Source organism: Lepidochelys olivacea (genome assembly GCF_965140295.1).
Source record: "Lepidochelys olivacea isolate rLepOli2 genome assembly, chromosome: 7".
In the NCBI taxonomy this organism is placed as follows: domain Eukaryota; kingdom Metazoa; phylum Chordata; order Testudines; family Cheloniidae; genus Lepidochelys; species Lepidochelys olivacea.
This window is the reverse complement of record NC_140417.1, coordinates 38,704,086-38,776,174: the sequence shown is the minus strand read 5'-3', so window position 1 is coordinate 38,776,174 and position 72,089 is coordinate 38,704,086. Positions and strand designations below refer to the sequence as shown.

At 40.4% G+C, this 72,089-nt stretch overlaps 1 protein-coding gene and 1 long non-coding RNA gene across 3 annotated transcripts; one reads left to right on the top strand and one right to left on the bottom strand.

Moving 5' to 3' along the window:
• Positions 1–12,263: 12,263 nt before the first annotated feature.
• Positions 12,264–51,858, bottom strand: TAMM41 (TAM41 mitochondrial translocator assembly and maintenance homolog). Of its 2 annotated transcripts, none has more exons than XM_084634469.1 (8): positions 51,120–51,858; positions 49,522–49,701; positions 42,192–42,284; positions 33,819–33,969; positions 29,892–30,037; positions 28,073–28,238; positions 26,270–26,332; positions 12,264–15,768 (listed from the first exon to the last, which is right to left on the bottom strand). In XM_084634469.1, exons 1-8 carry the CDS (start codon positions 51,255–51,257, stop codon positions 15,692–15,694), a joined length of 1,014 nt encoding a protein of 337 aa, XP_084490595.1. In that variant the 5' UTR covers positions 51,258–51,858; the 3' UTR covers positions 12,264–15,691. The 2 variants fall into 2 exon arrangements, with proteins under 2 accessions (XP_084490595.1, XP_084490596.1); XM_084634470.1 differs by lacking the exon at positions 51,120–51,858 and adding an exon at positions 50,222–50,356.
• On the top strand, positions 51,361–52,728 carry LOC311523922. The gene is made up of 2 exons (XR_014712453.1): positions 51,361–51,487; positions 51,852–52,728. It is a non-coding gene; the product is annotated as an uncharacterized lncRNA (long non-coding RNA).
• The last annotated feature ends 19,361 nt before the right edge of the window (positions 52,729–72,089 follow it).

The window sequence follows — 72,089 nt, the reverse complement described above, 5'->3', positions numbered from 1 at the left end:
AGCCAAAGTGATCCAGGCCTTCAAAGACTGGATTACTACAAGTGGTAATGAATACAGCCACCCCTAAAAATCTCAACACACAACTATTTGCCTCTTGAATGACACTAAAATACTATATCCTTCCAATGCTTTGCTCTCTACATTGGCTCCTCACAGAAAGTTCAGTGGATCTATAAAATCCAGAGAACTGAGCAGGGTGAGATCTTTCAGTAGTCTGTGACCTACTAAATCTTCTCTTATTCATAGGTGTACACAGAGACCTTAAATTGGCCCTGGAATCTTTTAGTGCATGCAGGGACTCATCTGTTGTCTCAGAGAACAACTTTCAACCATCAAAGCGTCGTCAACAGTGTTCTGGATCCTTTCTCGGGAACCCCAAGAATGAAGCCATGATGCCCTGCACATAACCGCCACAGAGATGGGCCTGGAAGTGGTGTCCATGGCATCCAAGGACACTTGAAGAGAGGTTCGGGCATGATTGACTCCCCAGCGTGATGGATGGAAATTATTCCCTATGTTCCTGTGGAAAACGTTCAATAAAAGCTGTAAATCTATTATAGATTGAAAATTATATCCAGCCATGATCACCTGATCATTTGCAGTCGAAAATTGTAGTGTCACAGATGAGCAAAACTTCCATTCTTTTAATCCTTGTTCTAGGCGGTTGCTTATCCTGCTCATTTATGGCATCCACCACCATAGAATTAGGTGGAGGTGGGAGAACAAAAATTTTGAATAGTTGGGGAGAACAAATTGGTGCAATGGTAGCAGGTGTTTGCCACACAGCCACAGCTGGGTCCAAGAGTGCCTCATTAATGGGTAACACAACCCTGGTGGGTGTTGCTGACAGTTGGGTGTCTAGTATTTGAGTTGCAAGTCCTTGACCAATTTGAATGGGTATCTGAAGATCGTCAGCTACCCTCTTTATAAGGTTCTGGAATTGCTAGACATCACTGGCCATGGAAGGCAGTGGAGGCATAACTGCCTCATCTGGAGATGAGTATTAAATAGAGGTGTGAGGGGTGGCCTCTTTATCCACCATAGCCTCCTGCTCCTCAAATGTCTCCTCTTGTTGCGGGGCTGGTTGGGAAGAAGAGAACTGGACAATTCCAGGCTCCCAATATGACAGAGCTGGAGGGGGTCTGGCACACTGCTGCTGATATGCAGCCCACGGATCCCAGCATGGCCACGGGGGAGGGGGAGCATATATGAAAGCAGGTGACATGCAAGGTTGATTCCATCACTCTTGTTGTCAAACATGAGGATCTTCCATGTGAATGTCAAAGAATGGATTCCTATAAAGATACATAGCGTAGCTCTGTACAGAAATAAATGAGACTGACTGGAACTCTCCTTTGTCCTCCTCAATTATTCCAGCAGAAGGGCATCTGCAGAAAAAAATACCAGAAGGTGATGGTAATCTGGAGATTGGGATCTTGGTACGTAGAGATGCTTGGTACCTGTGAGCAGTAGGGACTCTGGTTGATCCGTCACAGACAAGTTCTTAGCATACCTGAATTCTGGTGGTACTGAGTAGGGGACTGGTACTGACATGGTAGCTGAAGTAGATTGCCCTGTTGATGGGTAGTGTACTGATGCAGATACTGATGGTGTCTGGCACCGTGGTTTTCCTGGTACCAGTGGCAGGGCTGTGCCAGACAATACCAGTCTGGAGTGCTTAGTCTTGCCTCCTTGTCCCTCGTAGACAGTACTGGGGACCTGTTGGAACCATATTTTGCTTTAGAGCTCTGGGACTTGCGGCCATGCCAGTACCTGAGAAGCACTCTTTCATCTCTAGGGTGCTGAGCCGAGAGGTCAAGGCCTCGAAGACGTTGGATCTAGTAGGGGCCTTGAGCCTTTTTGGCTCCTTCTTTTGCTCCTTCTGATGCAAGTCCAAGCTCCAATTCTTCGAATCCTTCCCTGAGGCCTCTGTACCTTTTCCTTTCTTAGAGGAAACCTGTGCCAAGGCTGAAGGGTCTGGAGACAGAGGTACAGGGGAGGGGAATAGGGGGTCTCCTGGCCTGACTCAGAAGCAGGTGGAAGGGAGATTTTCCATCAGCAGTTTCAGTTTAATCATCCTATTCTTCCTCAGACTGGATTTGAGGGTCAGGCAGAAGTTGCACTTGGGGGACACATGTGACTCCCCCAAGCAATGGACACACTTGGAGTGGCCATCGCTAACCAGGATAGCTTCTCATCAAGAGAGGCAACGTTTGAAACCTGCCAAGCCAGGCAGGCCCTGCTAGGAGAATAAGGCTCCCCAGAGGAAGGGGAGGGAGAGGAAACAAGTCAATCCTCTCACTACTTATATCTAACAACACTAAACTAATCCTAAACAAAATCTATAGGTAAGCTGCACAAAAAATAACTAAGGCATACTTAAAATGGACCTGCTAATGCTCTGTCTCTGGCCAAGATGGCAGAGAGGGTGGTTCCCATGCACAGCCCTCCATAGCCTTGGTGTGGGGCACGAGGATACATAGAAAGCATGTCCAGACTTAATGGACATTAATGGAAAAAATCTCAGATCAAGGGCTCAAGAGAGACATGCACACCTAAAGTGGACCACGCATAGGGATACTGCTTGAAGAACACAGGGCCCACATAGGATTGTTTCTGCCTCAGCACGTTTAGACCACATTTTATATGTCATAGTTGGACTGGGATCAAAGGATAGTAGTTATTCCATTGTCACTGATCGCACCTTATCCCAGAAGGCCAGGCACACTGTTTCCACTAGGAGAAGGACCTGTTTTTATGTGCCCCAAGGGCTCTCTCCTGAGGAATTCCATCCTATTACCCTGCTTGGTCAATGTGCATATGGAGCTGCGAGAAAAATCAGTGAGGTTGTAGTACCTTCAGTGCAAATGACACCCATCTCCATCTCATGTGACACGGTCAATGCAGCTGCCTTACCCTGTGCTTTACACAGATGGGGGCACAGATGAAGGCCAGTTGACAGACTGAACTCAGATAAGAATGAGGAGTAACACTTGTAGGTTGGGAGAAACAAGCAAATGAAACAGTGCAAAGTATAGGGCTTGAAACATCAGATGCTTGTTGGATCAACAGCCATTGGGGGATATCTAGGTAACAGCAATTTCAAGAGTATTTACCATCTGCGCTTGGCAAGTTGATTGTAACCTTTTCTCTGAACTGTGGAACTTGCCACAGTTCTTCCTCCATTTGCACCATGATACGGGGATTTCTACAATATGCAGAAACCTGCGGCCCACTTCATAAGTACCGTTTCATACAGCGGGCAAGTTACACTAGTGTTTCAGCATCTGCACTGGCTTCCAATAGAGTTCTAGGTGAAATATAAGGGATTGGTTTGACCAGGTACTGCTATTTATTATTAAACCCCAGTTTTAAACATGTTTTTTATCTGCAGTGTTGTCACAGCCTACTGGTAGTGCTGAAGGCCCAATTCTGTGGTGCCTACTGTGGGAAAGCTCCCACTAATTTCAATAGGGTTACAGGATCAAACCTGACACCTGCTCCATGGCCATATAAGGAAATTAAATATTCCCCCTCCCCCTCACATTTGAATAAAGAATGCCCTAAGCTAACCTCTCCTCACACACAGACACAAGCAATACCACATTTTACTACTCTGGAGGCAGTTGTGCTAATGCACGCATTCCCTGCAGCAGTGGAATACTTCAGCACAGGCTACGCTACAAACCAGGCTTTGTTAAAGAAATTCGTTTTAAAAATTGATTTCAGTTCATGTGGTTGTGCAGCTGGCAGGTCTGGGGCACAATGCTGCTAAAAGCCTTTTCAGTCACATATACTTGTGCATAACAACAAAGAGCTGAATTTTTTCTTAAGTGTTCATGTGGGAGGTAAGTTGCCAGCTGGCATTCATAGCTCTTACAAGAGAAATTTAACAGAGTTCAGTGAGTTTCAGCTTCTCCTCTTATTGTGATTTTACAGTTTTGTTAATAATGACATTACAGGCCTTTTCCTTGGCAACAGATTGGAGCTTGTGAAGTCAGCTTTCTCTGAACAGAAGCTCCTAATGTACTACTTGAAATTCTGCACAATCAAGCACAACACAAAGATGATTAGTTTTTGCCACTGTAAGCAAGCCCTTTTCAAAGCTATCACAAAACATTGTCAGCGTTAATAAGGTTTGCTGTTTACATTGGAACATTTGTCAGTATAGTTTATATTCTGGATCTGGCTCCACCTACATCTTGCCTTAATATCATCATGGGTCATAGTTCACAAATGACACCAGCTTTGTAAAATTTACTTCAAGAAACTTCTTATCTAACCCAAATCACATAGCTCCATATGCAAATAATTTTTTAAAAGATATTTTAGCGTCACTAAGCTTTACATCTAAAGTTCTCATTTTGAAATCTAGATCCATTTACATTGCTATACTATATCAAAAGCATGCCTAAAAGCATGACACTGTAGCATATATGGGAAGACTTAAGAAAACACTTCCAAAATTTTAAAATATTGGTGTTTTTTTTCGTCTCTCCGAGTTTCTCTCTGGGCTGAAGAGACTGGGGCAGCTGAAATACTGTGTAAAGTTTGGACCAGATATGAAAATTCGTCGTCCACACCTAGAAGAATTCACTGGGACAGGGAATGTTTAGATAGACGCAGTGAGGTTTATTTATTTTATTTTCTGTAAGGCTTGTGGACTCCTCTGTGCTAACTCCAGATGCTTTTGTTTGCTTGTTACCTTTAAGCTGAACCCCCAAGAAAGCTATTTTGAGTGCTTCATTTTTGGAATTGCTCTTTTAAAATCTAGCAAAAGCCTAAGTTCTAGATGTATTTTCTTTCTTTTTGTTTTTAATAAAATTTACTCTTTTTTAAGAACCTGATTGGTTTTGTGTCTTAAAAAGTCTGTGCATATGTTTTTCAATTAGCTGGTGGCAACAGCTGGGTTTCCATTCTTTGTTTTCTTTCCCAGCTTCCCCGAGGGATGGGTGAAAAAGCCAAGGGGCCTCAGGGAAAACTTCCCAAGTGAGTTTTTCCAGGATTTGCAAGAGGCAGTTTTTCACTTGGGTGGTGATAGCGTTTACCAAGCCAAGGTCAGAGCAAAGCTGTAACCTTGGGAGTTTAATACAAGCCTGGAGTGGCAAGTATTATTTTTTTGAAATTCTTGCAGGGCCCCACCTTCTGCACTTGGAGTGCCAGAGTGGGGAATCAGCCTTGATAGTTAAACTTGGTAAATTTATTCAATACTTCAAGGCAAAGCTTGCCTTCTTCATAGCATAATCAATAGTCTACTCCAGGGGTTCTCAAGCTGGGGGTCAGGACTCCCCCGGGGGGGGGGGGTCGTGAGGTTATTACATGGGATGTTGCAAGCTGTCAGCCTTTACTCCCAAACCCTACTTTGCCTCCAGCATTTATAATAGTATTAAATATAAAAAACAATAAAAAAATTAATTTATAAGGGGGTTTCACTCATAGGCTTGCTGTGTGAAAGGCGTCACCAATACAAAAGTCTGAAACTCACTGGTCTACTCCATCGCCTTAAGGAAGATTAAAAGAGACAGTACTTTCAATTGGAGCAGGAACACAACAGCAGCACTGTGTTCAAGAGAACTACCAAGTAACTTCAGAGTCCAATCGAAACAGAAATGACTCTAGTTTTGCTGCATCAGAACGTTGGACCACAACTGACTTACTTGTTTTGTTCTAGAATAGAGGCAAGTCCAGTCCTAAGTACTATAGGTATCCAAAGCTGTTGAAATACAAGACACTTACTGACAGGTTTCAGAGTAGCAGCCGTGTTAGTCTGTATCCGCAAAAAGAAAAAAAGGACTTGTGACACCTTAGAGACTAACAAATTTGTTTGAGCATAAGCTTTCGTGAGCTACAGATGAAGTGAGCTGTAGCATCTGATGAAGTGAGCTGAAGCTCATGAAAGTTTATGCTCAAATAAATTTTTTAGTCTCTAAGGTGCCACAAGTCCTCCTTTTCTTTTTGAAGACACTTATTGGTTTTCCTTTTTCGTTAAAGTATTGTAGCATTGTTTGGAATTGTAATATTAAACTGAAAATATTCTCTGGAGTTAAAACTTTGTTTATTTTTAAAGTTTTATTTAAAATATGTTTATTAGAATTAACAAAGTGACCACTTTGTTATTTTAGAAGCTATACTTCCAATAGAGACTTCAGTGTAAAAGACAGGATAGTATAATGGTATGTTATAAATGGTATACAGACGTAATTTTAAAATAAAATCCCTTTAGAAAAATTAGCCTTTGACGTAGTTAAAAATTCAGCACAGTCAGTCTTTGGATTACAAAGAGTCTTGTTTAACATGCACTTACCCAACAAACACAAACAATTGTGAAAATTTCTTCAGGCTCCATCCCTTTTCTATTTCATAACAAAAATTAAGCTCAAACTACAAATGCAATGAGTTCATTGTTTTTACCTTAATATTCATACAGGAGAAAAGACAAGTCATCGTACAGTCATGGTTCATTAAGATCCAGGATCAAGCAAATCTGAACAGGTTGCCTTTTCTGACCAGATACAAAATTACTGTAGCAATATTATAAAGTTAAGGATTTATAGATTGCCTCATTGCAGGGTATGATAACAATTTTGTATAATCAAAAAGCTATACTTGTTCACAAAATTTACTTTAAAAAATTTGAACTACAATGCCTGTAAACCACTGAGCAAGTGTGCAAAAAATATAGCCAGGATTTTCAAAAAGATGACAAATGGAGCTAAGCGTCCAAATATCATTCAACTTCAACAGGAGTTGGGCACCTAATTCCTTGATGCTCTTTTGACCACCACCACCTTTATGGACAACTATCAATTCAGAGAAGGTCTTATTGTACATGAAGAGAGAATTGCCAGTTAGGGGCCCCCTCCAGGGTTTTTCCACTTGCTCAAAGTTCCATACGCCACGGAGCCAAGAGTAATCGAGTGCGAAAGGCCATGTCCCAACCACTTTTAATCATTGGTCCCATGCTTAATCAGTACAGCTGCTGCTGCTGGTCTGGAGCACTTCTAAGATCAGGCATTTTATCCAATCAAAACAAGGGGGTATTCTAATCTATTCAAGTTCTCATACTGCCCTCATCACCATATTATCAGCGGCTTCCAGAAGTGCTGTAAGTGACATGACTTGCACCCGTCACATGTGTGTCCCCTTCTTCCTCCTTTACCCCATTTGCTAAAGCCAGCACATTTTGCAAGTGGATGTAAGAGCTATGTTATAGTACTAGATGGAAGTTTCCACTTTTCCAAATGGCTTAGTAAAAGTAAAATATGAAGCAGGATTTCTTTTAAAAAAGAAATAACAAATTGACTCCTTTTTACTTGAAGAGGCGTTCCCAGTGAAATTACAAATAAAGTAGAAAAAAAGGAAGTGACTATTTAGTATACATTATTTAAAGGTAACAAAAAGCAAAGCAAGAATGAAAGAGGCTGTTAAGAATAAATGATAGATTGTGTGATCTCACAATGACCAGAACACATACCTAAGCCTCACAGCACTGAGGCAGTGGAGAGCAAGAGACCAGCAAGATTTCAGCAATAAATAAATAAATAAAAATATGCTTAGGGTTCCAAACACCTGACTTTACCAAATATCCCAAAAAATAGACTGTCTGTATAGTGCAGGACTGAAGACATATAGGAAGGGTTCTGTAAGGCAAGGAGTGAGACCTATAGCTGGTTCATTAGCTTTCGTTTCTTTGTATCATAAAGCAGGATGTCCATGCATTCAGTAGCAGATCCAAGATTTTAAAGAGAGTCCTATGGCATAATGGAAAAGCAAGTGAAGCAAAATGAACAGGACTGACAATGTTATTGCCTACAACTGCTATTGAAAGGAAGAAGACCACTTCTAGGAGCCAATTCCTACCCTGACTGAAAACTTATGGGAGTCCTCTAAAGTCAACAGGGTTGCATGGGGGTGTAAATCAAATCAGACGTTAGCCCTTTGTATATCAGGATTTGCCACTGTGTGCACTTTAAAAATCAAAAAAGACAGAAAAGGGTGTAAAAGTCTGATTATTCACAGACCAAGATTTGATCAGATGATTGGATTCTGAAGACACTACTGAGACATATGATTCTAGACTAGGTTCCAAGGGTTACCTGCAATGTTCTTTTTCTGTGAATACACTTATATCTGATCTCAAACTTTGTTTTAATTTATTACAGTTTAATCTATTCTTCAATTTACTCAATTTAACACACCTGAGTAAATATCCACAAAACCATAGGCTGTAGGCATCTTGCTCTTGTTTCTCCTGTTACCAATAATCATGTCTAAGATCAGTTAAAGGTTTTGTTATGGCAGATTTATAATTTCAAAATATGGTAAAATGAAATTTTATCAACTGCAAATCTTTGTGGCACAGTTGAAACAGTGAGTGTGGCAGAAGTTTTATGTCATTAGCTATATAAACCAAGCCATACTTTTATTTCTTCCATCAAAAGATAACAATATACAAAAGAATAAACCTTTACACACATGCAGAAAATAGGTCCAACAAAAAGGGGATTCACATTGCCTTGATAGGAGAGGTAATAATGCTTTGCACTTTTTGAACATCTTACAATGGATCTCATAACTTCACAGACATTAACCCCACATTGATCACCAGAGCATGTTGGTAATTTAAAAATATTGAATAGGAAAAGGCATCCTACAGAGAGTAGTCATCCTATTCTTTGGTGCTGCTTGGTATGATAGTTATGAGAGAAGGTGGGGAGGGGAGGGGATACTCTGATTTAGTCACCCTCTGCTCAAGTTGCAGGTAATGGAAAAGATTAATTTTCTATTGAAACTATGCAAAAGTACCAAGATAGATCCTCTGATTTTCTCTGACAAGACTATTTGCTCAAAGCATCAATGCACATGTTGAAACCACAGGACATTATGGAGGAGCCATGGAAAGTTAGACTTATAGTTCTTAGGTGACTATCTGCTTTTTAACTAATCCTGCAGCTACCTTACTCAGTCTGTTAGTCAAATGCACTGACATGCAAAGTCAACAGATAAAGTATGCCAAAGGAGAGAACTCCTCAGGCATAGGTGAGGATATTTAAAAGAGCCTGCACTTCAATTTCAACTTCCAGTACTCTAAATATAGCATTAGATCGTTGAAGCTTCATATGGCTAAACACCTGGAAGAACTGGCAAATCTTAATTATGTCCCACTTATTGCTGCAACAAAAAGAGGACTTACGCAGGGGGAGAACCACCCATCTTTGATGGACGGGCGATATTAGTTGAAGGTATTAGTTGAAGTTGAGCATCCACTCTGGAGCAGCTGGCCAATTTCGTACGTAATATGCTATATTACATAAAATGTAACCATCTGTAGTATGGCTGTCACTGCACAGCTAGGATCAGGATCCAGAATTATTATTTAGATGGTTGTTCATGAGACCAAATTTTTGTTGACAAAGGGGCCCATTCCTGAGATGGGTGGGTGCAGAGAGAAGCGGGTTTCTAACAGACATAGATGCTGCATCTGGACAGGGACTTTTCTATTCAACCTATTTTTGCTACTTTGCCAACTCTGGTCTGAGAAATCTTGATTTAAAAGTTCCCTTTATCTGTCCAGACAGAATACACTTTACTGTAGTGTTTCTCAAACTGTGGTCTGAAGAGCTCTTGCCTGGTGTGAGGAGAACTAGCTGGTCCCATCATGCTGACTCGCCTATGGTAGTGTCTAGTAGCTTCTATCAATGTCTTTCACTGAGAAGAAAGCATGGATGCCTTTTAAAGCACCTCAAAATGAGGAGCCACCCACCTAACTGCTTCTACTGGGCACACTGCTCATACAGGATGATGAAGTGAGGGAAACAAGATCTGGAGCTGCCAGAGACCAGTAAAATTAATATTTTGGGGAGAAGAGAATGAACTAACTGGGAATTAAATCCAAGTGAGATGTAACCAAGCAGCAGGGAAACATGCAGGAGAATGGGAGGATGGCACGGTTTAGGCAAGAGAGAGAGCAATAAAACAAAGGTTTCAGAGTAACAGCCGTGTTAGTCTGTATTCGCAAAAAGAAAAGGAGTACTTGTGGCACCTTAGAGACTAACCAATTTATTTGAGCATAAGCTTTCGTGAGCTACAGCTCACTTCATCGGATGCATACTGTATCACGAAAGCTTATGCTCAAATAAATTGGTTAGTCTCTAAGGTGCCACAAGTACTCCTTTTCTTTTTTCAATAAAACAAAGTTACAGATGTAATGAAAATTTGAAGTACAGGAAGTCACTAACATTGTAGAAGGGCAAATACACCTTATTACACTGAAGACAGTTACCAGTACATGTTCTCCTAAAACTAGCTTTCCACGCCATGATTGCTAGTTATTTTAGTGAATTATAGCTGTAAACTGCAAGGGGTCATTTCTAACCATTGCTGGGAACTTCAAAAGCAACAAAAATATCTGAAATACATAGAAAAATTAAATGCAAAACTTTAACTGTACAAAAGAGAGGAGCTCAGAATGTGTGCTGCACTTGCCTATGATTCATTCATGGCTTTCTGCCAAAAAGCTAAATACATACAAGACCAATGGCTCAAGGGGAAAGGTAGGACACTTTTAAAAGCACAAAGATAAATGATTTACAGAGCAGAACCCATTGAAAGAAAAGCTTTCTGCCTACACCAACCAAAAGAGAAGTTTTTCAAGTCTCTCTTACAAGATTTACTACACAGACTGGAATATTTGTAATGTATCAACAGATGGAGTAAACTAGGCATGCTCAAACTGGGATTTTTAATCCTCTCCTTGGAGAATAAGAAATGGCCCATTCTGTTGCTGTGCACAAAGAAAGTTCACCACTATGCAGTGCATATCTTAGCTTGGCTTACCTTCAGTTATGTAAGACAAATAAAACCAACTCAAGTTACAGGCAAGCTCTATAATAAAGTAACACCTGTAATGTGAAAGAGACTGAGTCACTGGAAGGAGCCTACATTTTAAAGCTTTGGAGGGTTTGGCTCTATACAAAACATCTGTTGCACATAAAAATGTTTACTTAGCTGTTGAGCAGAGAGCAATACATCCCCCCCCAGAGAACATTACTTATTAAACATATGCCCTTGCTCAGCTAAGTAGGCTCACAATGAAGACAGCTCTGCTCTATAGCAGAAACCAGGGTCAAACCTCACTCTCACAGATCAGATCAAGTTATTTCTAAAGTTCTGAACCATTTTTCATGAGTGGGCACCTCTCAAAACAGCAATCCCACATTAAAACATTATTAGATTTCTGGTTTGTTTAGAAACTGTACTCTCACCCTCTCCTCCACAGCTCAGACTCATCTCTAATGCATTTCCTCACTCACTTTAAACATAAGCAGTTGCTTATCCCAAGATCTTGTGTCAGTGAGGACTCTGACGAAAAGAATATGTGAAATATGAGCATGTTACAATATAAAACATCCTAATGGGATTCTTTTAGTGAAGGGTCTATTCATACTTCCCTATTTGCCTTATTAAAAAACAAAACAAAAACAAAAAAACAAAGAAACAACTGAAAGTAACCAAAGGACGGAAATTTAGTTAGAATCAAATCTTCAATGTCCAGTTATATTGAAACATAAAGCCCTTACGTGAATAGGGCTTGAGTTAAACATGTGCCTAAGAGCTTTGCTAATCGTGCTCTCAGCCAGGTATTAGCTCAGGGGTATCAAAATATTTTAACTGCCTCAGCACCAGCACATAGGAAATCTCTGAGACAGTCGTTGAAGCAACGGGAGCCAAAGCATTTAAGATTTTACTGATCAAAATCTGATATTGCTGACAAGGCACTGGATTGGGAATTAGGAGAGTTGGATTCAGTTCTCAGCTCTTCAACAGACATCTTTTTTTACCTTGGACATGTCACTTAATCCTTCTTCACTTCATAATGAATTAGGGGATACAGATATTCCTTTTGTCCACCCTTTGTTTTGTCTGTTTAGAATGTACGCTCTTCACATTTGTAAAACGTTTGCGTGTTTGTATGACACCTAGCACAGTGGAACCCTGATCTTTGTTGAGGCCTCTAGATGTAATAGAATTATAAACACACTCAGGTAAGAAAAACTGGTACATCCTATATGAAATATGAAGAGCATACAACAAATGGGTTAATTTGCTGGAGCAATTTTTTAGTTCTCTACTTGAATTATCTGGTAATATACATTTGGTTTGTACATTCTTGTGACTGTGATTCTTCCAGTCTTCACTCCCATGTTCAGTGAAAGGCACCTTATGAACCTAAATTATTTTTTCACACGAAACAACTGTGGATATTTTCCTGATATAAAATATTTTTATTTTTTCAAAGTTTGATTACAAAAACAGAAGACACATACACACAGGAAAATACAATTCTACAGAGAAATACATTCCTCTCAATTATTTTATCATGGACTAAATCCTGCAGGCTGGTGCATTTCCCCCACTTTAATGGGAATGCAGGATGGCTCATCAGCACACTGTCAAATTGGGACATAACTTTCCAGTGGGGTGATTACACTCATCTGGCCCTCCAACATCACACTTCAGGATATTTGAACAGCACAGGAAGTAGGCTTGTGTTTGTCTTGTCATTATCTCCTATTCCTGCCTTTGTCATTCTGAATGGTGTCCAACATTCTTAAGAATTTGCTGCTGAATAAGCCTCATTTTTAAATCAGCAACTGATTTCAGAGAATTTTTACTCATTTTACTACAAAATACATCATTTGTGGGATTATTCAAGTATTTGTTCCATATCTATTTTTGGTTAAGATAAGTGGTATTTTGTACACAAGACTAGCAGGCAATCAAGCAGACCCTTTATTTTTATTCTCTTCCCCCTTCCCCCCCCCCCCAAAAAAAAATCCGAGCAAAACCTGAGGAACTAACTAGTTAAGTGCCCCAGCTCCACTAGTCTGTCTTTTTTTACTCTCAACCCCCATCCTCCTTGTGTATGCCACTTAGATTATGAACTCTTCAGAGCGGGGACTTTGCCCTCTTACTACCTGACACACAATGCTAGAGCTACATATACAACTGTTTCCTAACCTGAATAACTTTTGTTGCAGAATATGCCACAGTTAAAAGTAGTGCCAATTATTTTCTATTTAAAGGTGATGCAAGGATGACACTACCTTTCACCTGTTACGTGGGGATGATATTCTTTTTCTTTGTGCTTGGAGACTAACCTGTTTTCCCAGTTTCACTTTTCTCTTGCATTTCTGAATATCCTAGGCTTACTGATTCATGGTCTCTTTCCACAGGGTACAGAAGCAGCTGCAAACCAACTTTCTGAGCCTCTCTAACATACCTAATAGTATGAGGCAGAGACTTACTATTATAATTATTGGCAACTTATGGAAGGAATGGGTTTTCAGCCATTCTCCAATATAAATTCCCTTGCCGTCTTTTTACTTTTTTTTCTCTGAAACAATCAATATGGAAATTTTAGCCTAACATATTGTATTCCTGGAAGTTTGGAAACGTAAAGCCTACCACTACCAGAAAGTACACACTATACAGAAATGTTTGTCCGGTTTCTTTGACCCTATTCCAAGATTTGTAACCAACTACTGATGGGTGACAATATGATAGGAATATACATATAGGAAAGACAGTTAATAGGAACAATGGCTTCAGGAGGATATTCAATGTTCCGTATTATCAGTCTTACTCCAATAAAGTTTTAAATGGAACAATCTAGTTTTATCTACTGACTCTAGATTTAAATTTAATCACTTTAAGCTCTTCAGGATTTTAAAGTCATAGATTGTTACATCTGTTCAATGGTGATGAAAGCAGAACTGAATTAATGAGCCATGTTACACTATGTTATTTCCTCAACTTCCCACTCAAATTTCCAAGCTGCATGATATGCTTAAATTACTCCTTGGAAATAGGTAACAGCTGGTTTTACACCCTCAATTCTTTTTGTAATTTAAGATTTTCCTAAAACTTCCAATTAAATGAAATCAAAATGATAAAGTTGAGTAATTAAGGTTAGGCAACAAAAAATGTAGTCTGTGGGAAAGTTGCTTTTAAATTCCTAACCTCTTTATATTTTTGTTTTTGCCTTATTGCGACTGCCACTGGCTTTAAAACCAGATCAAATAGTGAGGAAAAAGGATGCCCCTGTCAAGTCCCTTCATATGGAGAACACCTGTTAAGAAAAGCCATTTCTGAATAAACAAGGAAGTAAAGCCACTTGATCCAAAGAGAAAAAGGAATTCTGAAACATTCCCATTATTTTCAGCAGCTACTCCTAATACACCATATCAAAGATTCTCATTACATTAAAAAGTCAATGCCTCCACTGACCGCATCTTTAATAACTTATTGAAAAGTAATAGGAATATGGTAGTTGAATCTCTTTTGTAAAGCTGATCTGATTAATTGGAGGAGAATAGGTTCTATCCTTATGGCCAGTATTTTCACACACATTTTACAATTTACATTAACCAAGTAGTTTATACTGTAACTAACAACGTCCATGATTTTAACCAGGCTGATTTTAAAGCACTTTGTGAGTTGGTAGTGCAGAACACTTAAAATATATTGCGTAACTTACACATTACTGGACCCAGAAGCTTAATGAAAATTGACCTTGTTTTGAAATATAACCTCCCAGCCACTATTTAGTTGTGAGTTATGTTGCTGTCAACTAAAAGGATTGCCAAGAATGGCTGACCTTTATGATACCTTACCGGCTCGTAACTCTTCAGTTACCTATGCTCCCAGACATGGCACAGACAGTGAAATATATCCTCCAAAATGCTTCTATCTCATTAAGTATTTTCTGGGTTGTTTCAGAGTAACAGCCGTGTTAGTCTGTATTCACAAAAAGAAAAGGAGTACTTCTGGCACTTGTGGTCAGTTTGGATGAGCTATTGCCAGCAGGAGAGTGAGTTTGTGTGTGTGTGCTGGAAATGGCCCAACTTGATGATCACTTTAGATAAGCTATTACCAGCAGGACAGTGGGGTGGGAGGAGGTATTGTTTCATGATCTCTGTGTGTACATAAAGTCTGCTGCAGTTTCCACGGTACGCATCCGATGAAGTGAGCTGTAGCTCACGAAAGCTCATGCTCAAATAAATTGGTTAGTCTCTAAGGTGCCACAAGTACTCCTTTCTGGGTTGTGTGTGAGAAAAATGTATTCTTGATGGATTCCACTCTGCAGAAGGGTTATAGAGTAATATTGCACTTTTAAAATACATGTGCTCACATGGATTTAATGTAAAAAATAAATAAAGAAAGAATTGTATGGGGAAAGTTTTAATATCTAGTTAAAACTCAACTGGACCCCACAATTCTATAAACTCCTCAGAAGAGGCTGGAGATGAGAACAGGAGAAAGCTTGAGAAGAAAGAATCTGGACTATTTTGGAGAGGAAAGCTATCAAACATATAGGAATTTTATTTTTTTGCTTTCAGATGTGCAAACAAGCATTTCTGGCAAATGTATTTGAGAGTCAAATCATTAATATATGCAGGAAAACCTTAAGTATAATTGCAAAATAATTCCCTCAGCCGTCAGCAAATTATCTGCACCAAATGAGATCCGTACCCCATGTAAGCAAGTATTTGTATATACATAGTATAATTGTTGCTACCAATCCACAGTTTACATAGGCAGTTAAGCAACAGGTACCAATTGCACAATATTTTCAGAGAAAAAGAAGTCTGTTTATTTACCTATACATAGTATGTACACAACTTGGACATCAGGAAGCCTTCCTTAGGCATCCTTTTGTCATTTTATACATTTTCTTCATACTGTAAGTCACTGATTTCTTCAACCCTAAGAAAAAAACAAGACAGGCAGAACTTAGGAAGAGAAACAACTATTTAGTTCTTGAGAAAGCCTTAAACAAATCTTCAAATAAAATACTTCCCTGGAAAGGTGACCAAAGGCTATTTGTATAGCAACAGCAGATAGCTAACTTTTCCTTTTCTTGTAAGATTCATGATATAGTAGCTAATAGAGGCTGATGGCACGTGAGAGATAGACAAAATTGACAAATTCCATGGATAGCAACCGCTAAGAATGATAATGCATGATTCAAAACAGGGTAGGCACTGTTCACCCTGAAGTGCTTCTGGTGACAATAAGAGTCAAAATGAGTAAAGGACTGTGAAGTTATAATTGTATACATGTATGCAGACATATCTGCCTGTTACTCTTAACACTGCTGAAGATATCTGCAGTGATAACTCAGGAGGCATTTGCATTGCACATCCTTGTGGAACAGCTTGTCAAGCATTGCTGTGTCCCTGCTCTCTACCACCCACTGCGTGTGTTCTGCTAAGTGGGAGAGCATGATGACAAGGGAGTGAATGCCAAAAAGTTGATAGAGACCATAAGTAATGCAGCAGAAGCAGAGCCGAATACTAGAAGGACTGTCTGGGGAAGTCAGGAAGCTGAGGGGCTGGGCCATCACTAGATGACATCTGTGAGGGGATCCTGAGTCCAACCAGCAAGGATTATCAGCTATTGGAGCAGAGGTCAAGAAGATGATTAGGACCTGAATGAAAAAATTACGCTTCTCCCTTTATAAAAAAATTCTTGAACATTTCTCTTAAAATAGTCCTGCAATTGAAAGAGCCATAAAGTGAAAGATGAAATTTGGCAAGGTAAAAGCTCTCAGAGGAAAAGTGCCTGAGTATTGTGGTGAAAATTTGTTCTGATTTGAGCTTTTTGGAGTAGAATGCTGCATATCACTTCTTCATTAAGTGTGTGAGGAAGGACATTGCACATGCATGCATGGCTAGTTTTCATGAAGGTATGCAAGGGCTGAGCCTGAGATCTAAAGCAGCCATTGCCTCAGTACTTGTGCACATTCTAAGTGTGAAGGGCTGAAGGTCTATTTCTGTGTACTTTGCAAGATGCACCTTTAGTGACTTAGTTCCTAAAGTTTGCAGGAGAGGGATCCTCCCTTGTGGGCCTAATGTGAAAGGGACATGATGTTCTGCTGTGTTTAACCATAGTGTACCAAATTATGAAATTTAAAACGAAGTATTGCTCATTTTTGGCAAGCCAGCAAAGCTTTGAGGCCCTGGAGAGACACGCTTTTTATGTATTTCTTACTTCCTCCCCCCAGTTTTTAATTTAAAAAAATAGTATGAAATTCCCTACATTACGATAAGAACATTGAAGTTACAGGGTTAAGCACTCAGAAGTCTGAAAATCAAGATTTTAAGGCTGCACAGTTATAGTTCTGCCCCCTTGTACGTATGCAACAAAATGTACTCTAAACTATATACTACCTTTTCTACAACCTTATGTACGCATATCAGCTTGCAGAACTGTGCATTACTCTGTATGCCAGACTAAGAAAGTACATTGAAGTAATTTAACCATATTTGCTAAACATACTTCAGTATAACGGAACAGTGACAGCTTGCTGACACAGACAGGCAACTTAGATTCAGAGTTAAGTGTAACATCCACTGAATAGCATCTTTGGAAAGGTGGAAAGAAGATGATGTACATCTCATTCAATTATTAAAATATACCTTAAGCAGTAATCAATTTCATATAAAAGTATTTTAAATAATATTTTAAGTCAAAGAAATACTGGACAATTAACATAACGAAAGAAGTGCAAGTGTATATACAAAGTTACAAGATATTACTTGAGTACTGAACACTGTAGAAAAAAGTATTACAAATTGCAGAAACAATGGGATTATGTCATTAAAAAGAAATAATGGACATGCAGGAAAAGGTTGAGTTAAGGATGTGCATGCAATCTTAATTTTTGCATTTATTCACTTGAGTACCTAACTGTTCAACCCAAACATTAACAGAGAACTTTGTTTGGAATATGTATCATATGTACCATACACAATACTTTTCAAATTAAAATTTATATAGTTGCATGCATATGGACTCTAGAGTACTGCAGTCAAGAAAAGTAAATGACAAATAATCTGTTATTTGCATTACGGTACCATCTAGGAGCTTTGGTCATGGACTAGGACTCCATTGCACTACGCACAGTAAAACAGAAAAAAGGATAGTTCCTGTCCCAAATAAAATTGCCTAAAAAAATATGACCCTGTTGACTACTGCCCAAGCTACTAGGGTACTGTACACCAAGAAAACACAAACCTGTAATACTGAAGTTGCTGTACGTAAAAATTATGTTCTGCCATTCCAATGAAATCAATGTACTCTCACTATAACAACAGTATGGCAGATGGAATATCAGCAGTAAAGCAGTTAATATATCCCTGCAGGGCTCCTTTGCTGCATTGGCACTGCAGTCAGAAAAGCCAGCCAGTTTTATCTGCTTGCCAACCAGTACAGTCTCTTGCAGCTGTTGAACATTAAGAGATTTTCTTAATATCCTCCCTGCAGTGAGCACTCTACTGAACCCCACCCACTTCAGCCCTGAGACTGGAATCTTATGTAATAAGAGGCTTTATCTATTCCTATCCCAACCCATCATGCTACAAAAAAAATGCAGGTTTTTGCATATAGCAAATTGCTTATAACAGCCCTCTGGGTGATGAGTCACATCTGTAGTAAAAGTTAATGGTCACAATTCTACACCCGTTTCAGAATCTGTTTGAAGACATACTCGTGAGCACTTGGACAACAACTATCTTTCAGCTTTTACTATGAATCCATGATTACTTGGAGCATGGGTCTCCTCCTCTCCCTCCTTCCCCCCCACTTAAATTTTTCCACCAGACGATGCAGAACAAAGACTTAAAATAATGCACAACTGCAAACATTTTTGGGGATTGAGCCATAAGAGGTTGTAAGTGCTTCTGGCCATTAAGGGTCCCAAATCAATTTTTTTGTAAGAGCAAGGGGTTAGCCCAAATATCCTGGAATGTTGAAATTCAGCCATTTTCCCAAACTTCCCCTGTAGCTACAGTAGAGGGGGTATTCTTCACTTCCTGTCATGTACTCATGTTCAGGATTAACATATGCACTATCACAGTGGCTCTCAACCTTTCTGGACTACTGTACCCCTTTCAGGAGTCTGATTTGTCTTGCGTATGCCCAAGTTTCACCTCACTTAAAAACTACTTGCTTACAAAATCAAACATACAAATACAAAAACATGTAACAGCACACTTACTGAAAAAATTTTTACTTTCTATTTTTACTATATAATTATAAAATAAATAAATTAGAATATAAATACCGTACTTACATTTCAGTGTATAGTGCATAGAGCAGTATAAGCAAGTCATCGTCTGTATGACATTTTAGCTTATACAGACTTTGCTAGTGCTTTTTACGTGGCCTGTTGTAAAACTATGTAAATATATATATGAGTTGATGTATCCTCGTAAGACTATTGTGTACCCCCAAGGGTACACACACCCCTGGATGAGAACCACTGCACTATTAAACAGCTGCATTTACAGTGAAGTGGAGCAGTGGTTAATATTTGCTGTTGGCTGGTTAACAGCCACTGCACCAAACAATGGATGTCAACATATAAAGGCTGCTTGCACATAATTACAGCAAAGTGTCCATAAAACATAAGGCAAATTTAGTTTCCAATTCTCAAAAAAACATCTCTTATTTAGGACAACACTCAAGCATGTGTGTGGACTTCAATGGAACTTCAGCAACAGAGATTATTTAGTTTGCAATATTTTACCCATTAACTCAGTCCCTTAGATAAATAAATAAATAAATAAAATGAAGAGTAGAAGCAGAAAAGTCCCTTGGTATATCTGACACATGTATTTGTCAACATTCAATGGAATTGAATTTGTCTCACAGAAACCTGTAGCTCAATGGTTCATTCCTGTCAAGATAATGAAGTATGATTTTATTTCAGATAAAGTTTCCAAACTCAAAAATATCAAGATACAATCACTCCTTAAGAGTAACTAAACATAAAATGTCAAAGTTTTCAGTTCCACAAGACTATACAGACTCCAGCTAGGAGGAAAAATAAATCAAACGATGGTGCCATCTCTAATAGAAAACAGACCAGAAATCTCCCCACAGACTTCAGAAATTATACAGGCACATTTTCAAAAGCTAAATAGGGCATTTAACAACAAACAAAACTACAGAGCTCAAGCTCTATTTGAAAACCACACTGGCAGAGAAAGATGAAGGATAGTCCTGTTAGGTGGGTTGAAATTCTTTGTTATGTCTGTGTACTCTGCCAAATAATGTTAGCAAACAAACAGTGTGCCAGCTAAGTAATGACCACCACCCTGGATATGAATTACTGTACTCTCACTTTAACAGCATGGTATAGATTAGCTTGTTAAAGGCTGGATTGTAGGTGTTTTAGGATCCACAGTTTCTTTTTTAAAGCAGCAAGGCTATTACAAAAAGCAACAAATATCCTTTACTAATTGTACTAATTAAACATCATTTAGTGATTATCTGGAAGCTTCTGGAGTATTGATACATTATCTCCTTTTATAAAGTCAGAACTACCAATCACTGGCTTTCAGCTAGAATGATGGTAGGGAAAATTAACATCAACGTTGCACAAATGTACTAGGGATGAGATTCCAGACATCAGGCCTTGCCAACACAGTTGCCAGGAATAGAAGGAAAATGGACAAAGAGCTTCAAACCACTGATTCAATGGCTGGCATTGCCACTTATCTATATGCTTGCCAGTATCACTTGAATAGGACTGTGTGAGAAAGAAGGGTGTAAGGGACAGTTGGAGACATAAGTGAGGATCCATAACACTTTTTCACATCTTTACTAGTTCAAAGTCATCTTAGGAGAATTAGAGTTAAAAAGAGAGGTATCTTTGTTAAGGAAAAGAGTAACAAAATCAGTATCTTTAGGTGTAACTGAATTAAAATGAACTCAGCTCTTTAAGGCCTGTTCCTAGAACAGATTTGTTGTATTGTACTATTAAAACAACAGCACCACTATGGATCTGCCACAAATTTGTGTACTGTATCTCAATAAATAAGAAAATGAACTGGTTGGAGCTAAAAACAAACAGAAGTTACTACTCTTTAAATATTAATTAAGCAGTACAGATTAGACATTTTGAAGTACATGTATTAGTCACAGTCCCCTAGCAGCAAATATCTAAAGTACTGATGAAACTTCAATCGAAATTGGTTCAAGGTCTCCTTTAAAACATACTACAAGCCTTTAAATTGATGGAACAATCACAAAGATTTTATGAGCCTCACACTTGGAGGAAAATATAAAGCAGTAGTAATAAGCAAAATAATTCTATTAATAATTAATTTCTAAGCAAATGAAAAAACATTTTTTCCTGAACTCCAGGAGAGATCTAGCATGATACAAATGTAAACTAAATATTTATTACATCTACAAACTTATGTTGCGAAGTCAAGCACTCTGAAGTTATGAAATATCCAGTGGCAACCTTAATCAGGTCCCCTTGTAAACCTTTAATTCCATGCTTATGTATGACTTTTCCCTCTACAGAACCCCTGCCTCAGTTCAGCGCACAAGATGGATGGGTTTCTGGGGATGAATCTAGACTTTGTAGTGAAAGAAACTTGTCTGTAGGACCCCTGCCCTTTACTGCAGAATTTGGAAGGGATGGAATGAGTTAGATAGAGGACTGCAGGAAGATACAGGAGTCTCAAGGTTTAGGCAGTTGAATACCATCCTTGAGAATTGAATTCTACTTCTGCTCTGCCACAGAGTTCCTGTGTGAAGGCACTTAAGCCAGCATTTTCATAAGTGACCTCGAATTGGACATTCCAGACAGTGGGGAGGAACACAATGCGAGACACCCAGTGTCAGATCTGCAGAAGTGCTTAGTGCTCACAGCTGCAACTGAAGCTGACTGAAGCTTTGCTCAAACATATGAAGTGCTATAAAAAGGCTAAGAAATTCAGGCTCTTGAGTTGGGCACCCAAAATTAGGAAACGATTTTGGCCTTCCTCTCTTCCTGCCTCCATTCTGAAGCTGTAAAAGGAGAATACCCCCCACCTCATTTCTGAGGGATGTTATAAAGATAAAGTAATTGTGAAGCACAAAGACACTATGGTGAGAACACCACAGAAACAAATGCCTAGGAGGAATTAATAATTATGTATGCAGTGCAGGTTTTGGCCTGGAGCTACACATTGCATGAAGATACAAACAAAAATTGAGTAACTACACACTCACTGAATGATGCAGGGGTCCTGTGGGAAAAAACCAAGCAGCAACCTTAACTGGAATTTCCTGACTTTTGACGCTTATCTTTGCAACCTTAGCATTCTTTTAACCTTTTTTTTTTAATTTAATTTCCTAAATGCTTCTAATAAACAAACAACGACAAAAAAATCATTATGTGGAACCACACTGGCCCCAGCTTGGGTCGGCAGCAGGGCTCAGTCCTTTACATCCATACCACTTGAGCTCACGGAGTGACTGAGAGGATAACAGCCTACTCCTGCTACGTGGACCAGCTCGAGAAGAGGATCAGACACTTTGCCAGTGGGTTTGACAACTATGTGCAGACAGGAGAGGAATGTAGAGACTCACGATTCCTGGGTTCATTTTGAGGTTCTGGAAGGGAGTAGCTGTAATGGTCACTTATCCTTTTGTTCCTATGTCCCCCAGCTTCTGCCCTCCTCCCCCTGTGCTTCTATCCAACCCTACCTCCTTCACACACCACAGGCTCCTGCCTCCCTCCCACTCTGCTTCTATATACCTACCCACCCTTCTCCCTCTCTGGTACCTCCCAACCTCTGGTTCCAGCAACCCCCTGCTCTTATTCTTCCCATGCCTCCCCACCCCTCTGCACTTAAATCAGGTAGCTTCCTCACTGCCTGGGCAAAGGCAGGAGGAGCTCTGAAAGCACAAGAGTCTCCCTACTCAGCCTCTGCAGCCCCAAGATGGAGCAGGCTCAGTGCAGACAATCTTCCAAGCATTTAGCAGTCACCATTAAGCATGCGCAAATGCACATTTTACAGAGGTTCATAACCAGGCAAATTTGGTGGAATCTTCCTGGGGAGGGCAAAAGGCAAATCCCTGACCCTATCGCAACCCCCTCTGATAAATTTCAAGTCTCTGGATCAATGCATGGCAGCACTAGAGCCCCCGCAACTCAGTGGGTGAAAGAATTTTTGTAAAAGGGGCAAAAACAACCTTTTTTCCTCAGAAATGGCTGAAACCACTGAAGCTGAAACCTTTCAAATATGTTACCTGAGACAGACACTCAGCCTGGGAGATTTCAGCCCCAACAGTTAAAACTTTGGCAGTCATAAACCAGTGAAAACAGGGTCTTCCATTGGGAAGTGTCACACAACCATAGCTATACAGGCAGCTCTTCCAGCTCTGCCTATAAGAAGAAAAAAAGGATTCTGTGCTTCTTTCATATTGCAACACAGTTTAGAAAAGCTTCTCAGAAGCAGACTTCGCAGAGATATGGCAGTTTTTCTAATGCATGCTTTTTATAGAAGGGCAGGTTTGAGACTTCAAATTGTTCCATTCACTCCAATGTTAAAATTAGCAATAACCACACCTCAAGAGGTGTGGCTTTGGTAGTCATCCAGAAGTTCAGACCCTTATCCAAACTTCCTTGGTCTGGAGGGCTCATCTCTGCGCACTTTAAGGCAGGCCAGTAATCCTAAAAGATCTATCCAGTCTATTTTGGTGCTTCTGCTTTTGGCAAGAAGTAGGTAAGAGGTGTATGAAAAAGGGGAGGGAGGAAAGAAAAGAGAAGCAAACCTTTCAAGACTCACTGGGGTTTGGGTTTGCCTCAAGTTTGAGGCAAAGTTTCGTGCCCATTTTTATTTGGCCTGAACCAGCACACCCAACCCTTCGTTTCCAAAAGTAACATGGAAATGTGGAGAGGGTTACCAACTTTTTCAGGGATAAATGTAATCCCACGACTGCCTACTTAAAAGGCAAAAATGTTGTTTATGGTAAGATACAAAGTTAATGATACTGTGTATCTAGGCACAAAACCAACATTAGAGAAGAAGATGAGAAAACAGATATCAGGATGGCTCTGTTTCAAGCGCACAAAACAGAAAGCGTTGTAGATATAAGTCGTCATAATGTGTTTTTTAGTGTCCCAAAACACAGGTAGCCACATCTTAGAAATCTCTGTAAGCAGCCTGAATAGGCATTGAGAAGGAGCCACCAATGGACTGTCCGAGGTGGGTCCTTCCAGGTGAGAGTTCAGATACTCATGTGGAGCAACGTGGGGAAGCTTGCACTGCTGTGGCTCATACTGTAGCAGTTTGTATACGAACAGTCTCATTCTCCCAGGCAGTCAGCTAACTTTCACAAGCACTGAATTCATAGACATTTTTGAAGATTTAAAAAACAATATTTTGTTTTAACCAATATTTTGCACTTCTATAGCACCTGCTATCTATGGATCTCAAAGTACTTTATGAAGATGAATGGATCAAATGCTACATGAGGTAGTTAAATGTTATCCTTACTTTCACAGAAAGGCAAACTGAAGTACAGAAGGGTTTAAGTGACTTACTCTAAAATCACACAGGAAGCCTATGTCAGAGGCAGGAATTAGACTCCAGATCTTTCAACTTCTATTCCTGTGCTACAACATCAAGCCCATCTTTCCTCAGCTTCAGATGCATTTCCTTCTTTTGACATATTTGAACTTCACAAGCCAGTTTTGTATGTCTAAAAATACCACCATATTAATCAGTAGTGAGAGCAAGAGAGATTCAGCCACTACCAGGCTCCCGTGATACCAAACCATGAAGCAACAACAGCTTCACTAATTGCAATAAAGACCCTATACACACAGGTAACATGTCCAACTCATTACAAAGGACACTTCTCCTTCAATCCAGAGTTGCTTCATTTTCTCAGTCTCCTCAAAGTACTGAGAAAGATTAGGCAACAGGTTGGCTATTTTCTTTCTATGTAATACAACTGGACTGTAAAACATCATGATTTAAAAAAAACAAAAACAAAACACATCAACCCACAAAGTACAATCATCCCTATTATATAATTATTTTAGCCAAAATAAGCTAGTAATGGTCCTGAACATTTGGAATAGCCACAAGATTGAATATGAAATGTAAATTCAAGATAGGAGTGGCAGAAGCTCCCTAAAAGTGGGGGGCCACCAGTCCCCAAACCATGCCCCCACCTTCTTCACGAGGCCCTGCTCCACCTCTTCCTCTTTTACGACTGGTAAAAAGTGATGGGGGTATGACTCCCCTGTTACAGAGCTCCTGATTCAAGATGGATAACAGCTCTGGAAAGTCAATCCTTCACTGTTTGGTACGGAGAATAACTTCTTAAACCATAATTTTTATCTAACCTACATTTGGGAGGTAGGGAACATGTACATGAGCTACAACCTACATCTAGTCATTGCTTTATGCAATTTAAGGAATTTTCTTGAAGTGAAATTTAGAGCAAACTCCAGTGTACCTACCAGTGACCCTGGCTTAATGAGGGCCCAACTCACCCGACTATTTTGATGGCTCAGTAACAGCCTTTAGATTTCACTCTAAATTAGCTGTGAGGTAAATATTTTTTAAACTAGAAGGCTCAGGACATCTTCATATTAGATCCACTGTAGGAGGCAGACAGGTAGCACACCAGGATGGGGTATCAACTATGGAGAAGGTGATGAGGTTTTTTTTGATGAAGGAGGAAAAGTCACCCAATCTTCACCTGTTTCCCCACAGCCAACCAATTATTTTCCCTCCATCAGCTGGCCTTTCCCAGTCCAATGTATATCTTTTTAATTTGAATATTAAACAAAGTTAAGCCTTTTCTCAGGTGGCTTTTATCACTGAACTCGTTTTCTAAGACAGTTCACTTTTTTTTTTTTTCTCCTTTAAGAACATGAAAGTATTGGTCTCTATTGGTATTGATATTGGTATCTCTATTGGTATTGATATGGCAAAATATTTATTTTACATGTAGTCTGAAACTTTTGTCAGTAAGTGCTTAGCTTAGTATAATTTTTAGGGCAAAAATTCTAGTCTCTGGTCTACATTGCAAATCTCTACACTCATTCTGCTCTCCCTGCATGAGTAGAAATCCTGAGGGAATTCTAAAGTTTCATGAACACAAGAAGAGCAAAATATCAGTACAAATTAGCCAAGTGCTCGACAGAGCAGAACTCTAAAGTAATATATATACACCACATCCCCATCACACCCCGTTTCAGATTTCCTTTGCCTTTTGATGATTTCCCAATAATTATAGAAAATAGAGAGGCGATTACTAGTGAAAGTTTCCAGTGGCTTCTCTCTGTTTCCCAAGACCAAAAGTCTATAATTTGAAGTTCTGTAACAAAGAGAGCTTGAGGTTTTAAGATTTGTACTTTCTGAAACCGAAAGGCCTATTTGTATATAATGGCATTTGTTCTTACCAGCTGTTAGTATGGTTTTAGAACTCTGTATTAGACTGGAAGTTCTCACAATTCCTGAAATGCCTGTGTAAAGGGAAAGGATATAAACACACAGATGTTATCCATCTTAGTCTTAAAAAAAAGTTTAAAAAAATTGCAAGTTAAATATTTTTCCAGTTATACAGTAAAGCAGCCTGTAAGTAAAACTTATAATTATCTTAACAAAAACTTTCTATTTTGCTTTGTCATGCTCATTCAAGAATTTGTTCCAAATGCTCTTCTAACATTTTTTTTTTTATACAACATGACATTGTTTATATGAAAAAAGAATACTGAAGACTTGGTAGTAATTAATAGAGTTTGATTCCATTAATTCAATCTTCCCCATTATATTTCTGCACCCAGTTGCCCAGTCATGGGTGGTTCAAATCAATCACGTTTCCTCAGCATGCACAGTTTCAGCAGGGCTTTGTCATTTCATATTTCCCTGCCTGGGCTTGTTAAAGAATTGAACAAACTATTTCAATATGAAATTGTGTTTTCACATTCTGTTTTACACCCTTTTCCCCCTGTCCCGCGTCAGTCTTATCTATTTAGATTATAAACTCTTTGGGGAAAGGCCTGTCTACTTCTCTCTGTTGACACAGTGCCAAGCACAATGGATCTTCATTCTTGGCTAGTCCTTAGACACAGCTGTAAAAAATACAATTAAGAATAATAGTGGCTGTAAAAATACTTTCAAAATTGTTTAGTCTATTTTAAAACAGCATTTAAGTTGTATTATGCAAGTATATTGTCTAAATTTTAACGCACACTTATTTGCGTGAACTTTTGTGTGCAACACAGCCTTTGTACACTATCACACACTGAAGAATAGAAGAGTATTGGTCTCAATTATAATGTTTCCATCTTCATGTGCATTACTTTGCTGCATTACAAAGTAAGAAGTGAGATTTTTCAGAAACAGTTTTTATTAAAACTGTATAATTAAAGTTTATTCTCCTTGACTGGAGAAATATGTGGGGAAATACCTGCGCATAAAGAAGAAAAATGATCACTGCTCTGACAGACTCACTATGGGGTCCTGGACAAATCACAACTGTGCTTTTTTCATTATTTTCTATGTCACAGTGTTGCAGCAAGGATTAGCTAGAGCTTGTCAAGTACTCTGAAGATATAAAGAACTGCACAAATGCTAAATATTTTCATTTATCTACAGAACAAGAACAGCATTGGCGGCAGCAGCACAAGTGTCTATACATTAACCTGCTAACATGACTCAACAGTTTTTTTTGCCCAAAGTTTGATGTCTTTTCCAAGACATCCCACCCTTGTGCTAGTTATAATGTGAGGATTTTGCAGTTTGTTGGAGTTATTCTTCCAAATTCAAATGAACTGAGTAGCACAATACACATTTGCATACCACTGAAGCTCAATATTTGATTGAAACTATGCCTTTGTTCTGACAGGCAAGACAGACCTGTCAGGCAACCAGAAAATTAAATGTTCTAATTAAATCCAGTTCTTGTTTAAAATGATTTCTTTTAGGATTTGAAACAGGAACTTTATATTTTTCCATGTTAATTTGGACAAGTGAAAGTTGATATACAAACATGAAGATTTTTGAGTACGTTTGCATCTATTGTATCCTAAAATTAAGCATTTGGGTACAATGCAACATCTCCGAATTATAATTTCTCTCTTCTGCCTCTACCCTTCTAAATTGATGGGCTGAATTCTCTTAAACTGCTTCCGTGTAGAACACTAATTCTTAAATATATCACTTCCAATCAGAGACTGCCTCCCATGCACCTACAGACCTACCCTGATGTACCACTAATCCACAGTCAGGGTCATGGGCCACTTTCAGTAAAACCTCTTCCACATCTCTGTTCTTCCCAGGAGGGTCTACAAAAGAAGTTATCTTTTGTTGAAGAGTCCTCGGCAAAGCCATTAACTGCATGAATTGACCTTCTGGACTTTTATCGATCTGAACATTACAAACACAAAAAACAAGGAAAATTGTGAACTCAATCACACGTAGTAAAGATGGTTAACACAAAATCCATGTTTCCAAAGTGAGCACAGAAGGGTTTTGGCTATCTTTGATCCCTGCTAAAGCTATGTTGATCATAAAGCTACAAAGTTGCATATATATGCAGAAAGATAATGCAGTCTATTACATGTGCACACACACAGAGCCATGGGCAACAGAAGTGAGAGCTCCCACTGCTTTTCCAGAGCATAATCTCAACCATGACCTTGAAAGGCAACCTAAGTGCAAGATTAAATTTTTAGGTAGCCATCCAATTTGCACATGCTATCTTGCTGATGGTGCAAGCAAGTCAGGAACACAATTGCTTATATGCATTTTTAATTTACTCAAATTACTCTTAAATAAAATAAATGCAGAAAACAAGGAAAACAAATATAATCTCAAAGACCATGGAACTGTGTTGAATATTCCATGTGCTGAATACGTTCTAAGTGCTGAATAAGTTCAAGCATTGAGCAAAATTATTAACGTCATATATAGGGATTCGCACTATTTTACGATTAGTTTTCATCAAAACTGTTTGAGAAATCTCTCTCTCATCTGCATTAAACTTTGCATCATGTCAGGTTTATGTAATTTGCAGGAAATGTTTTGGTCAACACCCTTTGCTCCACATTTTTAATTTTTTTAATTTCTGAACTTACTACTAAGTCTTTTTTTAAAAAAAACCTCTCATCCAAATAAGAGATTCCATTCTTCAAAGCAACAGTTCACTTAAAATATTTATTCTATTGCAAAGTTCCTCCATGCATTGAATTAAGAGGAGGTAACTGTTATTGGGCTGCAACTTATGGTTTTGATCACTATATTTCAACAATCTTTAGAATGTACACAAGAACGTGCACAGTAGGGCTGAGTGAACAGATTGGACAGGACAACACACTCCAGTGTTGTGATGCAAGTCCACAATCACCTGCAACATGGGATGAGGGGTAATTCAAAAGGGCCGGCATTTTCATCTGGTACTTTCTGCTCTGATGATGCACTTTCAAACCAAAGTGTTATTCTTGGTCATCCACTTCCTCCACGACATTCTCGGGCTACCTGAATTCCAGGGATGGACTTCTGAAGTAGGGGCTATGGTGGGATGATGCCAGGACTCAGTTTGCGTTTGGTTCATTGAATTGTGTGGCTAGAACTCAAACTTCTTTGGGTTCACTGAAACCTAGGCTAATTTGGTTGCAGATAGTAATACTTAGAATTGGACAATAAATCACTTACTTGTTGCAAACCACCTGTTTTTGGCCATCATACTCCATAATCTGCTTCTTCTGAATGGCAGTCATCAAGCCACCTGTTTTAAACCAGCCTCCTCCCCCTTGCCAAGACTCCCTCATTCAGCAGCCACACCCAATGAGAGGTTGAATGGCAGTTTACTGTGCACGAGAGCTAAACCTCATTCTTATAGATTGGTATTTGTGCCAAGTTTGCTAACTGCTGGAAGTAGTTGAGTAACAGAAGCATAATAAATGTAAATGAGAAAAACTAGAGAAATTCACACTGGTGCATTGTGCGATTCTTGCTCTCTGTCTAAGTAATAAAGCAATTCCACTTGTGGGTTTAAAACATACAATGTAAACCATTTACCTCTAGCCTGCCCAGCTGGTGCTTATACACCACTTGAGGGCACTCCTGTAATATGTTACTGTAGAGCTTCTGAAAATGGGGCACATTTTCTTTCACTATGTTTAGCACCTTTGATCTGTCTTCTCCAATTATCATTCTGAAATCACCTAAACCAAGGAAACAAAAATAGTTAACTGACAAAAAATCAGAAACAGAGAACACGAAGCCATGGAACACACAAGGGATTATCATAGCATAGAATTAGATACCAATCATCTGAAGCTGTTTATGCTCTGATTATTCCAAAACCACATGCACTCCTCAATGAGGACTGTCTTCTAATAATGAAGTACTTTTCATACACCTGCCAGCTCAAGGAGAATATCCTAGAGATTGTATCTGGTTCACACCATACTGTGCTTCCACTAGCCCACTGTGCTAATATTTTTACTGAATTAAAAAAAACCAAAAACTACACAACACCATTAAGTCAATCCCATCTCTCTAAAATGGTTGAAAAGCCCAAATCCTTAACAAATGAAGTTCTTAGCACTCACATCACAATTTTAACAGACAGCCAAGTGTAAAGTTATACTGAGTAGTGCTGGTGCTTTAGATCCTAAAATAAAGCACTTTAGAAATACCATAGGAAGAGATCAAATGCTTTGCACAGAAGTCAGTGGCAAGTGCATGCATGTATCTGAGGGCTGAATTTAGACCATAGTCAGCAGCGTTAGATCACATGACTAGGGTCACATTTCTCTAGGAATGAAATGCTTTGTAACGTATCTTAACACAACACAGGACTGAATATCTGTATTTTAGTATCTGTAATTTACATTTTTACTCATTTCCATCACCCCCCCCCCAATTTCCTTTTTCAATACATACTGGATAGTCAGTCCACGTAGTTCCTAATCCAATCAGTGGGTTTCAATGCATAGCAGACCCACTTGGCTAGCTCTGCAGCTCCTTCCCCCGCTTGCTGATGCTTCTAATCATCACATCTGTCCTGTCTCTTGTCCTCCCCCTCCTCCATTTATAGGAGGATAAAATTTTCTCCTGCTACATCCCTGAGGTGCAAAGTTCTGGGCTTCTCTCTTGGAAGGCCCTGCTGCGCCACATACCCTCTGGCCGCGTGCGCCCTCTGATCCTCACACCCCACCCCTCTTGCTCCCACTCCCAACCCTGCACACTGCTTCATCTTTCAGCTACCATTTTTCTCTTCTATCCTCCTCTCAGAAATGAAGACACTAGTAAGTATATCTTAGACATGGTAATTTTTCTTCCCTTAGGCAACATTTTATGCCTTTGTGATCATAACCACTAATATATATGCTCACCCGCTCTGATCAAACATTTGCCCTGCCCCCTAACCCCACTGCTCTTTTTCACTGGTAAGATTCTTCTGCTAAGCACTACACACCACTTCTTAGTTTTTCCTACTGCAAGACTGACATTACTTGTAATCTGGAAGTGCCTAGAGCAGTGGCTCTCAACCTTTCCGGACTACTTTTCTGTACCCTTTCAGGAGTCTGATTTACCTTGTGCATCTCCAAGTTTCACCTCACTTAAAAACTACTTGCTTATAAAATCAGACATAAAAATACAAAAAAAGTGTCACATCACACCATTACTGAATAATTGCTTTCTTTCTTATTTTTACTATATAATAGAATATAAATATTATACTTAAATTTCAGTGTATAGTATAATAAGCAGCATAAACAAGTCATTGTCTGTATGAAGTTTTAGTTTGTAATGACTTTGCTAGTGCTTTTTATGTAGCCTGTTGTAAAATTAGGCAGATATCTAGATGAGTTCATGTACCCCCTGGAAGACCTCTGTGTACCCTCAGGGGTACACGTACCCTGGTTAAGAACCTCTGGCCTAGAGGGTCCAAACGAAAACAGCCTCATCATAGAATCATAGAAGGTTAGGGTTGGAAGGGACCTCAGGAGGTCATCTAGTCCAACCCCCTGCTTGAAGCAGGACCAATCCCCAATTTTTGCCCCAGATCCCTAGATACTGCACTCAGTCTCCAAAACAACCATCCAGGAGACAGAGCTCACTCTAATTTGAATTACTGCACAGCTAATAGTATTATGTGAACAGCAACAAAATCTTGAATCAATTTTTGTTTCCCCACACTCAAGAGCTGAATATCTCAAGGCAGCAATTTAGTTTTATTATTTAGTTTAATGGATACTATGCACTCCTTAGCCTGTTCTCCCACAGCCTCCAAAGAAACAGTCCAAACAAACAGCTCTAGCTGAGAGCAAAACAAAGCTCCATCATGCCAAGCACAGCAAAACTTATAATCACTGTCTGCCCAAGATGCAGTGTGTCTCAGTGGTTTAAAAAGTAACTCCATAAAGCTCATGAACAACTTTATTAGGTAAAGAAATACAAAGAATCAGTGTCAAATGTACCATGTAAGATACTGGTTGTCTCAAAGGGATTGAGCAGGCAATATATAAAACAAGTTTCATCTACTGGGATTGTGAAAATAGTCAAGATTTAATACAACAGCAACAAAGCAAATAATAGAATCATAGAATACCAGGGTTGGAAGGGACCTCAGGAGGTCATCTAGTCCAACCCCCTACTCAAAGCAGGACCAATCCCCAATTTTTGCCCCAGATCCCAAATGGCCCCCTCAAGGATTGAACTCACAACCCTGGGTTTAGCAGGCCAATGCTCAAACCACTGAGCTATCCCTCCCCACCTCATCAACATTCACCTAATTTCTCAAACATCCCAAAATTGAAATTTTACCACTTCAATTTTATTCAGGCAGTAAAGCCAGCTCCAACATTTTTTAGCCAAATAAATGATCTCCTACTTTTGTATTAACTGTATCATTACTTACAATAGTCAAGAATTATCCTGACCGCCTGTGGTCATTGCAAATCCCACAGCACTTTTCAGAGAAGACTCAGATTCCAACTGGGGTGACTATGTAACCCACTAGTAAGTGTGCCTAGCTAAAACACCCTTTACCACTTCACTTAGATACAGTATTCTTTTTTCACTTCGTGAAATGCGTAATACTTTTCACCCCAGAGGGTGCTGCATTTCAGTGGTGGGTGAAGTGATTCATATATAACTTGTGGAGTGCTTTGAAGTCTTTTAAATGAAAACTTCTCTTATGAATAAACTCTTTTCTAATATTTTGGAAGAATGGTATAGAGGATTGCAAGAGGGAATATAAAATTACATGAGGATGGATTGTTTTAAAAACCGATAACTGCAAACTTGAATAGGATCTCCATAATTAAAATGGCAACTACATCTTTAGAAAAAGCTGTTGATAAAAAAGAAGATGCTGAAGAATTTGATCACAAAACATAATATTTGACTAACAATAAATCTCTTTAGCATCTGTCAGAATACTGACTAGATAGACCTTACACAGCGGAGAAGGATACCACGTGTATTTTCAGGCCTTTGAAATATTAAAATCTAAAGTTTGCTGAGGTATCACATAGTAACATAAGAACAAGCTCATCCCCTTATTATCTTCAGGCACAAACTAAATTCTCAAGTGTGTTTTCAAGGTCTCCTGAAACACAGCAACTATCACTCAGCCTTACCTGAAGGGCATCTCAATATCTCCTTTGGAACCAAACTCTCATGAAGTTACTGGAGCATGAAATATTGTAGGCACAATGCAGTATGGTGGAACCTTGTTCCAGTTGAAATTGATAGAAAAACTCACACTGCATTAAAATGCAGGATCAGACCTTACACATCCTTCCTTAGCTCAACAAATGTATGAATAGTCACAGACTCACTGAGCCACTTCTATACTAGAGCTAACCATATATTAGACTTCCTATTATTTGTGGTATTATTTATGCAGTATTACAGCTCAAACTACAAAGTATGACATCTTACCAAACAAAGACTTTTTTTTCAAGAGAAACTTTAAATACATATACTAACCAGAGTAGGAGAGTCCTGCAATCTGCATATAGAGGTCTTCTTCAGAGAAACTTTCTGGCAACATGAGAAAGGCTGCTGTGACTGCACTCTTCAGATTGCTAAGTAGGGCAGCCTGCAGCTTGCCATTTTCATTCTGTGTCAGTATTTTCACCTGAAAAAAATCAAAATATTTGGGAGCAAGATTTCATCAGGAAAATACCTTTGAAGATAGACCAATAATTATTACTCAATCCAGTGTGTAAAAATAAACTACATTTATTTAAAACCATTCACATCATTATGATGTAATTAATTAACCCTAGAGCAGGGGTGGGCAAACTTTTTGGCCCAAGGGCCACATCGGGGTTGCAAAACGGTATTGAGGGCTGGGTAGGGAAGGCTGTGCCCCCGCAAACAGCCTGGCCCCCGTCTGACTCCTCGAACTTCCCACCCCCAGTGCCCCACTCAGAACCCCCGACCCATCCAATCCCCCACCATCCCCTGACCACCCGCTCCCTGGACCCCTGTCCCTAACTGCCCCCCAGGACCCCACCCCCTATCCAACCCCCCCCGCCCTGTCTCCAGACCACCTCCCCACTGAACCTCTGCCCCATCCAACCACCCTGTCTGCCCCCTGGGACCTCCTGCCCCTTACCCAACCCCTCCCTCCCCCTGCCCCCTTACCTTGCCACTCAGAGCGGCAGGACAGGCTTATTTGAAAGCCTGGGAGGTAGGCGGGCACAAGTCGTGCTGCCCACACAGGGGTATAGCTGCAGGAGAGGGGAGACAGCGAGGGAGTGAGGGGGGCAGTGGAGACTAGCCTACCCGGCCGGGAGCTCAGGGCCCAGGCAGGATTGTCCGGTAAGCCGGACGTGGCCCGCAGGCCCTAGTTTGCCCACCTCTGACCTAGAGTGTGTCCATTTTCTATGTAAATGTTCCCTTTGCAGTACTAATACCATATAGTCACAAGACAGCAATGAGTGAAAGCTATTCGCTCTTCTCTTGTATCTACAGAGCTCTTTGCCTTCCCCTCTTTTAGAATCCTGGGATTAATCAAAATAACAATTCTGAGTGAGTGTTAAAAAGACACATCTGGTGAGGAAACAAGAAGTGACAGAAAACCTACTACACTAGTGTGAGAGAGAAGGAAGGAGTGAATAACGTGATAAGAGTGGAGCTCTCTCCCTGGTAACCAGGAAACTCATTCTCCCTTTATCCTTAACAGGCACCCTTGTGGTTTCTTTGGTCATCTACCATATGACAGGTTAGGAAATCCATGAAGTAGACCCTTACACAAATTAGTTCTCCTCTTAGGGCTGGTCTTCACTACTGGGGTAAGTTGACCAAAGTTACGCTACTCCAGCTACGGGAATAACTTCGGTCGACTTACCCTGGTGTCTTCACTGCGCTGAGTCGACAGGAGACGCTCTCCAATCGACTTCCCTTACTCTTCTTAGAGAGCTGGAGTACCAGGGGAGACCAGAGAGCGCTCTGCCATCGATCTAGCGGGTCTTCACTAGATAGTGATCATCAGATAGAGATTAATGGAGAGTCACACATGCAAACAGAGTGGAACACAGAAGTCGAGTACGTCTATACACCTCCGAGAGAAGTTTGCTCTTCCAAGGCAAAGCAGTGTTATTTCAACTGATTTGACTTAACTGTAGACCCTAACACCCTGAATAGAAAATGCATGTATTGGGACATAGGAGGCTGGTTGTTACCAGGATAAAACAAATCTTAATACAGAACCTTATGTCGACAAAGCTACTTTGGGCTACAGGAGAATAAACTTTCTTACTGTGGTTTCTAAATGCTCCTGTTGTTTCTGTTAGGCAATGCTGAATTGCTTTGCTTATAAGAAACAGATTTTCTAACAAGTGTGAGTGCTCCTGCAAAGCTACATGCATATTTGCAAGGGGTGACTATGGGTACAAGTCCCACTGAAAGTTAACGGGCTTGTGTGCCCAAGTTACTTAGGCGCTTTTGTAAATCACACCTTGTGTCCACAAAAACCTGTCATTGGAGTGTACAATTTAGCAGCTAAGCATCTGTGTGATTATTTGCCATAACTCTGGTTTGTTTAAAGAAAAGTGGAGTTAGGAGGTGTGACTGGTGCATTGTGCATTTTTGCAAACACAGGCATTGTGCTATCCTTTGAACATCTTGCCCCAAATACGGTACAAAGAAATCCAAGGCCTCCTCCACCTTAATCACCTGTTTCTAATGGAACTTCCATATGATTTAAGAATGGAAAAGAAAGAATGAAAAAACAGCCAAAATCAGATTCTGTAAATGAAACTAACAAAGGAATTATCTAGTTAAAATATTTAATGCCTTATGTAGTTAGGATGTGGACAAAGAAAGGCCTGACAAACAGATTACGGCTAAAACTCCACTTTAAAACAGGGCTGAAATCAGAACAAAGTCCCAATACTCTATGGCAAATGTGACAACATATGCTTTTTTTTTTTTTAATTTTCCCCTGCATTTGAAGTGTGATGTAAAATCTAGACAATTGTTTTGAGAGTAAACTGGTTCACAGAAGTTTAAGACAAATGTTTTTTATTTACCGTGCTTAATACTTTAGAGATATTGGCTTTACAAGCAAATATTTTAGGGTATTATTCTTCTCCCACAAACTACTGTATTTTTTCCTAGCATTAAAATTGATCTGAGAAGACAATGATGAAGTGTTAGACTACACTGGAAGAGTTACTGGTGAGCCTAAAATGAAGCTGAAAACATTTAAAACCATAGAACAAATGTTCTGAACACCTGCAGACTTATTCAAATGTGATCCACCAAACAACAACATGGGCTAGTCAAGGTGACAAACTGACTTATTGGCAATGCCCTAATGTTAGGGATTTTTGATCAAGCACTTTGGAAACTCACACAGACCAACTCAGAAATATATACTTTGCTCATCAATGCATGGAACTTCAAAATCTTTAAAAATGGATTGGAATATTGGTCTGGGCTGTGCAAAGAAACTACTCACAAAAAAATAAGTCACCAGAACTTTAACTAATGGGCAGAGAATGAGACTGATTCACTTGAGCATCTCATATATAAGTTTAGAGACAAAGTTAAAGAATTTTAGGTGACCTAGTCTGAATCTTTCAAGTGAAGAAAACAGATTCATTGAGAGGTTAATTGAGGGATAGTCTAGGGCAGTGGTGGGCAACCTGCAGCTCCCAATAGCTGCAGTTCACCATTCCTGGCCAATGGGACCCGTGGGAAGTGGCGTGGGCCGCAGGGACATGCTGGTCGCAGCTCCCCACAGCTCCCATTGGCCAAGAACAGTGAACTGCAGCCACTGGGAGCTGCATGCGGCCATGCCTGTGGACAGTCAACGTAAACAAACTGTCTCACGGTCCGCCAGCAGATTACCCGGATAGGCCGCGTGTGGCCCACGAGCCACAGGTTGCCCTCCACTGGTTTAGGGCTCCTAGGTTCCACAGTATACAAATACATGTTAGGTTATCCTTTTACCTTCCAGGATTCTAGGGGCCTGAAAATTAGGTCTATTGCACACAAAAGACCATGTTAACAAACCAACAAGGTTGTAAAGTTAAGTGCTCGAAAGTGAGGAAATGCAAAATTAAGGTTGATAGTGCAACCTGAAATTTGGCTTCCTTCCATGTATGCCATGATGTGCATATTTTTCCCACAGGACCCCTGCCTCATTCATTGCACAGAATGGACAGTGCTCACTTAATGAGTAGCTATTCAATGTTTTGTTTTCTCCTCGTTCAGTGGATGGCCCTAGACATTATTTCTTCTTATGTAATGCCTCCATCACTGGAGTTGTGCAACCATGGCAGCCCATTCTGTATGATCCTCTGCCAATTTCTTTGTGGATTGATATACCCCACCCAGGATATCATATTGTACATCCAAGGTCTTTTTCTGCCTTGGGTTCTGCCATCAACCTGCCTTTCCAGTGCCTATAGACAAATCTCCCACTAAACCCCTTAAAATGTGCCCTACAAATCATATCTTTGTCACAAGATCCAGTGTTTGTTGAGTTCCAGTCATCCCAATACTTTTTCGTTGGTTTCACAGTCTATCCATAATATTTTTAGAACCCTTCTACACCACCATAATTTGAAGAATGATACTTCCTGTATTATCTATTGTTTCAGTGTTTGTGTTTCACAATCATGATTTACCATACACCAAATATAAGTTTTTAGGATCAGAATTTAGTCTTCAGATTTATGTCCCTTTTGCTCTTGCTATTCTGGTGCTGACTTCGATATCTGAACTTCCATCTTCTGTAATGACGCATCCTAAGCAGCAATAATTTCTCACCTGCTGTGCATGGTTCACTGGAATCTTACATGTTTTCCCAGGATCGTTGCACTTTGCCACAGCTTTTGTCTTGTCCACGTTCAACTCTACACCATATTCTTTGCCTCATCAGACCTTCTTCTGAATCAGCCAACAGCACATAGTGAATGTTATTCACTCATTTTCCATACACCTTAATACCTTCTTCTGTTTCTTCAATTAATTGAACACTCAGTATAAATGTTGAATGAAGCTGGTGACATTACACAATCTTGTCTCATTCCTCTTTTGAGGTCTAATAAAGATCCTCAAACACAGATTAATCAAGTAAACCAGCTAATAATAGATGAAGACGTCATGGCAGCAATAAAGAGACTTCCAAATAGAAAAGGACCAGGTTGCGATGGAATAACGGCTGAATTGTTAAACAGCATAGAGAATGAAGGCTTGAAAGCCCTTACAGAGGTAATGAAGAGTATGTTTGAGACAGGTGAATTGCCAGAAGACTTTACAACCTCACTGTGTAGCCTAATACTCAAAAAGAACAATGCTAAGGATTATAAAGAATATAGAACGATCAGCCTAATATCACTTGCCTCTAAGTTGCTTTTGCAATCTGTTCAAGACCTAATGCAAGGGAAGATTAATAAGGAAATAAACAAAAAGAAAAAAAAACGGCTTCAAACGGAAAAGGCATGATAAACACCATTATGAACATGAAGCTAATATTAGAAAGATCAACCGTTTCTGTAGAAATGCATGCTGCTTTGATTGTTACATGTATGAGTTGTGCTTGGTTGTTACTGTAAGTTTTCTCTATATATACACAATGACACTGCAATATATATACACACACATGTAACATGAAAATGACCAATGTCAGAATGATACTTAATGAAGCTTTTATTCATCTCAGAAAATTCACTGAAATGCCACTTGTTCTAAGTAACATTATCTGGTTAGGTAGTACCGGATTTTTTTTTTTACATCTAGCATAATTACTTGAAGAAAACAAGCCAGTTATGAAGTAGCTAGTATTGTGTTTATCTGTTTCTTCAACATACGGCTAAATAGGAAGTTGGCTAAACAACACTATATGTTGTGTTCAGAGTGAAAAGTCAATAGACTCTTGAGACACAGCCAAAGAGGCCTGGGAAAGAGTCTAAATAGCCATTTGTACCCTATTAGAGATGTCCTTATTTGAACGTAATGGATATCATTAACACTACAGTAAGAATATTCAGTTGAGGCAACTTATTTTTAAGAAAAAAATACTTGTAGCAAGAGTCAAGCCAAAAAAGGTTCAAGCCACAGCAAATGCTTCTGAGCACAGAGGTGTACTTGTGAAAAGGTTGGGTAGTTCTGAATCAGTACAGGCAACCTCCTTACAGCACAACACTAGAAACATGTTATTCTTTTGTAAGATTTGCCCCTCTACAAGAGAGGGGATGGGGAAGTCCATTTAAATAGTTTAAGTCAAGATTAATACGCCACCAGCCTTGTATCCAGAGAACTTGCTTTTGACACACTACTTTGCAACCAATGCTGTCTTGTAATATAAACAATCCAGGTTACTGTATCACCAACAAATTTAGAAATAAAAATAGCATCCTTATTATCCATGTTTACAGACAAAACAAAATTTCACTACAGTTGTTTTAAAAAGTTTGTATCAGACGTTCAACAGCAGAAGTGAAACTCTGACCAACAAGAACAACCTAAAATGTGAAGCCTACAAAGAATCGGAACAAAGGTTTTTGCTCAGAAATTCTCTAAGTAACATTGTATAAAACTCCTCATTCCTATTAAGTAGCAAAGTCTTGCAGATTTTAGTTCTAGACATGGATGGGTATGAAAAGGAAAGATGGTTTGAGGCTTCAATGAACATAGCTCAAACTTGAGCAAAAGAGCAAACCCTGCAGTCCTTACTCAGCCAGAACTCCCATTAGCTTAATGGGAAGCACTCAAACCAATCATTTCTTCCGCCTATCAAGCACATATGCTTGAAAGGCTATTTCTCATGGACAGTCCTAAACATCAAGTGTCTAACTCCATTGTGATGATGGGTGTGTGTGTGGAATTTATCCTAATTGCAAGTTCAACCGTAAAAAAGTGAAAGTTCTAAAATGCCACAATAGCCTATAACAACAAATGGTGATGGGAAAAGGTACGAAAGGGAGACAAGAAGACTGAATTAGTTCAAAAGGGCCTACTGATATAACTCAAGGACTGTGTTATCATGATGCCTGGGAAACCAGAGAAGTGTGGGACTGGAAATCAGTGAATCAAAATTCATGTGTCAGAAATTAGACCTAACTGGTGGACAAAATAATGAGGGGATGGACTATTCCGCCCATCATTCCCATTTGGGGAAGAGACCTGGGGGGGGGGGGGGAGAAACTGGCTACTGCAACGATGGCTGACTGAAAGAAGGGGAAGGAATGACCTTCATTATCATTACTGCCACCCCAACCATCTCATAGGATCCCAGGATTCAGTGTGACAATATTGTGCCTTCGTCATCCTGATCCTAACACGTGTCCTGAGTCGACCAGGCCAAGAGAGGACCCAGCTGACCAGCTCCAGCTTTACTGGCTCCAGCTGAACCCCAACCACCACCCAGGATGTGAGGCTGTCACAATCCCTACACCCCCATGTGTGTTTTACTTCCCCACTTTAAGTTTAGCTCTTTCCCATTTCTCTTCATTTGCCCTGTTTAATAAGAGTCTGGCTAAGACAGTCAAGACTGCATATTTTGCAACACTGCTATAGACCTGTGACCAGAAGGAGGCAGCTAAAAGCAATGCCCTAAACAGTACAATGTTGGTGCAAGTTTGCCAAGTCACCAAGTGGCTGATAAGACCATGTACTGTGCCAGTGTTTTTCCAGCAGTGACGCAGGAAATGAGAATCAACACCAGAGACAGAGGCAGAGGCTTCATTTTTCATCTTTGCTGTTCTTTTCTCTCCCCTCTTGTGTGCATGTTTTATTTTGTCTTCCAGAAAATACTATAATGGCAGCAGCTCTAGCCCATCTCAACTACCTTCTTCTCTTTTCCCCAAAAATAACAGTTAACGCTATTTTTAATATTACCTAAAGGACTGTCAAAAAACGGGGGTTTCTTTCCAAAAACTCTTCTGCTAAAGGAAAAGGGAACAAGAGATGATGTTAAAATAAAAGCCTTACTTCAAATTTTATATTTCAAATATTTGAACAGTTTTTTTCATTATCTTCAATAAAAAATGTTTAAAAGGATGTTTAATGTTGTGTTTGCCATGATACTTAGCAGGCTGAGGTCACTGTATATTAAACCCCAAACCTTATTTTAAACTGTTTAATGTTGGACAGTGACAGGGTCATGCTAACACCTTTGACTCTTCGGTATCTACATTCCATCTAAATTAATACAACTCTGCCTTCCATTATGAGCGTACAACTCCCACTGAAGCCAAGAAGGGATGCAGAAAGTGAGGCTTGCACATGATAGAAAGGCAGAATATCTCAAAAGCTGTAGCAAAAATAAGTAAAAATGAAAATAATTTTTTTTTAATCGTTGAAGTTATTTGGAAATTCAGAGATCTTTCAGATTTTTTTCAATGTACTATGTGTCTGGAGATTCAGACTATATTTATCTATATATTCCAGCATATTACATGGAAGACTCCTTACCTCACTCCAGTAATTTAAGCAAAACGGAGAGGAAGAATTCAGCAACTGAGCTGAAATATTTCCCTTTTAATTGCTTGCTTAAAACTGATTTTTGTATTATTATAATCAGCTCCCTATATTTTATTGTTTTCTCCAAGTTAACTTATATCTGCTGCCATCTAGAGGTCTGAAAGAATACTTGACACATACAGTCATTTAAAAGTGTGTATCAAACTTTTCATGACACTGACCTGAAGACAGACTATCCAAGCATCTCTTATGCATCAGTTTGTACCATTAAATGAAGGTATTATAAAAAGACAATTAACTAGAGCCTGACCAACTGAAATCATCAACACTACTTTCTGCAGCATTTGATCATCTTCCACCTCAGTAGTTTCCTGTGTTTCAAAGACACAAGCCAGCTGAACAGAATAAGATAGTTACCGGCTTTTGCAGACGTCCAGCAACATAGAGAGTTTTCCAGTGAAGCAGATCGTCAATCAGCGCATCAGTGCCAATTACGCCATATTTTATCATCTGAAAAAACAAAATAGAGGGTCTCACACAATTGTTTGTTACAAACTGGCTGCATCAGGTAAAAAAGTCTGGTAAAAAAAAGTCATTAATTCACAGAAATGTAAATCTCTTAAGTAAAATATAAAAACAAAAATATTAACGGTTTACTGGTTAGAGAACTAAATGAAAATATCACACTAACAGTTGCCAACCCCACAGGACTGTCCTGGAGTCTCCAGGAATTAAAGATTAACCTTTAATTAACTACTGTCATGTGATGAAACCTTCAGGAACACATTCAACCAGCATTGGCAACCGTTGTAGAACTCTACCTTGCAAGGCATCTAAAATGTATGAAGTTTTCTTTCCAGTGGATCCTAACCAAAACACAAAAAGATCTTTATTGACCCTCCAGACAATGCACTGAATGGGCATGAACATCACACTACACTCTCTCACTCAGATGGTCACTTCAAATCATGGTTGAGATATATTGCTCAATCATACTTAAAAACAGGCCATTTATTCTGTGATTCTGCAAATAACTCACTTGATTCTTTCATTACATGTATGTAGAGTACCTAGCACAATGAGGCCCTAGTCCCTGAAGGAGCTCTCTAGTTGCTACTGCAATGCAAATAAATGGATTATTACAAAGTACCTTTTATTTCAGCAGTAATTCCTCTGATAATGATCAAAATCCTCTAATAAGAATTTGATCCAACTGATTTATTTTAAGTCTTGCATTTATGCTTTCACTTTTAGCCAGCTGCTTTTTCCTTAGGACAGTACTTAGAGAAGGAAAGACAGCCATGTGGTTACAACATAAGACAGGGAGTCAGGAAATGTGAGCTCCATGCCCACCTTCGTAATATGAGAATGATGTTCACTTCAAAGAAGGGGTCATAATTTACTAGTGTTTCTAAAGAACTCTGAGTTTCTTCAATGGAAGCTGCTATTCAAGAAATAAAACCAATCAAGTCCTATTTATTGCTGTATGCACCTGTGTCAAGGTTCCTTCCCCACTCTGAACTCTAGGGCACAGATGTGGGGACCTGCATGAAAACCTCCTAAGCTTACTTTTACCAGCTTAGGTTAAAACTTCCCCAAGGTACAAACTATTTTACCGTTTGCCCTTAGACTTCCACTGCCACCACCAAACTTTATCTGGGTTCCTGAGAAAACGTTGTTTGGAAACATCTTTCCCCCAAAATCCTCCCAACCCTTGCACCCCACTTCCTGGGGAAGGTTTGGTAAAAATCCTCACCAATTTGCATAGGTGACCACAGACCCAAACCCTTGGATCTCAGAACAATGAAAAAGCATTCAGTTTTCTTACAAGAAGACTCTTAATAGAAGTAAAAAAGAATCACCTCCGTAAAATCAGGATGGTAAATACCTTACAGGGTATTTAGATTCAAAACATAGAGAATCCCTCTAGGCAAAACCTTAAGTTACAAAAAAGTCACACAGACAGGAATATTCATTCTATTCAGCACAGCTATTTTCTCAGCCATTTAAAGAAATCATAATCTAACACATACCTAGCTAGATTACTTACTAAGTTCTAAGACTCCATTCCTGTTCTGTCCCCGACAAAAGCATCACACAGACAGACACAGACTCTTTGTTTTTCTCCCTCCTCCCAGCTTTTGAAAGTATCTTGTCTCCTCATTGGTCATTTTGGTCAGGTGCCAGCGAGGTTACCTTTAGCTTCTTAACCCTTTACAGGATTTTTCCTCTGGCCAGGAGGGATTTTAAAGGTGATTACCCTTCCCTTTATATTTATGACAACCTGCAATTTAGGGTTCCCATACACTGGTCCCGTGATTTATTTCGTTTTGAAGGATTCTACCAAATGCAAAGTATCCTCTATTGTTAAAATAGGTAACCCAGCTGAAAATGTCACTGTCACAAATCTACCAAATATTAAGTGAGGCTGTTACATATAAATACAGATATTTGTATATTCCAGAAGCAAAACACTTCATTAAAAAAAACAACAACAATCATTAAGATTGCCAAGTGACAACACTGACATTTCAATACCTGCCACATTTATACAACCCAAGCAAGGAAATAAATGTTAAGATATATAGGCATTGTAAGCTTTACTATGACCAAGGTGTTCTTGACAGGCAATGGCACAACAAGGGACAGAGTCCCACTTCCCAACAAAGAGCACCTGGAAGGGTGGTGATACACCAAGCCCAGGGGGATGATGCAAGCTGCACTGTTCATGCTAAACCTGCTGGATAGGAGATGTAGTGCAGGGAGGAAAACCTGCTTCCTTGCCACAACACTGAAGATGTGATTTTACCAGGCAGATAAAAGGATTCAAAGAAATATCAAACACCGGAAAACACGTGAAGAGAACAAATTTTGATACTGCTCTCTAAAGGCCCTTACTCATTTTAAACAAAGTTTTCAGTAAACATTTCAGTTGCAAGGACACCTAGAATGGTGAAAGCCTGATGATTTATCCTTTTCACAGTTAAAAGAGGAATTCAAAATGAGACTTCTAATGGGATTTGATGCTATCTTAACACAGCACAAACAGGCAGAACCAAGACTGGATATGCTGGTTCTTCAGATCAAGACTACAGGCCTCTGCTGCTTAAACTCATAGATTGGTTGGCTGCCAGCTAGAAATACCCCAATGTTCTTAACTACAAATAGTCAATAAAAAGCAACCCTCTCACACAGACATAAAATTTAGACTGGAAACAAAGTGCAAATTTTTAATAGTAAGGGTAAATGACCATTAGAACAATTTACCAAGGGTTGTGGTGAATTCTCCATCACTGGCCATTTTTAAATTAATTATGCATGTTTTTCTAAAAGACATGCTCTAACTCAAACAGGAATTAATTCAGGAAAGTCTTATGGCCTGATATATAGGAGGTCAGACTAGATTATGACAGTGGTCCCTTCTGGCTTTATAATCTAAGAATAAAAGCCTCTTGTTTACCCCCAGCAAATTTTATGAAGATTCACGTCAGTGCTAACCCCACTTCAATTGCTCTGATGGAAGTCTCACAGTGAGACTTTGGGGGCTTCAGAGGTTTATGCCAACTTGACAGTTAAAGCGGCTTCTCCCATTGTAATAAAATAATGTTGGAATAAAAGAATAGGATGAAAAAGTTGCTATCTTCTAATATGCTGAAGTACTTTGTTCAAGTTTTCAAAAGGTTTTAAATCTATTTTATTTCTCAGTGCTTTGTATGTTTTCACACAGAAGCTAGATGATGCCTATCTAGCATAACCGACTACTACACATCCAAAAGTCACTATCATTCTTATTCTTCAATTCCTACACAACACGGTACTATAAGACCTCCTAAACACTTGCAGGCAGTAGAATGGCTTTTATAGAATGAGCTGCGGAAGGACCTCTGCTTAACTCTGAAAGTGCAAGAAGTGGATTCCAAGGCTCAAAGGAATTTACCATCATTCCAAGGTACCCGATACAGAAGTTCAGGGGAAGGGAAATGGATAAAAATAAGTAACATACCACTACTCAATTTTTATTAAGTTGGGCTCTGAACACTGAGCCTGGTACAATAATTTCAAAAGAAGGCTTAGGCTAAATGTCCCACAACTCATGAAGGGATGCAGTTTGATTTCTACCATCATCCATCAACATTAAACCTCTTCAGCAAATTAGCAATGACATATACACTGGGAAGGGAGGGAGCGGAAGGCCCCTTCATGAGAGCAGATAATCCCACTGAAAAAGAACACATTAGTGGATAGCACAAAGAGTGAGCAATATACAGGAAGACAGAAGAGATAACATGGAGCCCCTTACTTTTTCAAAGCATTGTCGAATATTAACCAATTAATTGGCACAACATCCTTGTGACTGTCCCCATTTTACAGATAGGGAAACTGAGGTACAGGGATCAGTGACTTACTGAAGGTTACCATCCCCTGCAGGTTGGGGGAGCAGAGGAAGCAAGCAAGAAGGTTAGATGAAAATAAGTTGTGACAGGACTGGACTGTGTACCAGAGAAACTTTATATTCAAACTATTCAATTCACACTCTCCCCAGGGAACCTACTGGTAGCAGCATTACCTAGAATGGGAAAATCCATTAGAACTCTAAAGGCAAACAGAAATTGGCTGAAGTCCTTTTCTCCAGAAATCAGCAATCCTTTCTAGACCAAGTGGATTGAGAAGATAGACAATATGCTGTTAACATGTCCTTTCTAGAATCAAAATTAAAACAAATTAACTCTAGGATCAATAACACTGAAGCAAAACTAAATTATATATATATTCAAAATAAACCTAGTCCAGATGGACTTGACCCTTAAGAAAACTGAGTGATAAATTACAGAATAGTCAACTATAAAAATTAGTGCCAATAAAATTGTGATTCAAATGGCCGCACAACAATTATGTCAATACTTAATTCTCTTGTAGCTATATTGTTTTGTTGATGACGGCTATATTCTTGTGACATGGCAATATTCTGATCCCAATAGCTTTTCAAGTTTTTTAAGTAACTAGAACAGTTTCAAATTTCAATGTACTCTAAGTTCAAAAGCTATGTTCATAAAAACTCTATCAACAGATAAAACAGTACTGATCTTAGTACTAAGTGATTAGAAGAGTTATACACTTAATTGGTAACATTTTGTACAAAGTGGCAAATCATTATGAAAACCTCTTGATATTCGACAGTGACATTAATGATGATGAACTCTTTCAGTACCAATGTAAATGTAATGAGCAGTTACAATGGAATTTCATAGTAGTCAGTGTTAATCAATGACTACTTACCGTGAAGTAACATCACAAAATAAAGCCTTCACAGTAAAAAAGATTATACACCAAGATTTAAAGTATTTAATTAAAAACTCTACCACCCAATTCTGCATGAATTGAGTTCATGCAATCCTAATCTACCAGAGAAGGTAATTCCAGCTGCTTCTCATAACAGTTTTTTCAAATTCAATTATTGCTTGAGTATTGTAATTCTACTGTACGTGGTCTGTGTTTTATGTAAGGGTATCTTGCATGTATGTTTTAAAGAGCTAACTCAATACAATGCAGGTTAATTTTATAATTCTCCTGCATTGCCCCATTAATCCTAGAAAACCATGATGAAGAATTAAGCTGACATTTTGGTCAGTGTCTTTTTTTAATTATATGGCATTATTTAATGGAAAAGCTCTATAGAGGTTAATAGAGAAAGGGTGAAATCCATAGGGTTCCAAAGAAACTACACTACAAACCTAAAGAATTTAACAGGAAATTGTGACAGGATCCCTACCTCTGCATGATTTGTTTAAGGATTTAATAGAATGGTTATTATTTTCTACTAAGTGCCATAAGTTTTGAAAAAAATTGACCAGTGCACTCGATGGTATGATAGTTGGGATAGATCAGAGTGCATGGTAGGATGTCACAGCAGAACAGGAGCTATGTTCTGCAACTTTGGGAGGCTTAAAACAGAACAATAAAATGTTAAATTTAGGACCAAGTTATGTGCAGAATAATCCCTACCAATTTTTGCTATTTGGGGTAGTCAGTATATAATTCTATCAGAGTTGCAGGTCAATTTCAATAGAAGGATTCACTCCGAAGGGTTTGTTTCCTGTCAATCATAAGTTAAAGCAAAGCAGCCTAAATAATGTAACATAGACAGCATATTTCTGTACATCCCAGGATTCCAATGATTACTAACAGTGTCAAAGTAACTCCAGAACCATTCTTAACAGACCATGCATGAACATAATGGAGACCGTCCAAAAGCTGTCATCACCACACAAGGGTGAAGGGAAAAGCAAGAGTGATGGGTAGGAGTAATAACAGAAGTCTTTATAGCAAAGATGCTGCTCCTGCTCCCCTCAAAGTCAAGTTAAAAAAGCTTTACTTCAAGAGGACCAGGATTGGACCCACAATTCATATCTCCTCCAAGTGCCTTACACACATGAAATACATTAGAGGGCCTCTCTCTCTACCTCTAAATCAGTGAGATGGGTTTTTTGGTGAATGTCTAGTCCAGGGGTGGCCAGCCTGTGGCTCCAGAGCTCTTCAGAAGTTAATATGCGGCACCTTGTATAGGCACCGACTCTGGGGCTGGAGCTACAGATGCCAGCTTTCCAATGTGCCAGGAGGTGCTCACTGCTCAACCCCTGGCTCTGTCATAGGCCCTGCCACCACTCCACCCCTTCCCACCCTCTCCCCTCAGCCTGCAGTGCCCTCGCTCCTCTCTGCACCCACGAGCCTCCTGCACACCACAAAACAGCTTTTCAGGGAGGGAGGGGGAAGTGCTGATCTGCAGGGCTGCGGGTAGGTGGGAGACATTGGGAGCGGGGGATGGAGCTGATGGGGGGCTGCTGATGTATTACTGTGGCTCTTTGGCAATGTACACTGAAATTCTGGCTCCTTCTCAGGCTCAGGTTGGCCACCCCTGGTCTAGTCACTTATCCCATGCTCACCCTGGTACCGCAAGCCTGAAATTCCTTAGCAAAGTCACAGTTGGCTGCAAATGTAGTTTTTCCTATGTCCTTCATTCCACTTCCTGCTTTTGGTGAAGAGATGGAATTTGATTTTCTTGTCGTTACCACAGGTTGAGAACAATTTGAAACAGCACTGAGGAGGTGGAAAGTCACAAACACACACACATCAACACTACTTGTTTGGACACAGATGTTGGAGTATGACTAGATAGAATAAATATTACTCCCTGTGTTAAAATGACAGGGAATCAGAGGTTAAATAAGACAGATGTCAATTATGTTATGTTATATTTGCGTGGACATCAAAATACAAACAATCCACTCTGCTCTGTGAATTGGCCAATCTCTGAATCTAGATCTCAGTTTTCCCATTTGTAAAATTGTGACAATACTTGCCTCCTTCCCACATTGAAGGCTGTAATGTGTTTAGAATTATCGCTGAGAAAAAGAATACAAGTTCAGCTATTATTGTGAACGTGCTTTACTTTAACTGCTGAGTCTAATTGTTGCTTTTATTGAGCACAATGTTGTCTCCTGTTTTCTTTCCAGGATTTAACACATTACTCTGTAAAACAGCTTGAGACACTGAATATTAAAGATGCTATGTAGAACTGAAGCTTTTATTTAAGTGCTTAAGTATCAGTCAAGGATCAGCTAGTATCTGTAACATAAATGCAAACTGCAATTTTTATTTCCTGAACAGAGGCTACCCTAGGCTAGTCATTCCAATATTCTAAATGTAAACATTTGATCTATAGAAATTAGTCACAACCTATTGTACTTACCCTACCATTACATCGCACTAAAGTATTGTAGTAAATCCCTGCTCCACAGCTCTGTATATTACTGATTTGCTTTGGCCCAAAAAGTTTTAGGAAAGAATAATGACTCCTATTCTTTAGCAGGTTCATCATATGCCAAGTGACAGAATCATCCACAGCAAACACGAAGTCCAGCATATTGTGCTACAAGGTAAATAGAAAAAAAGATACTGTTACATATAGTTTAGGAAACAAGCTATATCCACTCTAAGATTCTACTGATCTTCACATAATGCCCAGCGATGATAATAGCAGACAGCAACACACAGCCAGAACATAACCAACCCATAACTTGCTTAAAGAAAAAAAAATCAGTTAAGTCATGTCCAACACATTTCTATATAAGACAAATCTTTGCATGAGAATCTAACCTAATTTTTTTCCTTTGGAGTTCTCAATGCTTGGAAAATTACACACAAACCCCAACTCTCAGTAGACTTTTTTTTTTTTTTAATTCAAACTTTACCTGCAATCAGTTGTTTCTGACAACAAAAGATTTGTGATGAAATAACAGTTTGAAAGGAACTCCAAACCCAGGAGACTTGTTACCTAAATACAACATAGACTAGCTAGTTAAGAACAGTTTTAGTTATTATATAACTAGTTATTATATGTAACATTTTGAGATATGCTGAAAGTTCTTGAGGAATGACTCTCTACATGCCTTGCCATTTCTGGACCGGTCTGAGTTGTTCAGTGAATCAGTGATCGAACAGAGTTGGTACAAAGTTGAACAGACTTGTTAAATCTTCCAAGTTATTCGCTCTTCCTCCCTTCTTCATGTTTGTGGGGAACAATATTAAAAATGTAAAATTCTTATTTTTCTTCCTTTGCATCTTGTGGGGAGGAGCAAGAAGAAGGAGACTTGATTTAGTTTGCTTGGAAAATAAAACCCAGTGAAAAGGCAAACTATGCCCATGCACAAAATCATGGAGTTTGGCCAATTTAAAAGAAAATAAAAGCTTTTGGCAGTCAGAGATTTAAGGTCGCCCCGAGCATGGGACTGTGTGCCTGACCATGTTCACTAACGCACTGAAGGTCTTATCTTCTATGAATTTATCTATTTTTTTAAAACAGAGTTATACTTTTGGCCATCACAACATCCCCATGGCAAGGAGTTCCACAGGTTAGTTGCTCACTATGTAAAAAAGTACTTCCGTTTGTTTGTATTAAACCTGCGGCCTATTAATTTCATTGTGTGACCCCTGATTTTTGTATTGTAGGGAAAGGGTAAATAACACTTCTCGATTCACTTTTTCCACACTTTCAGCTCGGAAAAAGAGAGGACTAAGGGAACTGCCTCTCTGGGTGCATTCCAGGGATATTAATCTGTTAAGGGCAATGCCCCTGCCTGGTCCCCCAGAATGCACTGGGGGGGAGGTGATAACAACCCGTGGCCGGGAATGCTCCTCCCCTCCCTCCCTCCCGGTGCACTGGGGGGTGATAACCCGTAACCGGGCAATGCCTCCCTCCCTCCCCAGTGCACGGCGGGGCGGGAGGGGGTGATAACCAGTAACCAGGGAAATGCTCTGCCCGGCCCCCAGCTGCACAGTCCCGCTTACCACGCTCTGGCTGGGGGCGGTCCCCGCCTGCCGGAAGACCCCGGACCCATAGGCGAAAGCCAGGCTGAGCTCCTGGGGGAAGTGAGCCAGGATCCTCCGGAACTGCACCCCCGAGCCGGGCAGCGCTGGCAGCGCCATGAGCGCGGGGCCCGGCAGCAACTGGCGCCTGCGCCCTGCGTGCGGCGGCGGCGGCTGGGCGGAGCGCGGTGCGAGCCCGGCCCGTGTCCCGGCTTCGCCGCCAGCAGCTGACAGGAGACGACGGCGCAAAGGAGCGAGAGGGGCCGGCGCCCCTTGGGGAGGCCAGCCAGGCCCACAGCGCCCCAGCTACGGCCTGGGTCGCAGGAGCCGGTGGCGCCCGGACCGCTGTGGTGCGTTTTCCCCTTCGGCCCATAACCCAGTGTCCCTGCTCTCCCAAACGGAGGGGCCCTGCGCCCGCCAAATGCCCACTCGCAGTCCCTGCACTCCCCGCCCCGACCCCTGCGCATGCACACCTAGTATCCCGGTCCCGGCCGCACCCCCTATCCACGTCCTCTGCGGTTCCCATGCCCCTGCACTCCCAATTCCCCACCCACAGGCCCTACACCTTTCGTACACCCAGGGCTCCTGCACATCCAGATTTCCTGAGGTTCCCCTTTACCCACCCCCGGGCTCCTTAACTCCAGATTTCTACTGGTTTTTATGCTGTGCAAAGAAAGTAACAGAACACCACTAGCCGTCACCTTCAACCCCCAGCTAAAACCTCTCCAGCGCATCATCAAGGATCTACAACCTATCCTGAAGGACGACCCATCACTCTCACAGATCTTGGGAGACAGGCCAGTCCTTGCTTACAGACAGCCCCCGAGCCTGAAGCAAATACTCACCAGCAACCACACAACAGAACCACTAACCCAGGAACCTATCCTTGCAACAAAGCCGGTTGCCAACTCTGTCCACATATCTATTCAAGGGACACCGTCATAGGGCCTGATCACATCAGCCACACCACAAGAGGTTCGTTCATTTGCACATCTACCAATGTGATATATGCCATCATGTGCCAGCAATGCCCTTCTGCCATGTACATTGGCCAAACTGGACAATCTCTATGCAAGAGAATAAATGGACACATGTCAAGAGTTATAACATTCAAAAACCACTCGGAGAACACTTCAACCTCCCTGGTCACTCAATTTCAGAACTAAAAGTCGCAATTCTTCAACAAAAAAACTTCAAAAACAGACTCCAATGAGAGACTGCTGAATTGGAATTAATTTGCAAACTGGACACCATTAAATTAGGCTTGAATAAAGATTCGGAGTGGATGGGTCATTACACAAAGTAAAAACTATTTCCCCATGCTAATTTTCCCCCCTACTGTTACTCACACCTGCTTGTCAACTGTTGGAAATGGGCCATCCTGATTATCACTACAAAATTTTTTTTTCTCCCGCTGATAATAGCCCACCTTAATTGATCAGTCTCATTACAGTTGGTATGGCAACACCCATTTTTTTCATGTTCTCTGTGTATATATATATATTCCTACTGTATTTTCCACTGCATGCATCTGATGAAGTGGGTTTTAGCCCATGAAAGTTTATGCCCAAATAAATGTGTTCGTCTGTAAGGTGCCACAAGTACTCCTCATTTTTTATACTGTGCAAGTTCTTATTGCATAATCACCCATCACCGTGGTCCAGTGTCCCATCCCATCCAAGTGGTCCAAAGGCAGGGTGGTGAGTTATATGAGCATGTGGTGCCCGTGCTCCAGGAATATTCCGGGCACAGGGGCCCAGCTCCACCAATGTTCGGGGCCTGGTCTCTCCCCTGCCCCTGCATGCCTCCCCTGGAGTGTCTCCTGCCCTGGCCTGCCACCCCTGGGTGATGTAAAAGGACCCTGGGGCCCCCAGCCGCCATCACCAGCAGCACAGCAGGGCTAAGTCGGCTTCCTGCCTGCCCTCGTTCCGCATCACTCCTGGAAGTGACCGGCACATCCCTGCAGCCCCAGGGTGGTAGTCTCCGCTCGGTGCTCCTGCCCTGAGCACTGACTCTCCAGCTCTCATTGGCCGGGAACTTCGGCCAATGGGAGCTGTGGGGACGGTGCCTGCAGGCAGCAGTGCGTGGAGATGTCCCAGTCCCCCTGCCTAGGAGCCGCTGCCAGAGGGGGTGCGGGTCGCTTCTGGGAGCCACCCAAGGTAAGCACTGCACCCCTCACCCTCTCCTGCAGCCCAACCCTCTGCCCCAGCCCAGAGCCCACATACCTCACCCCTCCCGCATTCCAAACTCCCTTGCAGAGCCTGCACCCTGCACCCTCTCCTACACCCCAACCCCTGCCCCAGCCCTGAGCCAGCACCCAAACTCCCTCCCAATGGCCGCACCGCTCCCACACCCAAACTCCCCCCCAGAGCCTTAGGCAGGTGTGTGTGGTGGGGAGGCAGGACTTGGACCCATTCTGGACACCACCAAAAATTATACAAACCTGCCGCCCCTGGTCAAGGCTGGTGCGTGCTCCCTATGTCTGCTCTAGGCAAGCGAAAGACAGCAGTGTTAATGCCAGATGAGTCCACATGAGTCTGGTCCACAGCTGCTTCCTCTCCACCAGCCACAGGACCAGAACTGATAAAGAAGGCTTGTGGGTCAATATCTTCCCACCCATAGGTCCAGCATCCCACTCCCAGTAAGCTCTGAAAGGTATCCCTGGTTCAATATTTCTCACCCCACCAGATCAAAGCAGACTAAATGACACTCCCTTGCAGAATCCCGTTTCAGTGGCCAATGCAAAATCCTCCAGACAGAGATACAAACCCTTGTAATTACCTACAAGTTCCCTATGGACGTGATCAGTTAGTTTACAACATTTCTAATTTTTCAGTCCACAGAGCATTCATTTTTTCCTTATGTCACTTATTCAGCTTTAGTTTCATCTTTTTCTGTGGTTTCTTCTCTCTCTTTTCTTCTTCAGTCTCTTTCCTTCTCTCCTGTTTTCATAGTACATCTTGTTTGCTTTTAGAGGCTTCTCAAGAACTTTGGCAGTCCTATTCCTTTTCCCATATTGAAAAGAAAAAAGTGTAATTGTCACTTCACTTTCCTTCACTCAGTTGTTTTGTCTCACACTTTCTTAGGTGATATCATCTTTTACTGAACCTTTCTTAGTTTTAATTATTAAGGCCCTGATCCCGCAAACACCAATTTGAATTCTGAACAACTATTCCCATGTGTAAAATTAAGCACATGCTTAAGTACTTGCAGGATTGTGACCTAATTTGTTTTTTGTCAATGTTATGCTTTCCCGTTTCTGACTTTTTAACTTTTAATTTTATCTTTTCTGTCTATCAGAATATTCTCTTTACATATTGTAATTGGGACTATTGAGAAAACTATGACATATGACATCTGATCACGGAAGCCTCATCTTGCACTTAACTGGAAACAAGAGATTAAGTCTCATTGATTTCAAAGGGACCATATGCATGTTTAAAAGGTAAACGTATGCATAAGTATTTGCAGGATCAAGGCCTTTATACTTTATTGCAGTAAATACATTTCTGATATACACGGTGAAGTCAGGGCCTATGCAATTACATTAATCTGCAATGTTAGATGTACAAAATGCTGTGTGATTAATTAGTCCACATTTCATGTGAAACTCTGGCCACACAGACCATGTCAACAAACAGGCTGATCCAACGCCCATTAAAGTCTTTCCATTTATTTAATGGGCTGTGAATCAGACCCTGTGGACGTAATCTTTTTACTCACTAAAAATTTCCCATGTATTATTTGTTAAGCACTCATGATGTACTCAGTGCTATACAGGACATAAATAAAAATAGCCTCCACTTGAGTTTATAAACAATGGGTTTTAATCCTGCTTCCATTTAAGGTATTGAGAGATATGCCATTAATTAGAGAGCAGAATCAGGGCCTAAAACACATGAGTAAGGTCTTACCAAATTCACGGCCATGAAAAACGTGTCACGGACCATGAAATCTGATCTTTTGTGTGCTTTTACTCTATACTATACAGATTTCATGGGGGAGACGTTTCTCAAATTGAGGGTCCTGACTCAAAACGAAGTCACAGGGGAGTCACAAGCTTATTTTAGGGGGGTTGCAGTATTGCCACCCTTATTTCTGCGCTGACTTAAGAACTGGGTGGCCAGAGAGTGGTATAAGTATGATGCTCGGGGGGCCCTGCAGGGGATCTGGAGTCAACCTAGGTTTAGGAAGGACTGGGGAAGATGCTTTCCTTACCAGCTAGGGAGAAGACCTGGCTGGAGTTACCTGAAGCGAGGGACATAAACAAAACTCTTAAGAAGGGGTGTCATGGGACTGCTGAGCTAATGAGGATGCAGTGAATTGGTGATCATGTAGAAGAACATAATTTCTAGCTTTGAAATAGATAAGGTGTGTGAAGTAATATATTTTATTGGTAATGTCTTTTATTCTGTTGTCGGAAGAGACAAGTCTTTGAGATTCACAGAGCTCTCTTTCTGGTCTGGGAAAAGTAACCATAGTGTTACTTTTAATGTAAGGTGGAATGGATTGTTAAGCATAAGGGGTTAACACATTTTGCAAGAGACCACATAAAGTGTAGTAGGCTATTAACACCTCTGCTGTCATAAGACAAAGGACGGTTAGTAAGTTATGAATTGTTGTAATGAGCCATTAAACCACTGTCTCTGTGGAGACCATGATTTTTGGTGTCTAACAGAGTTATGAATTTAAGCTCCCAAGCTCATTTTTGAAGGTGTTGTTTAGGTTTCCTTTGAGGATAAGAACTGATAGGTCAGATATAGAGTAATTGCTTTGTAAAGTGTTTGTCCATGGGTGATAGGGTGTTTTTGTCTTTTATCCTTTTTCTGTGTGAGTTCATTCAAGAACACAGTGATTGTCTAGTTTCACCCACATAGTTCTTGTTGGGGTATTTGATTCACTGGATGAGATACATCACAGGTTGTGATAGGCATGTGTAGGACACAGGGATCCTGAAACGCGTGTTGTGGGGGGTGTTTGTTCATCGTAGTAGCAGTGGAAAGATGTCTAGGTTTTGCATTTGTTGTTTCGGCCAGGTCTGGTGCTGCTTTGAGCTGGTGTGGCGTCGACTGTGGGTAGTTTGCTTCTGATGATGAGCTTGGTGAGACTGGGGCGTTGTTTGAAGGCCAGAAGAGAGGATTCCGGAAATATTTCTTTCAGGGTGGGGTTCCCATCAAGTACTGGTTGTAATTGTTTGATAATCCTCCATGTGGGTTCCAGTGGAATTGTAGGTGACAACTAGGGATTTTCTCAGTGGGGTTCTTTTTCTGTGTTGAAGTAGGTTCTCTTTGGGTAGCTTGTTCTTTGATGCGATCTAGTTTTCTGATGGACTGTCCTTTGGTGAAGGCGGTTTTAATTGTGGTAAAATGTGTATCCCAGACTTTCTCCTCAGAGCATATTCTGTGGTATCCGAGTGCCTGGCTGGGAATTTCTTGGTGTATCTAGAGTGATTACTGGATCTGTGGAGATAAGTGTGGTGATCCATGAGTTTCTTGTATATAGTTGTCAGTCGGGTTCCATTGCTGAAGTGGACTATGGTGTCCAGGAAGTTGATACAGGTGTGGGAGTGTTCTAGACAGACTTTGATGGATGGGTGGTGGTTGTTGAAGTTATGGTGGAAATCTGAGAGTGAGTTTAGGTCTTCTGTCCAGAAGATGAAAATACCTTTGATATATATCAGGTATATCATGGGATTTGTGGTACATGTTTCCAGAAATTATTCCTCAAGGGAGCCCATGAAGAGGTTGGTATATTGGAGAGCCATTCTTGTACCCCTGGTTGTTCCCATGATTTGGACAACATGTTTCTTGCTTTGAAATAAACTATTATATTCTATTAAACAGAAAGAGAGAGTGATTCAAAAGCACCAGTTGTGGTGGTTTATTTGGCTGTGGAAGTGAGGAAACTGAGGCAATGGCAGAGGGTGATAGTGGATGAGACAAAATACTGCCCCTCCTGCCTTCCCAGATGCATAAACTAATATGCTGGGGATTTATGTAAGGCTCCTAAATGGGTTGGAGACGTTCATGTAATTTGATGGGTGAGTCTTCAGCTCTCTCACTACTGTGGCCTAGAATTCTGTTTTCATGATGGGATCGTATGCATTGCTGATTTCAGTGTGAGGAGCCTGTGTTACACCTAGTAGTGACTTCCATGTTTCTAATGGCATGCTTAATTTTGTAAATGACAATGTCTCATGTGTTGATGTGAGTGCAGAATTATTCAGCATTTGAATCTAAAGCTATCTCATTCTTTCTGCCAACATCAGCTGCACTTTGCAGTCTCAGACCTGCCTAGTTTAAGTCTCACTTGTCACTTTTTGCTTTGCTGACTGCTCTATTATGAGCTAAGAAATTGTGCAATTTCCCAAAAGTACTTGCTTTGAAAGTCTGTTTGTACCAGAAGCCTGGCTGTGCTTGATTCCCTGTGTTAGAGGCAAATATAGAGAAAGATACAGGGTGGCTTTTTGTTTGATTGCATAATCTTATAAAAATTATTCAGAAAATGTATCTTTTTCTTTTCAATCAAATGGATGCTAAATATCTACTACACTATGTCATGCCCTACCACATGGAATAAAAATCAGCTTAGATGCAGCTGGGTTTTTCAATTGTGCCACTGGGAACTAAATATATGTACTTCAAATAACAGCTTGAATAGCTCCCACTTCACTGGAAAAGTTTTTCTCAGGCAAGTTTAGGTTATGTATTTTATCTCTCCATTGCCAGTCACTCTCTCTCTCTCTAATTCATTCTAGGTCTGACTTTGGCATCATGCTAAACAATCTTCTACATAATTGACACACCTTTTAACTACAGTTTGTGGAAAACTAGTGCAAATATGTTGGAGTATAAAATTGCTTATTTATAAATGACATTTACTTATATTTAAATGCTATATAAGAGCATAATAATCCTCAGTCAGTAGTTTGTTTCATAGCTACAAGCTTGCTTTGAAGGAGTTTGAGTAATCTAAACTGGTCAACCCCAACTTTTCCTTTATTTTATGAGTTTCCTATACTAATCATGTTTATAAACTGTAGGCTTGAGTTGTCCCTCACTGTCAATCTCTGAGGGTGGCCATGCCTCTTCACTGTCACGCACCTAGAATGGGAATCTGTACAGGGGGAAATTAGCTGTCTCTAGGGCTCAAACAGTCAGGCAGGGTAGAACAGTGAACAGTTCAGGGACCCAAGCCCTGGATCAGGGCAGGGCACCAAGCAGGCTAGAGCTCCAACCCTCAGGCAGGGTAGAGCAGTGAACAGTTCAGGGGCCCAGACCCTGGGGCAGGGCAGGGCACCAAACACAGTCTAGGGGACCCCAGCAAAGGGGGAGCACCCAACAAGCACAGGTCTTCTGACCTAACGGGGGAGGTGGGGGAAGAGTACTGCTACTCCAGGAGAGAGGTAGCAGGGGAGATGCAGACCCTCCTAACTCCACTGTGTCCCAGCCCAGAGCCCTAGCAGCGGCAGAGTCATCTCCCATTGGGTCAGCAGGGAATCCACCTGCAACACGCTGATTGTATTTCTGGTGGCACCACTGCCAGATGGTAGTCTGGTTCCCCTGGGCTACTTCCTATTCTCCCTCTTGGGTATACTGCGAGCGGCAGTCCCAGCAACTCCTCAGCATCTGGCAGGTCTGGCCGTACAGGTAGCTTGGGGCCCTCCTCAGGGCAACAGAAGGCTTCTGCATCCACAGCAAAGAAGACACATCCATCTCCTTTAGCAACTGCCTCACAACTATGCTACAGGGCCTGTCTTTTATACTTCCTGTTCCTGTCCCGCCCCTCTGCTCCCAGCATGGAGAGTGTGGCCTTCCTGGTTCCGCCCACCAGGGAGCGGCTGGCCACCCCTCACTGTCAATCTCTGAGAGTGGCCACGCCTCTTCACTACATAAGCTTATAATAATTAACTTTACTATTGGCTTCCTAAACAGATAGAAATATTCCATTGACATCAATGGAGCTGCAGTGGTTGATGTCAGTGGTGAATTTGGCCCTATAACTGCAATGCAATCAAAATATCCCTACTACACAGTACTTAGCATGTGTCTTGGTGGGGGCAGAAATCAAACTTGATTTTTTTCAACAATTTTTACTTTACTTAATATGGATCATAACTACAGACCATCCAATAATCCTTTGGAAATCACTTAAGAAGAAAGTTTGTAGGGTAACACAATGAGCCAAATTAATACTTGTTGTAACTTCATTGAAGTCTGTGGAGACACATTAAATGGTGAATTTGGCCTATTTTCTATGTAAACATATATAACTACAACCAAACACCACTAGGTGTCCTCTATTATTAGTTATACTACTCTCTGCCATGCTAATAGCAATACCAGAACAACTGGTGTTCATTAACACATGTTAAATCTTTTCATGTGGGTGAAAAAAGCATTTTATACTTTATCATAGTTAATTAAGTGTTGGTCACAAGAACACATGACCATCCAGTTAAAAATAAACACTTTTAAAAGAACAGACATCTGTGTGCTCTATTTGGTTATGTCCTCAAATAGAGGGGTTGGTCACAATAGAAGATTCATGAGCAGTTTTGAACTTTAGAATGCCACTGCTGTATTACATGACTTCCATCAGTACAAAATTAAAATTAAATAATTGGTTGGCCATTGACTTTTCTTGCACTAATAGATAAGAAAATGCTAATGTTCTAATAATAATAATATATTGGCCTGAGGAGATTGCTGCCTCTGAATGTGCAAGAGCCAAATTCAGCACTAGTGTATGCAGGTACAGCTTCCTTCATCCTGTTGCATCTTTGCTGAATTTGGCTGTTCATAAAAATAATGGATCTATGGATGATTAAACTCGTTATAGGCACTTCGTTATAATAAAATAACTGCAGATATATATGCAAGAGGTATTCTGAAATCTTGGTGGCACAAGCAGGGGTAGGGGTGGGAGACTAGGCTCTGTTGATGTTACTTTGCCTTAGTTCTATTTATGGCTGTTGTATATTGAGTAAATGTATTTTAAATGACAGGTTTCAGAGTAACAGCCGTGTTAGTCTGTATTCGCAAAAAGAAAAGGAGTACTTGTGGCACCTTAGAGACTAACCAATTTACTTGAGCATGAGCTTTCGTGAGCTACAGCTCACTTCTTTTCTTTTTGTATTTTAAATGGTTGGGTTACGAATCAACCAGTAGTAAAAGTATTCCTACTCTTTTATTTTTCCCCCCTCAGGAATAAATTGCAACTCTTTCCCCTGATTACCACAGACCTGCATCTTCACCCTTTCATAGGAGTTCTTCCCTCCTCTGACCGCTGGCCTTTTAAATCTGGGAGAGACAAGCAGCTGCAGCTCTAAAATGCACAATTTGTATTTGACTGCTACAGGCTGCACCTTTCTCCTTTTCCTCTACTCACTGTAAGTACCTATTATGTTTCCTACTGGTTTGCCCTCTCTCTTATTCCTTTTGTAAAATCTCAACAGGATAAGTCATGAAGAGTGACCAGGCATGTGCCACCAATATTTTAATATGGGACTTGGACAAGAAACCATCCCCCACCTCCTCTCAGCTTCTGTTAAAGCTTATGTACCTAGGGTTCCTATGGCTTGAAGAGATAAGGAACTGGGGAATCTCTTTCCGTTTAAGCAAATCTCCTTTTTATAACCAAAGTATGAGGTAACATCACTTGGTAAACAATTCTATTAATACCTCTTGCTGTAAACATTTATATTTTGTTCTTGAGAACGATGCTGTAGACATTGGTAACTGAAGATACTGATAATTAAACATATCATTTGAAGAGGGAGGAGATGTGAAAATCCTGTTCAGCGGTTTGGGGGTATCTTCCACAGAGAAATATCTGCTTTTGATGCAATTTGGTCCATTCCATAGCCAACAAAAGGTTCTTCTGAATCATACTTATAAGCATCATCTTTCAGGGGAGGTTTAGCAGTACCCAGAGAGGGAGTGACTCTCCAACTGGGGTAAGGAAATTATTTAGGTGGAATTCTCACAGGAAGTTCCTGGAAACTTCCAAGAGGCTCCTCCAGCCCCAACACAGAGGATGACACAGACTTCACCACCTCAGTCAACACAATTACTTCCTCTCTCTCTTGCTGTTATTAAGGGTTACCAGGCAACAACAGAATTAGTTTCCAGGAGCCAAGATAATTTTTTTTAAAGTTGTAGAAAGATTGTAGCTCTCCCTCTACCCCAAGTTCTGTCTGCCTGATTATGCTAGTCAGGAAGGGATTCTGTACTGTGTGTGTGGAGAGGTCTAGGCTGGATATTAGAAAACACTATTTTACTAGAAGGGTGGTGAAGCACTGGAATGGGTTACCTAGGGAGGTGGTGGAATCTCTATCCTTAGAGGTTTTTGAGGCCTGATTTGACAAAGCCTTGGCTGGGATGATTTAGTTGGTGTTGGTCCTGCTTTGAGCAGGGGGTTGAACTAGATGCCTTCTGAGGTCTCTTCCAACCCTAATATTCTATGATTCTATGTGTGCGCATGTGTGTATGTATGCACCCACAATGATATCCTCTAGTGACTCCCACACAGAGGTTATGGTACCTAATATTGCCTGATAACAGATATCTCTGCCTGCAGTTAAGGAGGATAAAGGACCTGGGTTCTAGTGTCTGTGACTTGAATAGAAATTTTCTAAATCACATACCTTTTGCGCTATCCCTTCCTTGCTCATTTCTGATCACTGGAAGTCTGCCCACATGTATTAGTGGTATGTGTGGTGGGTGTGGGAGCATTGTCACTTTTCTCTGAATTTTGTAGGTACCCTATCTTGAAGTGGCTTGGCTAGAAATGTTTTCATGGACTGAAGGTCTGTAAACAGCACAATATAAAATTTTGGGGCATGAAGACACTGTTGGGTCTGGTGTTATCCATTTAGCTGAGGGAGCAAGCAGCACTTAAAATGCTACTAGAATGGGATGGGTAAACCTGAAGAAGAGCTTTGTGTGGCGCAAAAGCTTGTTTTTCTCACCAACAGACAGGCGCCGGCTTCCTTTCCCTGGGGGTCTCAACCCCCACTCAGCCCCAGGCATAGTTCAAAATGGATTCTATGTGGATGAAGAAAATTTAGATCCCTCCTTAGCAAATAGTTTTTAGTAGTAAATGTAGGTAGGTCTCTATGGGGCAGAAACATTGCTGCTATATTAACAATCAGTACTAAATTACTTTTTTACACTTATAATCCTCTGCTTATACTCATTAACTTTACTAAGTGTTACATTAAGAAATTCATGATTGTCTAGGACATCATGGTTTTCACTATTGCACACCAAAGCCATTTGGCACAGTAGTGACAAAACAAAGATCCTTGTGCCCCAAAAAGCACAAACTAAAGGAGGATTTGTAAGCAATATAGGACCTATGACACAAAGCTGAGCAGTTCTGACTTCAGAGGTTTACAAATACACACTATTATACACACAACACATTATAATACTTAGAAGGGTGAGAGTACAAAGAAGTAGGCAACCGACTAAAATTCAAGAGCAATACAGTATTATACAAGTATCAAGCTTGACCCAGAATAACACAATATCCCTTAGAGGGACTTCCAGGTATATCCAGAGAGAATAAATTAAGTCTATATAAAGAGTAAAATGTTTAGTTCTGACATTTTGGGTGTTTTCCTTGTTAAACCAATAGGTCTCATCTATCTCTTATTCAGAAAAAGGGAAAGGAAGAGTGGTCTGCTTGAAACACTGTCCTGAGATTCAAGAGATCAGGATTATATTCCTGGCTCTGTCACAGATTTTTTGTTACCTTGGGTAAATCACTGAACTCTGCCTCAGCTCCATCAAACAGAGAATACCTGTCATGGAAGTTGTGAGGACAACTTCATTAGTGTTAGTGAGGATCTCGTACCACTGTGACAGCCCCATATAACAGGCATAGTCAGAAGATTATGCATGTTTATATGACTCATCTGCACTTGTGGGCTGAGCCAGTGGCAATACCTTTAAAACAGCTCTAAATACATAGCCTTTTTTTCCCACCCCTTCCCAGGCATGCGGATTATAATAACATTTGTGCCCAGGAGGAAATTTCCCTGGAGCTGTTTGGCTTATAAAGCAGCAAGAGTTTGAAAATAATGGTGAAGAGTAGTTATGTAACCAGAATTGCATCAATATTCCCTTGACTAGCAAGAATGATACCAGCTGTAGTCTTGGGTGAAGGTGTACAGTTTGCATGATACCGAGCTGCCACAAAATGATCATATAGTAATGTCAGTTTTGTTGGACAGTGTGGTACACTGATGTCCTTCATAGGGGCTTTTAGAGAAAGGATGCAATACCATGCCTCCCTCTGAACTTTGCTTATACATGCAAGACCTTCAGTTACAATCAGCTGTTTCCTAAAGCTGTGCATTAACTGCAGACCTTGCTTGGCTTTCGATCTTGGGAGCCAATATTGTACATTTTTTTGCACCGAAAACATCTGCCCTTTAAGAAAGCACTATTCTGTCAAAATAAAACTTCTGTGTTGAAACATAGCACTGAAAATGGGCCATTTTTCAAATCTAAAATGTTCAGTGGAATGTTGATTTCTTAGAGAAATTGTGGGGATGCTGCTGAGTCACTATGACAGTTCAGTTACCACCTATTTAAAAAGGAAGTTTAAGAACTTCCCAGGCAGCTGTTTAATCCTGGTACAACTTTTACATATGATAAAGTGTTACAGAAGAGGCCAAATACAATTTTTTACCTGAATGCCAGCATTTGTTTCCCCCGTGGAAACTTCAAGCAACAAGTCATGGTATCCCCTCATATGTTATTAAATGACACGAGTGGTCATCTAAAATATCTCCTGCCAACAAAATAGGAAGGAAGGAATGAAAGGATAAGCTATGGTATGTGGCTCCTACTTGTTGCTTGGGAATGTGAGAAGATAACAGAATGATGGGGTACTGACCCCAGCCCTGAGTGGTACTGAACTTTGAATGACTGGCTAGTGCCAGTGTTCACACTTCATGTGGATATCTCAGAGAATGAATGGAGAAAAATCTCCTGGAGAAGATTTTGGAAGCAATGAGGAATTGCAAAAGGAATAAGGCTTTCAGAGACATTACTTATAAGTGTGTTTATTGGCTTCCCTTACATTTTTGATCTATTTAGTGAGAACTACTAGAAGAAAATGCGGCATGCTTTTTATAAAAGGCTTATTAAAAATTAGAGGTAAAAAGAGCCCTAGTCTAATAGCAATAAGTAATGCCAAGGTGTTAGACTAAGAGTGCATTCTATGGGTGGCTAATTACATTCACCCTTTAATCCCCTTGCCTCAGAAAGTATATAAGATGCACATCAGTAACCAACTAATGCCCACCCTGGCAGGGTTTATTGCTATATTGAAATACATTTTTAAGTGGTCAAATATTGAATGTAGTTTAGTTTAAAATTCAGACCTTATTACAGAAATTCAGTCTAGCGATTCCCACTGCTTTGATTTTACTAGCTTTACAGCTCCACAGTGGTTCATGAATACAATGGTCTTTTTTAATACATTCATATATTACAAGGTCAGAAGGGACCACTCTGATAATTCTAGTGAGACCCCCCGCATAACACAGGCCATAGAACTTTCCTGAATTAGTTTAAACTGGAGCATATCTTTCAGAAAAACATCCAGTCTTACTTTAAAAATTACCGGTGATGGAGAGTCCACCACAACCCTTGGTAAATTGTTCCAATGGTTAATTACCCTCACTGTTTAAAAATTTGCACCTTATTTCCAATCTGAATTTGTCTAGCTTCAACTTCCAGCCACTGGATCTTGTTAGACCTTTGTCTGCTAGACTGAAGAGTCCTTTAATGAAATTTCTGTTTCCCATATAGGTACTTAGAGACTGATCAAGTCACTCCTTGAATTTCTCTTAAGCTAAATAGATTGAGCCACTTGAGTCTGTCACTATAAGGCATGTTTTCCAATCCTTTAATCATTCTTTGAACCCTCTCCAATTTTTCAACATCCTTCTTGAATTGTTGACACCAGAACTGAATACAGTATTGTGGAAGCAGTCATGCCAGTGCCAAATACAGAGGTAGTATAACTGCTCTACTTTACCAGATATTCTTTTGTTAATACATCCAAGGATTGCATTAGCCCTTTGGCCACAGCATCACACTGGAAGCTCATGTTCAGCTGATTATCCACTCTGACCCCCAGTTTTTTAGACAGGTTTCAGAGTAGCAGCCATGTTAGTCACTGCTTCCCAGGACAGAGTCCCTCATTCTGTAAGTATGTTCCTTTGTTGACTTTACATTTGGACATACTAAACACACATTTTGTAAGCTGAGCAGAAGCAATCAGTGAGCCAGATTGCTCTGCATCAGTGACTGTCTTGTGGCTCTTATTTGGACAATTTAGGAAAACTCACTCAGTTATGGAACACTTAAAAACCAATCTGATGTGTGGCACCTTTTAGCCATTTATTGAACAGATTTTTAGATCTGTTCATAAACAAGACAGCTCCAGTATCTCACATTAATTATTTATGACCCCAGTTACCTTAACTCCTTCAAGCTGAATCTTTGTGTATATCTAAACCAGGATTGAAATTCACTGCACAGAAAAATAAATGAGAATGAAAAGGATCCTTATGCAGAATAAATAGCAGGTGACAGTTTGAAAAATCAACTGCAATTTGACATTTCAAACTAACTTCCCTTCATTGGATGCATAAGGGCACATACAAGAGTTTAGTTGTTACAATCCCGTTGCAATGATTGGTACCATTGAACAGTATTTGTATTATCTCTCCCTTTAACCTTACTATGACAACTACAGCCTTTGGGGAGCCTTCACACATCCTAGTGCAACAGATGGAATATTTAAAATATTTACTATTCTAAACCACACTATTATTCCTATGCCCAGTAGAAGCCACTACAAACAGTGGTCAGCTGCTATCAAAAACACTTCCTACTTTAATTATAAGGGGAAGCTGTAAGGTAGTCTCATATACCATTGTGTTCTCAGCAAGGGAATTTTGTTAGAAAATAGTGCTTAAATGGCTGTTTCCTGATGTGGCATCAGTGAATTTGTGGCCTGGAATTGGAGGACACATAGCAAATCAATTTTTAATGTTGACCACTGTAATTGATGGTAACAACATGTAAACTTTAAAGGATTCTTTATAACATTTAAAAACCAGGTGGGGGCGGGGAGTAACCATATAGTGAGGGTCAGTGCAAGGGCTAGGATTAGAGTGCAGGACCTCCTGACTCCTAGCTACATGCTTACAGCCCCAGACCACACTACCTTATTGGCAGAAGTGCTGAGCATCCACAGCCCCTGTTGACTTCAGTTGCAGTTGTAGTACTCAACAATCTGGCAAATCAGGATGTAGGTGTCTCAAGCGGGACACTCAGAAAATGAGGAACAGACAGTAGTGACCACCTGCCAAAATTTTGGTGTAAGTGACTTGTTTAGCTTCACAAAGGAAGACTGACAGAGAGAAATGAAATCTCTTGTGGCACTCACCTCTCTTAACCATGTTAATATTCTTTCTCTTCCTGCAATCCCATGCTTTGTTCACTACACCATCCAACTTCTAGAGCAAATGAGACAAAGATCCTACAAATAGCTAAGATAACCAGCTGTAGTGAATGAGGCTCTCTCTTTGGGAAAGGTGGATGTGTGTGTCATATGGCTGGTGTCAGTGGGACTGACAGCTTCCACTGACTTAGATACAACACCAGCTAGTTAATTTTCTGATCTTATAAATAAAATGTAAATTAAAAAAATCCTGATCTTATAATGTGAGGTATAGTTGATGGAATTCTCTCTCTGTCAAGAGCAGAACCTCTGCAATTGGAGGCAATTTACATCAGGTGCTTCTGCCCCATAGCATCTACAGCCATGATGTCATAAATCCCCAAAATACGTGTCATATGACACCTTTGAAAAGTCATACTTTGTAAGTGTCCAAAATATTTTAAAAATGAATATGTCTGTCTTTAATGCTTCACATGACTTTGGATGTTTTCAGAGGATATTTAGAGTATGTAGCGAGGCGTGTTTCATTCATATATTAGGCCTATTGCATCTGGATCAGATGAGTATTGTATAGGGCTAATGTTCTATTTCTTGGCTGCTTTAAGTTGCTTTAAATTGTATTAATTTGACCAAGTCTGTATACCTTAATGCCTACAACTCCTATTTGCTGGTCATCTGATCAGTGTATACATTTTCTCTATAATTCAAAATTTGATTCTTCAAAGGCTTTAAATTCTTTGCACAGCAGCAAATTTTAATCTAGAATTTCTGCAGTGGACCCCTTCTTTTGGTTATATCTCAGTTATTTAATCAGGCGAATGGAAAATACATCAGACAATTGAGCTGGTGTCTGTTCTCCTATAAAGGACAAGAGTGCAAAATTACTGCCAGCGACCAGTTAATGAGCACATTTTGCCAAATCACTGCAAGCCTTCTTGTTGACTTGCTAAAAATTCATCTTTAATTATATGTAATTAACCTGGGTCAGTCTTCTTCTTAGCATATATGCAACGTGGTTCATGTGGCATGTGATCAGAATTCATTACTGAATTTGGTCCACTGCTTAGATCATTAGCTTCCCTGGCACAGGCCAGATACTGATGGGGAGCGGAACAGGAATACTGATCCATGCCCCCACATGGGTCAGTAAGAAAACAATATCTGAGACTGCAGTGTGGGGTGGGGAAACTGCTTTATATAAATATTAGAAAAATTTACACATTTCAGATTTGCTGTTATTGATTGGTCTGAAACAATTAAGTAGATTTAATTGGAACCTTAAACTGGAATATATTTGATGAGCTAGCCAGCTCTGAATACTCAATACATTTTGTGAATGTCATGAATGAAAAGTGTTACCTTGAGCTAAAAAAAGCTATTCTGGTCTCCTGCAGTCAGCTATAATTGCCTCAGAGTCTGTGACCATGGCATCACCAAAATACTCATAGAAAATTGTGTTCACTTCACAGCAGATTTATCCTTGGGTTATTCAGTCTAGTGCAATTGGCTGATGATTCTCTGCTTCATATAGATCACACAAACAGCTGCAGTCATCTATGCAGCAGAGATGACTTAATTGGGGTATTGGTTTTTTTGAAGACTTGATCATATGTAAGGAGCAAACTTTTTCAGTTAATATCAGAGATGACTGGGGACTCTGTTAGATGAGGGAGAACTCTGGATCAAGTTTTCTTAGTTTAAGGATAAAAGCTGCTTTTATTTGATCTTGTGTTGGTTTAGTATTGCTATCAGGACCATTTTTCTATAGTATGCTGTTTATCACTATTAGTCAAGTTAATTGTCACCTAATATGACATAGAGCCATGTCTGGACTTTGGAATCTCCCAGTAATGTACAAAGGACATTTAATTTTATAAATGCAGGCCTCAGCTTTGAGTTGTTCTAGACTTCAATTATCTGGTGGAACCTTTTAAAATGAAAACATTTTGAAAAAAATTCATCAATGTTTTATGAAGCATAATGGCATTTTATTGTATGAAAATAGTAAGGATGGATAGGAATTAGTTAGAATAGGAGTTGGTTTGTCTAGGACAGTGGCTCTCAACCTTTCCAGACTACTGTATCCCTTTCAGGAGTCTGATTTTGTCTTGCGTATCCCCAAGTTTCACCTCATTTAAAAACTACTTGCTGACAAAATCCGACATACAAATATGAAAGTGTCATAGCACACTATTACTGAAAAATTCCTTACTTTCTCATTTTTACCATATGATTATAAAAATATCAATTGGAATATAAATATTGTACTTACATTTCAGTGTATAATATATAGAGCAGTATACATAAATCATTGTCTATATGAAATTTTAGTTTGTACTGGCATCACTAGTGCTTTTTACAACAGGCTACATAAAACTAGAGAAATATCTAGATGAGTTGATACCCACTGGAAGACATCAGAATTCCCCAAGGGATACACGTACCCATGGTTGAGAACCACTGGTCTAGGAGTGAAGGACTGAAATTAAAAATGGACAATTTAAGCTGAATATCAGGGAAAAAACTTCATTGCAGGTTGTGGAATAGTTTCCCAAGGGAAGTGGTAGAAGCACTATAGCTTAGCAAGTTTTAGAGATATATTGGACAAAACACTAGAAGATGTACAATAGGAAAGCACTCGGTGGGGAAATAGGGTAGAAGCTGGAAAGCTCTTTTCAATCTAACATCTAGGATGTAAAAAGGCTAGCCGGGGCTTGACCTTCTCTGGGGCGGTGGGGAGCCACATCGGCTCACTACACATAGTAGAGGATTGGGGAATTAGTTCAGCCGCGGAAGTCTTCCCTGGCGGCTCTTGTGGAGGCAGAAAATAAGTACAGTTATGCCGGGGCCCTAGGTCAGGGCAGGGCAACAATGACTCAGGCCCTCAGGCAGGGGCTGCGCAATAATACAATAGCAGTAGCAATATAAACAGTAGTAAGCCCCGGCCCTAGGTCAGGACGGGGCAGTACTGAGGGAGGAGCTCGGGCACGGCTGAGCAGTAACAGTACAAACAGTAGTGAGCCCAGGCCCTAGGTCAGGGCAGGGCAACAATGAGTCAGGAGCTCAGGCCCTCAGGCAGGGTTGAGAAGTAACAGTAGGCCCAAGCCTCCAAATGGTCTGGGAGAGGGGGAGACTGCCACCCACGGGTTGGTTTAGTATTGCTACTAAATAGGCCCTCCCGCTCCACTGCGTCCCTGCCGAGGGCCCTATCAGCCGTAGAAGACCCGCTGCTGTGTCAATGGGGATCCTGGCCGCAACACACTGACATGGGCTCTGGCAATGCTCAAGCCAGACTAGGGTCGGCTGCCCCCGGGCTACTTCCTGACTCCCCATCTTGTGGTATCTGAGTCATGGTGGGGTCCTCAGGAGGGTCCAGCACCATGGGTTCATCGGGGTAGCGGGCAAGCAGCAGGCCTGGCAACTTCTCCGGGTAGCGGGCATAGGGCAAGTCGGGCCAGTCCTGGCATGCACCTTGGCCCACAGGGGCTTCCCAGTCGCGGACTAGGCTGGAGGCATCTGGCATCCCCGGCGGCTGGCCCTCCAGTGAGCTCTGAGGGTGAGTCTTTATACTTCCGGGACACCGCTTGACCCTCTGAGCTCCTTAACTCTGCCCACCGCGGCCTCCGGATGGGTTCGTCCTTCTCCGGGGCAGCGGGGAGCCACACTGGCTCACTACATATGAAATTGTCTTCTGAAGTCAGATCTGCAATTTGTCTTGAAAAAACTGGCATTTGTGCTAGAACAAGTTTGGGTACATAAAGTCTTCACCGCCATCCACTCCAGCAACAGTGATTTTCTTTTAGTTGTTATGTGGCTAGCTTTGGAGAGGGCAATGTTAACAGGCGAATCCATGTAAGATGCTGAAATTTGAAAAGCATTGCTTAATGTACTGTCAAAAGTGTCCTTGCGATGAAGGGACATTTTTCCTCTTTTATAAAAATATGGCCAAGATTCAGCTTGCAAATGCCATGATTAATATTAGAGATGAAGATACACATTCAAAGCCATAGAATCTCTTATCAAGGAAATTTGGCTTCTTTTAACTTTAAAGCTTTCCTCTGTTCTACATTGAAATAAGCTTGGTATCTCAAAGGCTGGAAACTCAGCAGTTAGACAGATTTGAAGGAAACTATATGTGGTCAAATGACTCATTTCAAAGCTCTTTAAAAACCTATCCCACATACAGTTAATATTGGTCTGATATTGTCTCTTACATTTATCTGAGATCTAAAGTCAAAACTTTTGAACCTGGATGCTTGGAGTTAGGCACCTAAATATGTTGCCTGATTGCTAGAAGTGCTGAGATCCCACAGTGTCCCTCTTGTCTTCAGAGAAGTAGCATGTGCGTGTCTCCATCAAAGTGATACGAAGGAACAGAGGGGAATAGAGTGCCTTCTCACCTTGATCTGTGCAGATGTATGTCATATGCTACTCCCGCTACTGTTAATAGGATTTGTACATACAAATTTCATCTCCCTACATGAGAATTTATATGCAGTGTAACCCACTGGTGAGTGTGTGTTAGAGGTCCCCCTCTGTGCTGATCCAAGGGGGTAAAAGTTGTTAGAGCCCCCAGATACAGAGCCTTGGCTTTCTGTCTCTAGTAGCTCACCAATCTCTGGTGTGTCAGCTGAGACAGTGGTCATCGTATAAGTACAGTACTTTTCTGCAAAGACAGGACTATTGTCTTTTAAAGGAACAGGTTGGATTCCTCATTTATTACGTATTTCTTCTATATCAGTTTTCTTATTTATGCGTCTTTAGTCCTTTACTCTTTTCAATCTAGCCAGTCAGATGAGTCTTGGCAGCTAAATGAATGTTAAAAATTTACTCTGATTTGCTGTGCACATTAACTAAAAATTAGTATTTCATACCTCATGTCTGCTTGTTCTGGCTGAGCATTTGAATGTCTGAGAATTGCTTAACTATTTATTGACCTTATAATTTTGTGCCTCTGGTTTCTTCTTCTTCTTCTCTTATGTGTTAATATAATACGCAAAGTATTAACCTGATACCCCCATACCAAATTATTATCCTCAGAACTGAGATTAGATATAAATCCATTGGTCGCTTGTAATGTTTTGAATTCGATTCCTCCAGAGTTTTATTTGAATGCAGATTGCAGTCATGTCCTTAATCTTCACCAATTATAGATCTACAGAAATTGGCCATAAGAATAATTTAAGATTAATAATTAAAATATATGGGATGAGCCCTCTTGTCCAGGAAAAAAGCTCATTACAGGAATATGTAATGTGATCTCACCACTGATTTCCGAATAAACTGTAAATGTTGTGGCTCCCAAAACAAAAGGCACCACCCTTGCAGACATGAAAATGCATGTCAAGTTTTTAAAGAAACTCAATATTTTCTTAGAGTAGTTTTCAAATTGTTGCAGCTCCTTCCTCACTTACTCATGTCAGGCACAATAAGTGGAGTGATGTTGCTAGTAGTCCGGAG

Bases quoted from the DNA above. Each gene is read 5' to 3' on its own strand.
- TAMM41 (XM_084634469.1), bottom strand. From the start codon at position 51,257: ATGGCGCTGCCAGCGCTGCCCGGCTCGGGGGTGCAGTTCCGGAGGATC. The intron at 42,285-49,521 runs GTAAGTACAATA...TTGTTTTTTCAG, and splicing joins TAGTGCGATGTAATGGTAGG to ATGATAAAATATGGCGTAAT. The intron at 26,333-28,072 runs GTAGGTCTGTAG...CCCTTTACACAG, and splicing joins TGGATTAGTGGTACATCAGG to GCATTTCAGGAATTGTGAGA.